Source organism: Phaseolus vulgaris, chromosome 11 (assembly GCF_051622355.1).
Source record: "Phaseolus vulgaris cultivar YP4 chromosome 11, ASM5162235v1, whole genome shotgun sequence".
Lineage (NCBI taxonomy): Eukaryota > Viridiplantae > Streptophyta > Magnoliopsida > Fabales > Fabaceae > Phaseolus > Phaseolus vulgaris.
The window spans coordinates 50,060,411-50,132,499 of NC_143508.1; the positions used below are offsets into that span (position 1 = coordinate 50,060,411).

Below are 72,089 nucleotides of genomic sequence, written 5' to 3' on the forward strand. Positions count from 1 at the left end.
TTTTTAACCATTTTATTGCTATTTGGGTGCAAAGTAATCATATTGTTTTAATTTTAATAATGAAAAAATTTAACCGAAACTTTATAAAATAATGAAATAAATAATATAATTAAAACTATTGTGAACTTTTTGTTACCAGTGAAAAAAATAGACTAAAATAAATAAATAATATGTTTAAAAACATTTTGAATCTTTTAATTTTATAGTTTACAATAGTGATGATTAATAAGGGTTACCAGAAAAGAAAAAAAGGGTTCATCTTGTTAGCGTCTCCAGTGGCTTACTCAGTTCAGAACTTCCATATCATTATCCGTCACAGTTCAACACTGTTGCTCCAAAACCCACTTCAGATTTTTTTTCACTGGGTACTATTCCTTTGCGCTTTCTTTCGTTCTTAACGTTATCTGATTCAAATTTGGACTCTTTCGTTGAATGTGGAGTTTTTTCTATGTGTGCACCATCTGTTTGATTTTTTGCCCAAGGGAGTTACACTCTGGAATTTGTGCTTTTGGTTTATGTTTTACATGCACCTTATTGTCAGAGCTTTGAGTGGGCTTCTGGGGTTCCAATTTTGTGAGCTGAGTCGTCGATAGCAGCTTTGGAATTGGTGGTGGGTTTATTTTATTTTTTGTTTATTTAGTTTGTTTTTGGCGGGTTCAAAAGGAGGGTTTTTTCAGAAGATGTGTAGTGACTCTGCACTTTATGTTGGATAAAACTTAGATACAGTTCCTTAAGTACTTTTGGTTTTTGTTTTCCATTTGGAATTGTTTTATCTCAGTGAGCTGTGTGTTGACCTTTGATGCAATCCTTTATTACGTGGATATACTAGATGAAACTACAATTTTCACTAGAAAACATCACCCAAAATACCTAAAGAACTGTTACAAGATTTTTTTTTTTTTTTTTACGGTGGTTTGTTGGTAATGGGTTTTCGTGCTTATATTGCTGTTTAGAGATTGAATGGGGTTGGGTTTTAATGCTGTTGAGGTTTCTGGATGAATTGCAGAGGGAAAGCACCGAATATACTACGACTGTGTTTGTTGCCATTGCATCTCGCCTGTGTGTTGGATCCCTGTATATCAACGGGTTATTATTGCTGTCGTTGTAATTCCTGAGTAACTCACTGTGTCAAAGGATATGGGACTGCTTTCATCCAGTGCATCCTTGGTTTTGTGATATTTATGTAATTTTCTCAAAAGTTGATTATTAGTTTTCCTCCAAACAATAATGGAAGCTGCAAAGGTTCTTTCACACTCCAAAACTGCCCCCTTTGGTTTCTCTATTGTGAGCAACAAAGTGTCTCTGAGACCTTTCAACAAACATTTTCGTGCCGATGTACTTGCTAACCGACCCAAGAGCATTAGTTTTCAATTGAATTGTACCTATGGAAACCCTTTTTCCCCAGTGCCTAAACCAGCAAGAAAAAGGGCTGATTTGTTGTCTTCTCTCAGTTGCTCAATTTCCAGTAATGCCAGCACTGAATCTCAAAATCCAGTCCTAGAGTTTTTCAGAAGTCTATCATTTGATTCAATAAAAGCTACTCTTCTGCAGTTGACTCCAATTAATGTTGTGAAGTGCTCTGGATTATTATGCATCATAATTGCGGCCACAAAATGGACTATGAATGTGCTTTTCAGTCCCTTCTTTTGGATGTATTTTAGCTGGACTTGGCTGTTCTGGCCTTGGTTGGTGGCCATAGCGCTTGCAGTTTATGGGTTATATTGTTTTCGGAAACATCTGCATGGTGAGGCAAACATATTTGAGCAGTTGGCAATGGTTACATCTGTTTTTACATGGCTCACTCTTGTCCCAACTGCTCATTTCAATGGCTTCCTTGAAGGCTGGCCATTTGTTTTCTTTTTTGTGTATCATTATTTCTTTTTCTTCAATGTTAGCGTTAGAAAGCGGTTATATGGAGATTATAATGCTCGGCCTCATGACCCAAAATGGGACATTAATGTGCCAACTTTGTCTCGCATACTGTTCAGTGCAGGGGTCATGGTTGGCCATTGGCTTGCAGCATTTGAAGGGCCGGAGCTTCACCTCATTCCCGGTGGGTGGAGCAATCTTGGAATCTGGGCTTTAATCATTACAACCTTACTAATGCAATATAATGCAACATTGTATCTTGCCAAGTATTCAGAAAATGTGGTGGAGCCAAGTGCTGTGGTGCAATTTGGACCTTATCGTTGGGTCCGTCATCCGATATATTCATCTACAATGCTTTTGTTTGTAACAAACTGCATTGCGCTACGAGCACCTCTTAGTCTGCTATTTATCGTAGCAGTATGCTTGTTGTATTATAAGCAGAAGGCAGATATAGAAGAGGCTTTGATGGTTGAGACTTTTGGTAGGAGTTACACAGACTATGCAAGCAAAGTTAAGTTCAAGCTTATTCCTTTTATTTATTAGTTGGTCTTCTGAAGTTTAGTCAGTCATCAAAATCTGACTGTAGTGGCAGGTTTAGGCAAAAGAGAGTGTCAATTCTCAAAATCCAAGTGTATGTCTTTGTCTACTGTTTACTCTGTTATCTTAGTGTGTTTAACTTGCCTTTAGTTTCCATTGATGTTTTGTTCAGCACCTTGCAAACCTTGGCTATATAATTTTTCCTATCTTGAGCTATGTGCCTTGATTGGTGCTAAACTATACATTGCCTAGTTTTTGGAAGCTAAGTTTTCTACCATACATCTCCTTTCTGCCACCGGTTTTTACTTGAAATGAAAGGATTTCCCCATGGATTTTGCTGTTGCTGGTAGGCTGAACAATCAATCATGTTTTCCTATTATAATGAGCTGTGATGAAAGTCTCATTCAAATATTTTAATACTTGGAATGCAGATATGGAGGGGGTTTTCAGAACAGGTGTTGGCACATTGTATTTCACTAACCTGTGTTGTTTAATTTTGATGAGTTTTAGTTTTAAAAATTAGTTCTGATGTATTTTAAGAATTAGTTTTAATGAAGTTCTGATGTACTTTATCTTAGGCTATAGCCTAATCTCTTGTATTCTTTAAAAATTAAACTTGTTTCTAACAATTCTGTATTTCTCGACTTAATAACTTTTTATATAACATCATATTATATATCTATATTACCAATATTTATTTTAAAGTATTAATTTTAGTTCTATAATTTTTTTTAATTTTATGATTTATAATTTCAACATTATTTTTAATTAATATTATAATTCTTTACCTTTTCTCTACATTCAATTCACACACGCACAAGTCAATCGCTTAGAGGACCTAAATACAAAGGTTTTAATTGGTAAATGAAACCATAATAAGCTTTTATTGTTGAGCTGTATATGAGATCCTTCCATTGCAAATAGTGTATAAAAAATTAATTTACGTTTAGTCCTTTATTTATCTACTCAGATTTTCTTTAACCCTTTTAAAAAAAATGTTCAATTTAATCTTTTATATTTAAAGTAAATTATAGTGGTTCTTTCTGTTTGTATTTTAAATTTATGCTTAATTTCTCATAAATTTAGTTATTTTTAGTTGAGTCCCTTTAATTTTTTTCTCTATTGCATACTCAAAAGTATTATATCTTAATTGAGTTTCTATCATTTAAGTTTTATATTAATTGGGTGACGTGACTTGTTCTGTCTTTATTGAAAACGTGTTGGATAATAAAGAAGTGTTGTCATCACGTACATCGATGGTGGTGACAATAATGGTCATTTGATCGTGATAGGTGATGACCTGTAAATAATAAAAGACTTATTGTTTTACATTAATCGTAATATCGTTTTACTAATCACAAAATCTCACATTTTGTAATATGCGAAAACAAGTGTTAGGAAAAAGTTCAACATCTATAATTTTAATTAAGTGTTGAAAACAATGAAGTGTAAAACATCGTCAAACTTTTGTTTATAATATGATAGTTTTAGTTTAACAAACAAATTACATAAGATGCAAGTATTTTGTTTGTCAAACAATACAACACTAAAACACTAAGTATTTTGTCTGTGAGACAATACAACACTGTGTTTTCTTCTTTCTATGTTTGCCAAAAAAATGAATATGCTTAGACGGTATCTACGCAAACATAAATTGAATTTACGAGAGTCTTAAAACTTAATTAAACCTTAAATTTATTATTAAAATATAATAAAAATGATAGAAAAGTTGAGTAAGAGGTAATAGGAGGTGGGATTGATAGAGAAGAGAAATGAAGGGAGATTTAATTTTTTATTATATTGGTGATCGAAAGGTATCCCTATTATTTCAACATAGTTTACTCTATACACAAAATGATACATAAATCATTTTTATTCACTTTAAAAACACATAAATTTAATTTAATTTATATATATATATATATATATATTATGTGAGTGTGATTATTTTTTACTAAGACATATTTTAATGCATAATAGGGTAGGTGACATGTAGAAGAATCCCAACCAGATACCAGATTTCATATCTCAACACTAACTACTATGCCACAATAAAATAAAAGGACAAAGGGAAAGAAAGCCAAATTATTTAAACAAAGGAAAGTTTGGTTTTGCACCCCAATTGCTAAAAAGGTTTTGATCTTAACTTATACTGCATTGTCTCCTAAGAAGAGGATTAGTTTAATTTGCAACCAAATTAGATTTTTGCTCCTTTATACTAAAATCCATTCTAAAATGAAAAGATAAGAGTGTTTGGTGGAAGAAAAATCCTAAAACCAATGAACACTTTCACAAGTCATCTATTGTTCACACCCCCCACCACCTATCACAACAAATCCCAACAACACAATAATCTACACAGGCTTCCCTTCCATGTAGTTCATTGAAGAGATCATAGATCTAAGCATAGGTACAAGAATCTGCAGTTGTTGTAGATGATGGAGAAGAAGATGCAAATGATAGTATCTCCTTCTGCTTCTTATCCCCATGCACCATGTTTCCACCAGCCCCATTTGTGTCTCCACTTTCATTACTATCCAAAACTCCACTCATGTTGATACCACTCTCATTCTCACCATCCTCTGTGCTAAACAGAAAATCAATGTCTTCCTCAAATCCTGACCCATCAAACATGCCTACTAAATCATCAGCTTTGCTGAAGGCAAAGTCTGGATCTTGAAACTGAGACACCCCAGTATACATGAAGCTCCATGGCAGATCCTGTTCAAGCACATGGTCCATAATAGTGACCAATGATGATGATTCTTCCCTATGATAGACAAGGGGTGTGTGTTGAACTTGGTGTTGCAGTGGTGGCATGTGCAGATTTTCAAAAGGGGGTGGTGTAGTTTTCTGTTCTTCTACTTCTGCTTCTTCAGAGTCTGAGGAGTTAGGAGGAACTGTTTCTGTTTGATGAGTTTGGTCCTTTTTCTTTTTGTCAATGTAGTTGCTTATGTCAAAATTGGTCACTGCATTCAATCCTCTGTACTCTATTGCTGCTAAATCATATGCCACAGCTGCCTCCTCTTGAGTTTCTTTGAAGTTCAAATTAAGCAAAAGAAAAAAATGACCAAAAGAGATTAGCACTTAAAAAAGAAGAAATGATGCATACATACACAAGTACCATAGCTCTTTAAAGAACATGATTTTGTATTAACCAAGTCTCATTTTTGATAATTCTCAATCAGCATAGTTTATTCCATGACATTATCAGATTCAGATATAAAAATAGTTCGCAAACAGAAAAGTGCTAACTAAAAGTGGTTGGTGATTATTGAATTAAGAAAGAATAAGGTTTGCAAAAAGACAACTTTATGACATACATAGAATCTCACAAAGTTAAAAGCTTTGAAGTATCAAGGGAGGATTACTATTCACGTGGTCACTGAGTTTGGGGTGTGTTTGTGTCCTGCTTCCTGATTCACTTCTCTATTTAATTTAAGCATATCTTTTCAGCCATCTATAAAACTATTCAAACAAACCTTTATTTTATTCTTCCCTCAAGATCGACAATTTTTATAATATTGTTACTTTTGACCCACATGTTGGCAAGAGATTGTGGAACACTGCATATGAACAAAGTACAAAGTCAAGGATCTGCTGTACCCTCCAACATTAGGCTTCAATTGTCAAATGTTAGATTCAACTTGCCCAACTATTTCCCTTTAAACACACCTAATTATTACAAATTAGGTTGTTCAAACTTTATCATAAAAAAAAACTCACTTATTAATTTTAAAGATAGAAATAATTAATACTGATATCCATTTTATGCATATTTGACCTCTATAATATGTGACAAGATGAAAAAATAGCAGAAGAAATAGAGTTATGGCTATGATAACCCCAGAAAGAAGGCTTGGTGGTGAGTTTGAATGAACTGGACCCATGAAGAAAAGGGAGAGAGGGGAATGCACGTGCCATGTTGGTCACTGTTTGCAGCTGTAACTTTCCTATGCTCCTATTTTTATGTGATCCACAACCACATATTGCAGTGTCAGATCAGAAATTGATGCATACTGCAACTAGTGGACAACAGTGCTGCAGCTACAGTTGAAGCAATGAGAACAACTCACACACATGATGCATCCTAGAACTCAACCTTTTTTTTTTCACTGTCATTAATTATGAGAACTGCAGGTTTACAAGCTGTACTGCTCAAATATTTTCTTAAAAATTAAGGAAACATTTGTTTATTTGTTTATTTATGCTTTTGTTTTTTACTTTCTCACCTTTCATTATGAAAAAAAAGAAATATCTTTTTGTTTACATGTTACACAGTGTAGTGATTTCTTAAAAGAAGAGATTTTATGTCAAACACCCCTTTTCTTCAACTTCATAAAGATTTATCCTATATAAACTATTCTTTCAGAATATAATGTGAATAATACTAAAGTTAAAACAATTCTTGAGGAAATTTTTTTATCACTGGAATAAAATTTGTATGTTTGTATTTTTTAAAAGTACTGTGACATTATAAAAATCTCAAAAAATCCTGCCAAAAAAAGTGGTTTTAATAATTCTTATAAAAAATATTATTAGAGATGCCCTTAATGGTTTTTGAAAATTTATAAAAAGATCACTGTTTTTTTTGTTCCTGAATAAAATTTTGAAAATGGTAAAAAAAAATCAAAATCAAAGTGGTATTTTTACAATTAAAAAGTGAAAATTAGAACAGGAAAAATAAAATTGGAATACCCTGAATCTTCCTCTTGTTTCTTGGTCTTTTAATAAAAAAGTAACACCCCAACATAAAATGTATTCAAAGAAAGAAATTTGGCTTTTTACTAGTATGTCACTTTTTGAACAATTTTTTTTGTCAAAATTATTTTTCAATTATAAAATAGGTAACAAAAGGAGAATAGGAGATTTGAATCTGCCTTGAAATGTGCTTGGGACTTGTGAGAGAATTTTTGTCCTGTATCATATAAAAATGTGATTTTGAAGAAGAACTAGATCTAAATACTATTTTGTTTAACTAGAGGGAGGATGAGTATAAAGAGACAATTTTGAAATTTAATTTGAAAATTAAAAGAAAGAAAAGCAAAATTTTGAATTTTTTTAAACTCTCTCTCTCTCTCTCTTCTATTAACTTTACTCATCTTTTCTTAACCTAAATAAATTCTTATGTGAATTTTAGCTTTAAATAAATAAAAGGGTATAAATCCAATTGAATGTTTGACTTTTATTCTATTCAACATCACAAAATGGGCAAGAAAGAAAGGAGGTGAAAAATAGCATCATCTAATTGTGACCAATTTATGGTTTTGATGACTATAGCTTTTGGGGTCTACAAATTGTACTTTGATCACTTTATGAATTGCCACATGTGACACTAGAGAGAAAAAAACTCAAACTTTTTGTATTTTTTATATACCCTTTGGAATTTCACAAAAACATTCACTTAGGTTAGCCACAACACATCCAAGGAACAAAAAGTTTGAAACAAATTTCTATCATGGAAAACATCATAGAAAAATAGATGTGACTACTTACTATATGTTCCCAAGTAAAGGTACTTGTTTCCACACACTCTTCCAATGCGTGCTTCCCAACGCCCATTATGATGATGCCTATCACCAAAATATTAATATCACAATTAATAATATTCACAGATAAAATTCTAATTTCCCCTTTAATTTATAGGGAAATTTAAATTGCAAAATTTAGTGAGAAAAAAAAAAAGAAAAAAATGAGTTAATTAACCTAGCAACCCCTCGATACTTAGAAATGCCTCTAGAAAAACCACTGCTTTGGCGCCGCAAAGAAGCTAAATATTCTTCTTTTGAAACTTTGTCCATTTCCTCAATATCCTTTGCATAATTTCCAATCTGCACAAAATCAAAAAAAAAAAGCATTTTTTTATCTGAAAAATTAATTTTTTTTAGACAAAGGAGAATTTTACATCATTAAGAAAAATAAACCCATGATTTGAAAGATAAAAAACACATTTTTATCAAATTAAAAAAAAATTGTTATACCGGAAAATTCAGAACTGCATCCTTTCCCCAGTACTTCAGGGCTGCAAGATCATAGGTACGGGCTGCAGCTTCCTCAGAATCGTATGCTCCTGCAGAAAAAAAAAATAGATTTTTAAAAAATAATCAGAGAATTGGGTCCAAACAACAGCATCATAATCAGAATCTTTCTTGATATTAAAAAAATAATAACCCAGAAAAAGAAGTTGAATTAATAATTAAGAATTTGGAAAAAAAACTAGAAAGTTGACTAGGATTGTGTGAGATCCAAGTGCATGAGAAAATGACTTACCCAAATAAACTATAGCAGCAGCCCCAAAAGTGTTTGTGAAGGTTGCAATCACAGAGATTAGCAGGAATAAAACAAGGTCAGAAACAGATAATAATAATAATAATTAAGAAAAAAAAAATGGTGAAGAAAAGGTGATAGATCTCCTTGATTTGCTCTGTTTGTTAATTTAATCAGCCACGAGGGAAAAATTACCTTGTCTACCCTTTTTGCTCTGAATGTTGTTCCAAGAACTCTTATCCCATAGGTGAGATTCAAACCTACCTGTCCACCTATGCCTGATGATGAAAGAGAAATGAGAGACATGCAAATGCAGATGAAAACTGATTGAGGAGAATGCAGAATTCAGAATTCAGAATTGGGATTGAGAATTGAAACCTTGTGACTCCTCTGTAGATAGAGCTTCTTCTGGCAGTGGTTTGGCTCTGCTTGCATTTCTGTGACTTCAAGTTCCTCCTTGAATAGCTAGGCCTTCTTTTGCCTTGCTGAGAAATGGGAGCTTCAAACCCAACAGAGGAAGAAGATGATGAACAAGAAGATGCTGGAGACCTCTTCATTGGGGCCTCAATCTCAATCTCAACACCCTTTTGCCCCAAAAGAACAAAAGTGAAAAAAAAACTCAAATGGGTGTTGGTGAGTGAATGAAAAAAAAGGACTTTGAATGTGTTTTTTGCCAAGTTTCTCTCTTTTTCCCTCTTTGGTGGATTCTATGATGGCATGTTCATATATGTAGTTGTGGGAGCAATCTGGTTACCTAAAGTGGTTCACCAAAACACAGAGAAAGAAGGAAAAGAAGAAATTGGGGTCTATACAGAGAAAGGGGAAAAAAAATAGTTATATATAGGCAATTGAATCTGCAATTGTAAAAGGGTGGGGTGGGAAAGGGAGTGAAGTGGGAAGAAGAGAAAAGGGAGTGATGATGGTTGGTTTAACCTTGGGTTGGAATTTAACTTGATGAATTAACCATGGCTAATTGAGTGGCTTGAACTTGAGGAACACTTGGCAAGGTGGTGCAGCCATGCTACCAATGGGGTTTTGTATTCTAAGCTGGCTTTCCTGGTTTAGGAATCTCAACCTCTTTTTTTCACCATTTTAAATTGGCTCTTAGGAATTAAAATAATGAAAAACATGAAAAAGAAAAAAACTTTATCTAAGGGTCCACCTCAGATACTGTGATGTGAGAGTGTGTTTTTTTGTGTGTGTGAGTGTGTTTCTGCAACATTAGTTGTTGGCACAGGCATGTGAGAGATGAGAGAATGTACCTTAATCAGAAATTAGTTGAGAATATTATGTGCAAAGGTTCTGCAATTTCACCAAAACAGTGACAAAGAAACAAAGAAATTCAGAGGTTATGAAAGGATGGAACCTTTGTTCTGTTTGTTTTCCATGTTTTAATCTTTTTATCTGATGTTCTATGTCTCTGACCATAACAAAGTGTGTCATTTTTGTGTGTGCAATTCACATGACAGTGAACAGTGCCACTTTCAAAGTTGAATCACATTAAGCAATGATTCTTCTTCATTTGAGTGTTGTTTTAATAGATTCAAATATCAATCCAAAATGTGTTAATTTATTAAAGACAACAAAAATATTTAATCATTTTCATTCATTTATTATTTTGACTCATCATCTCAATCTGAATAGAGTTATGAAAGTTTGAAACAATTGTGTTATAGACCAACATAAATGCAGTTTTTTTTTTCTGAGGATGAACTCAGTTACTCTTAATAATGCATGCAACAGGTTTTCTCTTTTATTAATCACTTTGCAGCAGTGATTATTATCTCAGAGAAAGTATAAAAAACTATCTATAGAAAAATATTGAAATACCCAAATTCATTAATTAACAACCAAGATAAACAATAAAAAACATTTAAAACATTGTTGTATGAAAACTATACATATTTAATAGTTACCATTAAAATTTTATCATTTAAATTATTTGATCACACCTCAATGAATAAAAATTCATCATCTGTTATTAACTCTTACAATTATGATATTCCATTAAAAAAAATGGCTTAAAATTTCTCATCTTGAATCACAATTTGATAATCTTTATGCTTTAAATTTCTAGTTAAGATATCTCATTCTGTGGATAAACTAGGGTAGTACCTACAAATCTAAAATTAATTTGGTTAATGAATAAGTTAGGCAATGAGTTTGAATTTTGTCTCTCAATATTAGATTAATCTTACTACCTTTTAATCAAGTATAAATAAAAATATTAGTTTACACTAATTAGTTGAGTTCACTTTTAGTTTCATAAAATAAAGAATGAGATCTTCAATCATATTTATTATAAATTATGTTTAAATTTAAATATGAAATTATTTTTCAAATAATAACATTAAACATTTTTAAATTTGTTAGAATTTACTTATAACTTAGTCCTCTAAACATAATTTTTTTTTTATATTCGGATAAAGTATTGCTTACCATCACTACATAAGAAAATAATTAAAAAATAGAAAAAAAAATAAGAATAAATTAAATATTAAAAATTTATTAATATTTAAAGTAATTTTTATTATTAATAAAAATATATAAAATATTTTTTAAATTAGTTATAAAATTTTAACTACTAATATTTTAGATTTTAAATTAATTTTAAAAAAGAAAAAATAACTAGTCTATTTTAATTATTTATTAAAAAAATTATGTGTAGAAAAAGACAACTATACATGAGAGAAAGTATTCAATAACAAAAGTTAGGTATTGATACTTTTGTAATGAAATATTTACTTTCCAAAGTTCCTATTAAGGCATCTCATAAACTAACATATTATAAAATTAAATTATGAAGTGACTAAGAATTAATGAATTACATAACTTCTAAAATTAAATTTTGGTCGATGAATTATTATATTTATTTTGACAGTTTTTATTTTGGCAAAAGAGTTTGATTTTTTCTGTCCAAATTAATTGTTGATGGATAATGAGTAGCACGTTTCATAGCTATACTATGAACATTAATTTAATTAGGTTGTCAGAATAAAAATCTTATTAGACACAAATACAAAATAAGAAATTGTATTAAACTATATAAAATAAAATGTTTAATCTATTAAATAGAAAAATATGTTTAATCGTTTTCATTCATTTATGATATGACACATAATAACTCATCCACCTCAAATATGAATAGAGTTTCTTTTAATCATGTATCACATTTTCCTTCTTATTTATTACTTTGTATTGATTTAACAACCCAAATTTCTAGATTAAAAAATGTAGAAAATTATGTAAGAGTTTTTCATTAAAATTACTATATTGCTTTATATTTGTGATTTAAATTATTATTATTTTTCATTAAAACTAAGAAAAAAAATATTATGTAATTTTAAGTGATTTATATTATATTCTTTAAGTTTTATTATTTCAATATATATTTATGTGTAAGTAAATTAGATAAGCTAATACAATTATAATTTTCTATTCAAAATTTGACTCTAACATTTCTCATATTAAATGACAATGTGTAAACTAAAGAAGGAAAGTAGGCTACTAAAAAAAATCTTAAAACAAACTTAGTGAATATGAACAAGTTACACATGCAAGAAAAAATAAGTGTTTATTTTTTAGTTTCTATTGCAATATTAATTATTTTTTATTTATACTTCAAATAATATTAATAATAGATAAAAAAAATGAATGGGTAATTATATAAATAATTTTATAAACATTTAAAAAACTTTGATATATTTATAACATCTTATATTAAATATTAGGAATCATTCAGTCCCAACCATACTTATATATCATTTAAAATATTAATATTCTAGAAATTAAATATTTAATTTTCAAATATTCTTAGAGACATTTAATAACTTTTTTTTTTGTTAATGCGAATATATGCATATTTGGGGATTTTTTTTGTTTTTGGTTTTAGCAAAAATTTGGGTTCACGTGATGATTTGAAGAACATTTCGTATTCATTTTCATTTAATTTACAAACACGTTAACGAAATTTATTTGATTGGGGCGAGTTTTCTTCCTCACCTTTTCTTGTGTTTTTTTATTCAAAATTTAACAAGGGATATTAAAAAAACATTTTTTGTCTGACAATAGATTCTCCTCTATTTTATTTATAAAATTCAAATGAAAAATAATATTTTTTTTTGGTATGATTCAATTTATAATATTTTTTGCATTAAATCTTTAAGACTACAATACTTTTAATTAAAAGAGATCAATGTACTGAAACAACTATTTATTCTAAAATAATATTTTATATTTATTTTAAAATAATAATTTTATAGAATTTTTAAAGTACTTTTTAAAAATCAAATATGTTTAATACTAGAATTAATATACGAGTTTTTCTTTCAAAATAATTATTGAAAAAATTATTGTTCAATTTTACTTTTAAGAAAGTATAAAATTGTGTTGTATTAAGTTAAGTCAATATTCGTTTTGTGCAGGTCTAAAAGTTATTATTTATTTAATTATAAAATTAAAAGAAAAGAGTCCTTTGTTATTTTTTTTACAAAGGAAGAAAATCCAATACCAAACATATTTATTCTATTTTTTAATAATATATAAGAGTAATTAATAATTAGTACAATATTATTTACATTTAGCATATAAAATTAATTGAAATGTTAAAGAATAACTTTAGTTAAGTTTATTTAACATTTCTTAGTAAGTGTATTACTTCTTTAATAATTATTTACATTTTAACTTTAAAAAAAATCAATTTGAATAATATTTCTACTCCATAAATTGAATAATACTTTTTACTCCATTGTGAAGTATTAATTGTTTTTCTCCTAATTTATCCTTAAATTATAACTATTATTTTTATTTCAATTAAAATAATTCATTTATAAAAATTATAAAACTATTTTACACTTAAAAAAATTATTAAATAAAAATCAATTTTAAAAATAAAAATAATTAATATTATATTATATAAAATTAATTTTATTATTAATAAAATGATATCTATTTAACTACGAATATTTTATCATTTAAAAATATAAAATAATAAATATAAAAACTCTTAATGTTGTAAATATAAAACTAAGACATATACATAACTTTTATATACATGTATCTACATAAATAAATATTACGGTTATTTAATTAAAAATAAAATGATAAGTTTCAAAATTGTTACTCTCTAAAAAATAAAGTAATATACCTTTATATACATATATTATTGGAATTACTGTTATGTAATTAAAAAATATATAATGAATTTTACAACTGTTATTGTCTGCAAAATTAAACTTTTATATATATATATATTAATTAGATGTAAATAAAAACTGATAAAGATAAAAGTTGCATGAACTCGAAAAATAAAAACATATTCTAATCGAATATTTTTGTTGGTAAAATTATATTCTTGTTGATGAAATTATTGAAGAAATGTCTATAAAAGGAATTAAGACCTTGAGTAAAGGTTAGTTTTTCTGTAAATTATACATTAAGACATATTTTTAAACTAAGTTATTCATAGTTTGAATGTTCTCACTGACTTATCGTCGGATGTGATCAATTGGTGGAGTCTTCCTCGTCATAAGCATTGGTTCAACAATACCAAACAAAACTGTTTCAACTTGAAACCCACTTCCAAGTCTAACCAAGATCAGTAGGCGAGAACATATACAGTCCATAACAAAAATTCATTGCCTCATACATGATGGTACTTTATCGATTGCAATTGTTCAAGATAGCAATATGAACATATGTCTTTTAGCATTTGTAATTGTTGAAAGGGAGATCAAGGAAGTCTTGATTTGGTTATTTTGGTTTTTGCGCTAATTCATCACACCAGAACCAAACTTATGTAGGATAATAGATAAAATATCAACTATCTTGTTAGCGTTGCAATATGAAGAAGTTGGTTGAGAGGAACAAGGACTACATTCATTGCACTACATATGACATATTGCATTAAACTTCAATAAGAAATTCAATAATTCAGAGTTGAAAAGATAGTTGATTAATATAGATATTACAGTTTCTCACACTAACATTACCTATTTTATTATATGTGACAAATTTCCACTTTTGACCTGACTAAATTTTTCAGGTTATGAAAGGAAACAACACATTGTTCAAGCTAAGTTATCAACAATGAGGTTAGAATTTCGTCAGGCAATTTTATGGATAGAACAAATACTAGTACAAAAGTGGACTCAGACATTTGATGGCGATAAGAGGTATGGACACATGACAACCAACTTAGTTGAATGCATGAACTCTGTTTTAAAGGGAGCATGATCGTTAACAGTTTCTACTCTTGTTAAAACAACATTTGAAAGAACAAATTTTTGGTTTGTTGAAAGAGGAATAAATGTGAAGTGCATGTTGCGAGTCAAACATCCACCCTAAGAATATCACAACCTTACTTAGGAAAAATGAATAGAGATTGACCATATATCATGTCCAAGGCTATAATCGGTAGAATTCAGAGTTTGATGTTCAGGAAATAGCAACTTCTCAACTTGGTCAATGACTTATGTCATACACAGTCAAATTAAATGACTAGTGGTGTAATTGTGGGAACATTTTAAGCTCTTTTACTTCCTTGTCCTTGTGTAAAATTTGCTTGTTCTACTTGTCATTTGCAACTGCTAGCATATGTTGACTCAGTTTATAGTCTACACAAAATCTAAAAGACTTACAAAGTTCAATTTTATACAGTCCGAAACGAAGATTATTGCTTAACATATATGGTTTCAAATTCCATTCCTGACTCACATGCACTATAAACCGTCATAAAAACCAACAACTATTAATATCCATAACAAAATGGATCAACCACGTAAAAATAACCTAAAAAAATATTCTTATTGACTCAATAAAGATCACAATCATGAAAATTTTAAATTTTTTGCAATTACATTCTATATACATAACTAATTTCATTAATTAAGTAAACTAAAGTTTTTACTACATAGTTTAAAAAATAAAAAATTCAATTACAAATGCAATTTGCATTTACATTTCACTAGAAGTAATTTCATTACAATAAAATATTTTCCAACTTAACGAACTTAATTAATTACTTAAATTAACTAAATATTTGTTCAAATTATAATGATAAACTATCTAAATAATATTAAGTTACAAATAATTAAATATATAATTTAAATATAAAAAAACATTCTATTACAAAATAACTAATTACATTTTTAAATCATAAAAATAAAATAATAAAAGTCGTGCTTGTAAGCGTAACTTCACTAATTAAAAGTGGAAGTGTATCTCGATTTCAGTGATTTTTTTTTTTAGAAAAATAGAAGTTGTGTTTTAGAACATTCAGTATGAAAAAAAAAAAACTAAAAACATGTTTTTAGACACAATTTTAGTGTGAAATTAAAAAAAAATGAAAATCGTCTCTGAAAGCACGACTTCTAATCTTTAAAAAAATTAATTTCAATAGAAGTGCACCTAAGCAAGACTTCTTTATTTTAAAGTCATTCTTCCAAACACAACTTACCAATTTCTGTAATTTTCTAAAAATTTATTAATTTTGCTAAGAGCAACAAAAATTACACTAGGTACATAAATTTTTCCATTTTGTAGCTTTATGACTAAAAAAAGTTTCTCTAATTGCAAAGATAAACACTTGTACATTTAGATTTTATATTACATGTGTAAATGATAATATCAAAATTGCAAGGCATATATAAATAAATAAAGGAGATAGCTTGAAGTGTGCCTCCAAGTCAAATCCCTGTCCCATAAAATTTTGATAACAATTTATTACCACCACCACATAGTAACAAATTACCAGACTCAATTCTATTTTTTAATAGAACCCTATCAATCAACAAGCTCTCACTTGATGATTGTAAACTATACTCAAGAGGGTCACAATAATTTGATCTCATAGTTGAAGACTTCAACACCTTTTTTTCAAACTTTTTTATGTATTGATGTATGTCTTGTTGAATTGCAGAGGTTTCAGATGGCTTCTGTGAAAAGGAAAAGCAGGGTTTGGAACCAGTTTCTGTGTTGTCAGGGGTTGAACTGACTTGACCATGAAAAGCTCCCACAGTATCCATATTGGCAGGAGATTGTGAGATGCCATAATGCATATTCATCGATTGTCCTCGAGTGGCAGATTCCTGTGAAAATGTAACAGAATTATTTAAGAAAATTAATGTTCACGATTTCCTTTAGGAGTGTATAAGACCAAGACAGAATTTGTAACTACAATGAATTCAAACAGGTTTACGTCCCCCAACACATTTTTCGAGACTTTAATGGAGTGGAAAATTAAGGAATTGGAATCAATATTAGCACATGACTATGTCATCATTGAAAGTTGAAATAATTTCAATCCATATATTGGAAAACATTCTGCCTCTTAGCAACCTTTGTAGAAAGATCTTCCCTAACAAACCCATTTGACAAGAGTTATAGTAAGCTAGTAAAAAGGCGTCTTCTCCACTCCTATAACAATCAATTTTCTTCCTGCCTTTTGGTTCTTATTCTCAGAGCATAAGCAACTGATTAAAACTTGCAACTTCCTTAGAGCCAATTATTTTGAACCATCATAGAAGTCAAGTTGTTGGTTCCAACCTTCTCGATGAAACAGAAAATCAAGAAACTGGAATCAATACCAGTACATCTTTAATCGCTGGAAGTAAAAACTTCCAAACTTTCACAACCCACATATTTAAACAGTATATACAAGGGTGTACTATCCCACTGGGTGAGATTGGCTGCATGGCTTATATGCTTTCATTCAGCTTAAACTTGCAATATCCTTTAGCCAAATTATTCTGAACCGCCATAGATGTCAGGTTTTTCCCCCTTCACTCTCCTACTGGGTTGTGAGAGAAATTTTACTGGCACACAATTAAGCAGCCTTGAAGTTATTATAGGTCTAATATCAGCATAAAAAAGTAAATACTAAAAACCTGAAGCAGCAAACAAACAACATAGTTTGTCAGTGGATGTTACTTGCATCTTATGAGAATGCGTATACTTCAAACCCCATTGTCTGTCAGGTATCTATAAGCATGATAGTATCCCACCTTTAATTAGTTAATATTTCTATATTAATGTCTACCAAGATAACCGAAAGTGTCAAATAATACAATGAAATAAGATTAACAAGATATTATTTGAGAAGTTTACTAGGGATTTAGAAAAATATTATGCAAGAAAATAATCTTGAGAGACCTGTTAATCATTGAGGAATCTAATGAAATTAGAAACTGAAGCATTAGGACTTGCCTCGGTTAAAGATACATGGCTGCAAGCTGAAGTAGGTGGACCAACCAAATTGAGTGAGGGATCCTCTTGGGATGAAAAGTCAGAACTATCAAAAGTTGATAGCGAGACACACTCATCAAAATAAGCCTTGGCATCTTCTGCAAGACGTTTTGACATCCTCCTTCTTTCAAAGCTAGATGACTGTGACCAAGTTTTTGGTTCATTAAAATGGAAATAGAACAGATATAAATATACAAAAAAATGCACACCTGCACAAATATCTATAGCAACAGCTACAATATCATCATCTTCATCTCACATAGCTGTGAGATTAATGAGTTAGAATATTCATCACATAAGGTTTATGATTTAGGCAAACCTTTCCTCTCTACATACGTAATGATAAGTTTCATGCACAACACAAAACACATGCTATAATGGGCAAAGAATTTAAGAATCACACATGACAAGTTTGAAAAGTTGCATTAGAATAAACAAAATGCCAAAAGAAAACATACTTTTCTTGCTGTACGAGACTTCTGTACAATTGGGGTCTTGGGATATGGAAGAACCTCTCTCAAGATTCTATCCAGTTCCTGTTCACGGTGTTCTTCAACGGCTAGTTCTGCTCGAAGATTTCTAGCTCGCTGCTGGGACTGTAAGTATGATGAGGTATGCTTAGAGTGAAATTAAAAATAGACGAGACTATAACCCTAATACACAATATAACCTCTAAAACAAAGTAAGGGCAAGATTTTTTTGTAGTAATTTGATCGTGAGAGAGGAAATAAATTGGTTGCTCATTTGAGTGTTGACACATAAAAGCATAAAAGGGCTTCAGAAACAAACATGTTCTTGGGCAACAATGATACCAACTCTCAAGCTCAACTATGAGATGAGCATCAACAAAGAATGGAATTTTAACCATGCTCCATTTACAAGAATAGATTGGAAAATCACCTCTTCATGCTTTTTGGCATACTCTTTTCTAATCTCCAAAACCAATTCTACTGCACCAGGGTTTACCAAGTCAGGAGGAATATCAGCCACATTGTTAACAGAGATGGCAGTAACATTTCGCTTTTGGATAGCCTAAAATCCCAGAGTTAGAAACAAGTTAGAAAATAGCATAAAACTTCCCTTTACAATTATATCAACAATAAATAGCACTCAGACTGTGAGTTGTGTTGTGATGAGCAACCATATAAATTAAAGTCACAAGAAATGCAGAAAATGATAAAAGTCATATTCCTGGACCAGTTGAACTTTCAACTTCGAAAATGCATTGAAACTTGAAGAGGTTGTCCTCAATTTTTTTTGTCAGCGGCAATTTATGACTTATTCGAGAATAAACTGAAATGCCCTGCTTCTTGGCTGACTCTGTTAATAATACTTAAGACTAGTAGCTGTCAAACCCAACCTTTTTCTTTGATAGCTTTATAAATGTTTATAATATATATGATTTTAATTATTAGTATGAGAGACACACAAACACATACTCATAAAGATAAGTCTTTCCTTAAATAGTGGCATGTTGTATCAATCACCATTGGCTAAAGCAATTCAAATAGTGACAGTTGACTTAAAGCCGACAATGAGAAAGATAGGAGTTCATGAAACATACACTTTGAAGTTCAAATTGAATCTCAGAAATAGCACGCCTCACTTCAGAACGAACTGTTTCATATATATCATTGGCTTCTGGCAAATCTCCCTGTACTGACTATAGAAATCAAGACCCAAACATATACCAAAAGTTATCTAATTGTGGTCAAGAAGAACAATTATTCATTTTATTCATAGTCTTTATATCATAGAAGCATTAAAGTTTCTCCCTAAGAAGAATAATTTCTCGTGCATTGAAATTTCCTATTTGTAGAAATAAAATCTACATCAATGAACAGTGGCATCAAGTTTATTTTAAGCACACGTGACACAAAACTATGGATTACTTTGTATGGATTTTTAACAGTAAGAGGAATGAAATGGAATAGAATTACTATAATATTGTTCAGATATACTATGATAGAATGGATTATAATTTATAAACAAAAAAGTTGGTTCTACATTGGAAGGGAACAAAAATAGAGGCAACAAATGGTGAAAAAATGGAATGGATTCTACTTGGTTCCTTTCAATTTCACCATATTTTGAAGAGTAAACCTTCATATTATTAGACCAAAGTTACACATGTCACCACATGTCCTGCAATTTTTTATTTCCAAACTAGTCCTTGAAAGATCTAGAACGTCACCATAACAGTCCTCAAATGATTTTATCAAGCAGGTAGCCCCTAGAGACAAAAACTCTAGGGAACTAATGTGGATGCTAGTAGCTTTGAAGGATCAACTTGATGGTTTATCAATAATAATTTATACTATTCTATTCCGGTCCTTTCAATCAATCCAAACATACACTACATGCTTTGTTATACCTCACCTTAATCTGTTCAAAAACTGCCTTGATAGTTTTCTCATCAGAACCAAATCCAGAACTTGCTGTTGAAGCTTCCTCATCACAGGTTTGAGTTTGGAAACCAGGCTGCAACAAACAAAATGACCATTAAAAAATAAGTAAACTTTTCCTGGACTCCATGCTTACAATATACCACAACACACACCAGCAAGGGAAGGAACTAACCAAAGTGGCAGTAAAACAATCTGAGACCTCAACAGATGAATGCCGACTAGACCACGTGTTCAAATCCTTCACTTGATCAGTCACACCATTCTCACTTCTTCCCACCAAATCACCTTTTCTATTACTCCACACTAACTTCAAACCATTCCCTTCTTTACATTCAACCTCGCTCTGTGCAAATAACAAATGTGCAAATAAGTTTTCAATGCCCCCACACCAAAATTAACCTTACCATGTTAATTCATTTTAGTTTTTGTTCTGCATCATTAATAATATTACTAGAGATCTAAATACAAAAAAGGTAATTAATATTACATTGAAAAGCTACAATAGCCCTTATTTAAAAAACTAATTTTACCTCTTACACCACACTTGTTATTTGACAGATGGAGTTCCCAGTTGCCAAATTTCTCAACAAAAATTTAAGTTTCCAAAAACATATAATGATATTAAAGACACAAACAAACAAAACTTTCATTCATCAATTTACATTATACTACATCTTTTTTCAAACAATCAAATCCCATAATACAATTTTAGTCCCTCTATTCAATTTGCTTTATCAGTGCTCTATTCTAAAATAGACACGTTCCTACCTTAGACTTTACTTATCAGCCTCATGTCCATGATAAAAAAAAAATGTAGGTTCAGTATTGTATTTAAAAAAAATTCACAATTTTATTTTAACCTTCAACTTTGCCTGCATTTATTTCTTATTTTATTGTTAAATCATTATTCAGGACGTTGAATGAATGTATTTGGACTACTAGTATTCAATTCAAACAAAACAAAATAATTAAATCATACGCAAAATTTGCCTAACACGAAAACTTTTATAAAAAAAAAATCATACGCAAAATTAATACTTATATGCAAAATACCTCAGAAGTAGAATAGTTCAGATGCCGACTCGATACCGGGCTCTGCGAAACGGACCGCGTCCGTCGACCCGATTCCGCTCTGGAAAGAGCCCGACCCGATTCCCTCCGCGCCGGTTCGGCACTTCGCGCCGCTGCACGCGCCGTGGAAGTTTCTGGAACAGTTTTTGCAGACTGCGTTTCGTCGAAGAGAGGATTATCCCTCTTGTTGAGGAACTCAGTGGAAATGTCGGAACCGCCCCTTGCGAACGCGCTCACGCTCCTCGACCTGCGAGTGGGGTTGGGAGCTCTGGTGGAGGATCTGCCGGAGGAAGAAGAGGCGTTGGAAGAAGCAGAGGATTGTGTTGCTCTTCGCGAAGAGGATTTGAAAGCTGCAACTGCCATTGCAGAGATTTCAGAGAGAAAGTGTGAGAAAATGAGAGAAAAATTTTAACGGATTTTGGATTTTAGAGAGAAAACGGTGCGAAAGTTGCATCTGTGTTCATCTTCGTCATTGATCGGATTCAGCAATGAAAGGTTTTTATTTTATTTTATTACTATAATTTATTTTATATTTTGTTAATTTTTTGTTACTATTATTATTTGTGTGGCCCTTTGTCTGAATCGTGTGTTATTGAAGAAAGTTTATTAATTATCAAGGATCATATGTTGTTTTAAGAAACCAAGGGTTTAATAATTATTTTAAGGGTGGGCTTGGATGTTAAGAAAGAACTAAAATAGATAAATAAAAATTATATAGGTCAAATAATAAAATTAAAATTGCTTAATTGTATAGAAATGGAAAATAAAAATAAGTAAAAATGGAATACAATTACCATTATCATGATTAAAAATAACTCACTTTTTCATTCTTCTTCTTATTATTATTCTTTTTTCTTTAATTTCATGTTACCAAAATGGCTAAAAGTGTTAATTAAGAGGTTTCCTTTTAAAATTATTATTTGTAAAAAAGACCTTCATAGTTTATTTCAATTTTGATTTCTATATTTGAAAATGTTGGTTTCTTATTTATATAACTTATATTTTGAGGTTTTAATTCATCTAATCTCCTTTTATTGTAGATTTTGATACTTTTGTATTGTTTAGATTTTTGTTTTTATAATGAAAGATCATTAATCTTTTCTCTACTTTTAAAAAATTGTGTGATATTGAAAACTTCATTATAAAAAAGTGTCGGAGATCCCACATCGACTAGAGATAAGGACCTTTCATTGTATATAAGTAGGTGCAAACCTCATCCTCATGAGCTGGTTTTATGGGATTGAGTTAAACTTAAAGTCCACTTCGTAAGATGGTATCAGCATCATTTCGATCCTATTCTAACAAATGTTTGTTGGGTTTATCAGACCACCACCTTTCATTCATTGTATATAAGTGGGAATAAGTAAAAGTTGAATTCACTTCCTGAATACATAGAAGCTGCTACAAGTTTTGAAAGAGAACCAGCCCAATGCATGTGTGGATAAATTTGAGCAAGTTGTTCAAGAGAAGTTGAAGGTGCTTCAATGTTTACTTTCAATTTTGGTTAATAGTAGTAGGATTTTAGTGTATTTTCCAATATATTTAGTTAGTAAATGTAATATAATTGAGAATGTTATAAAAGGCAAATTTTATTACATATATATTACACTTTCATTGAACATTTTGCAGGTTTCAAGTATGGAAGAAGATTTTAATTTTCTTTTATTTTTTTTTTCTTATTGGACCGTCTAATGATAATTGTCTTTATTGGTTTTTTCTAATTTGAAATTTGTTTTATTTATCTTTTGAATTGTGTCAAATATAGAGTCACAATGTTTTGTTAAGGTCAATTACATTTTTTGTTTTTGTTTCGACAAGCTGTCTGGTGATAGGAATGTTTACATTTTTTTTAATTGATCACTTTTAATGTGTGGTTTATGCGTGGGAAAGGAGAATTATAATTTTAGGATTTATTTTAATTTATTTATAAGAATTATTTTATTTATAATTTTTAGGATTGTAAAATAAACGATTAAAAAAAATAAAAATAAAAGAATACTTTTGGCATATTTTAATTGGATTTGTAAGATTTGTTTAGTGGTTGGCATTTTCATAATTATTGAAAATTTGGTTTCTTAATTTGTGTTGTTTGGATTCTCTTAAAGTGATAAATAGGTTGGTTTTGAGAATTATTGGATTGAATTGTTTGTGATAAAGTTGTCCTTGATGAGATTCCAAGCTTAATTTTTTTAACTAATTTGTTTTAGTGTGATTTCACTCATGTTTGCTTATACCGTAGAACTTAGGTTAATTTTCTATTTTGCAACTTTGTTTGGAAATTAAATGGATGACAAATTGTTCACAACTAAAGAATTCAATGATGAATGAATTCGATAATCAATTTGTTTTCTAATTTATGATACTTTGCATTATGATACTTTGAAAGATATTAGGTACTTGCATAGTTATGTCAAATTGATTGTACACTGTTTTCGAGCGGGGGTTGGGTCCAAGAGTACAATTCGAGGTGCTTCTTGATCGGTCGGTCTGCACTTCTATTCCTCTTCAAGCAAGCTTCTTAATCTCTTCTCACTCTATCTCTCGGTCTCCACAAATTCCGTATATGGAAAAGGCACTCTGACGCTTAAGTCAGAATTCAGTATTCAACACTCGGAGGGACGCAAAATAAAAATTGCAGAAAGTAGGGCTAAATTTCACAAGTTTCGGCAGAGGATAGCCTTGGTTTGCACGAAAATTTCTGAAAAATTCTTCCAGAATAGTTTTCTCCTGAAATTCCACGTAGGAATCTCCACTGAATTTGGGACGAAACATGACAAATTTCGGGTCAAACGGATGAGTATTCACTCACGAAAAAAATCAAACAGTTTTACACACAAACGAACTTCCTTTCACCCCTGGCAATGATCAATAAAAAATTTATTGTCAGTCTTGTGGGACGAATCTGGAGCTCAAATCTCAGCCAAAACTCAACAGACTCAATGACGAACGTCTGGTCAAAATTTCAGACCAAAACACCCAAGGAGTAAGGCGTAGTAAGTCCCAGACCGAGAGTGAACAAAACTGGTTTTTCGAAAACAAAACGTCCTAGCTTTTCTTCCCCGTATCTTCGTTTTGTTATTAGTTTATGGACGTGCCTCCTTACCTGGGTGCAAACAACGTATGGAAGTACTTGTATGAACTTTTTCAGCGCAATACGGACACAGAATAAAAATTGCAGAAAGTAGGGAGAAATTTCACAAGTTTTGGTAGAGGATAGCCTTGGTTTGCACGGAAATTTCTGAAAAATTCTCCCGAAATAGTTTTTTCCTAAAATTTCACGTAATAATCTCCACTGAATTTGGGACGAAACACGACAAATTTCGGGTCAAACGGATGAGAATTCACCCACGAAAAAAATCAAACAATTTCACACACAAACGAACCTTTCTTTCAGCCCTGACAGTGATCAATAAAATATTTATTGCCAGTCTTGTAGACGAATCTAGGGCTCAAATCTCAGCAAAAACTCAATAGACACAGTGACGAATGTCTGGTAAAAATTTCAGACCAAAACACCCAAGCAGTAAGGCGTAGTAAGTCCCAGACCGAGGGTGAACAAAACTGGTTTTTCGAAAACAAAACGTCCTGGCTTTTCCTCCCCATATTTTCTTTTTGTGATTCGTTTATCGACGTGCCTCCTTACCTGGGTGCAAACAACGTATGGAAGTACTTGTGTGAACTTTTTCAGCGCCACACAGACGCAGAATAAAAATTGCAGAAATTAGGGCGAGATTTCACAAGTTTCGGCAGAGGATAGCCTTGGTTTGCACGAAAATTTCTGAAAAATTCTCCTGGAATATTTTTTTCCTGAAATTTCACGTAATAATCTCCACTGAATTTGGGACGAAACACGACAAATTTCGGGTCAAACGGATGAGTATTCACCCACGAAAAAAAATCAAACAATTTCACACACAAACGAACCTTTCTTTCAGCCCTGGCAGTAATCAATAAAATATTTATTGCCAGTCTTGTGGGATGAATCTGGGGCTCAAATCTCAGCAAAAACTCAATAGACACAGTGACGAATGTCTGGTAAAAATTTCAGACCAAAACACTCAAGGAGTAAGGCGTAGTAAGTCCCAGACCGAGGGTGAACAAAACTGGTTTTCCGAAAACAAAACGTCCTGGCTTTTCCTCCTGATATTTTCTTTTTGTGATTCGTTTATCGACGTGCCTCCTTACCTGGGTGCAAACAACGTATGAAAGTACTTGTGTGAACTTTTTCAGCGCAACACAGATGCAGAATAAAAATTGCAGAAATTAGGGCGAAATTTCACAAGTTTCGGCAGAGGATAGCCTTGGTTTACACGAAAATTTCTGAAAAATTCTTCCGGAATCGTTTTTTCCTAAAATTCCACGTAAGAGTCTCCACTGATTTGGGACGAAACGTGACAAATTTTGGGTCAAACGGATGACTATTTACCCACGAAAAAAATCAAACAGTTTCACACACAAACGAACTTTCCTTTCAGCCCTGCCAGTGATCAATAAAAAATTTATTGTCAGTCTTGTGGGACGAATCAGGGGCTCAAATCTCAGTCAAAACTCAATAGACACAGGAAAAATTTCAGACCAAAACATCCAAGGAGTAAGGCGTAGTAAGTCCCAGACCGAGAGTGAACAAAATTGGTTTTCCGAAAACAAAACTTTATGGCTTTTCTTCCCCATATCTTCTTTTTATGATTCGTTTATCGACGTGTCTCCTTACCTGGGTACAAACAAAGTATGGAAGTACTTCTGTGAACTTTTTCAGTGCAATACAAACGCAAAATAAAAATTGCAGAAAGTAGGGCAAAATTTCACAAGTTTCGACAGAGAATAGCATTAGTTTGCACGAAAATTTCTGAAAAATTCTCCTAAAATAGTTTTTTCCTGAAATTCCACGCAAGAATCTCCACTGAATTTGGGACGAAAGCCGACAAATTTCGGGTCAAACAGATGAGTATTCACCCACGAAAAAAATCAAACAGTTTCACACACAAAAGAACCTTTCTTTCAGCCCTACAGTGATCAACAAAAAAATTTATTGTCAGTCTTGTGGGACGAATCTGGGGCTCAAATCTTAGGAAAAAATTAATAGACACAGTGACGAACGTCTGGTCAAATATTCAGACCAAAACACCCAAGGAGTAAGGCAAAGTAAGTCTCTGACCGTGAGTGAACAAAACTGGTTTGACGAAAACAAAGCGTCCTGGTTTTTCTTTGCCGTATCTTGTTTTTGTGATTCGTTTATGGACGTGCCTCCTTAATTGAGTGCAAACAACATATGAAAGTACTTGTGTGAACTTTTTCAACGCAATACAGACGCAGAATAAAAAGTGCAGAATGTAGGGCGAAAATTCACAAGTTTCGGTAGAGGATATAGCCTTGGTTTGTACGAAAATTTCTGAAAAATTCTCTCGGAATAGTTTTTTCCTGAAATTCCACGTTAGAATCTCCACTGAATTTGGGATGAAACACGACAAATTTCGGGTCAAACGGATGAGTATTCACCCACGAAAAAAATCAAACAGTTTCACACACAAACGAACCTTCCTTTCAGCCCTGACAGTGATCAATAAAAAATTTATTGCCAGTCTTTTGGGACGCATCTGGGGCTCAAATCTCAGCGAAAACTCAATAGACACAGGGATGAACGTCTGGTCAACTTTTCAGACCAAAACACCCAAGGAGTAAGGCGTAGTAAGTCCCAGACTGAGAGTGAACAAAACTGGTTTTCCGAAAACAAAACGTCCTGACTTCTCTTCCGCGTATCTTCTTTTTGTGATTCGTTTATGGACGTGCCTCCTTACCTGGGTGCAAAAAACGTATGGAAGTACTTGTGTGAACTTTTACAGCGCAATACGGATGCAGAATAAAAACTGCAGAAAGTATGGCGAAATTTCACATGTTTCGGGAGAGGATAGCCTTGGTTTGCACAAAAATTTCTGAAATATTCTCCCAGAATAGTTTTTTTCCTGAAATTCCACGTAAGAATCTCGACTGAATTTGGGACGAAACGCGAAAAGTTTCGGGTAAAATCGATGAGTATTCACCAATGAAAAAAAATCAAACAGTTTCACACACAAACGAACCTTCCTTTCAGCCCTGGCAGTGATAAGTAAAAAATTTATTGCCAGTCTTGTGGGACAAATCTGGGGCTCAAATATCAGCCAAAACTCAATAGACACAGTTGAAATTTGTCGCATTTTGTCCAAAATTTTTGAAAGAATTTTTCGGAAATTTTGTGCAAAGCAAGGCTATCCTCTACCAAAACTTGTGAAATTTCGCCCTACTTTCTGCAATTTTTATTCTGGGTCCGTATTGCGCTGAAAAAATTCACACAAGTACTTCCATATGTTGTTTGCACCCAGATAAGGAGGCATGTCCATAAACTAATAACAAAAAGAAGATACGGGGAAGAAAAGCCAGGACGTTTTGTTTTTGGAAAATCAGTTTTGTTCACTCTCGGTCTGGGACTTACTACGCCTTACTCCTTGGGTGTTTTGGTCTGAAATTTTGACCAGACGTTCGTCATTGAGTCTGTTGAGTTTTGGCTGAGATTTGAGCCCCAGATTCGTCCCACAAGATTGGAAATAAATTTTTTCTTGATCACTGTCAAGGCTGAAAGGAAGGTTCGTTTGTGTGTGAAACTGTTTGATTTTTTTCATGGGTGAATAACCATCCGTTTGACCTGAAATTTATTGCGTTTTGTCCCAAATTTAGTGGAGATTCTTACGTGGTATCTCAGAAAAAACTATTTCGGGTGAATATTTCGGAAATTTTGTGCAAACCAAGGATATCATCTACCAAAACTTGTGAAATTTTGCTCTACTCTCTGCAATTTTTATTCTGGGTCCGTATTGCGCTGAAAAAATTCACACAAGTACTTCCATATTTTGTTTGCACCCAGGTAAGGAGGCACGTCCATAAAAGAATCACAAAAAGGAGATACGGGGAAGAAAATCCAAGACGTTTTGTTTTCGGAAAACCAGTTTTGTTCACTCTCGGTCTGAGACTAAGTACGCCTTACTCCTTGGGTGTTTCGGTCTGAAATTTTTACTAGACGTTCATCACTGTGTCTATTGAGTTTTGGCTGAGATTTGAGGCCGATATTCGTCCCACAAGATTGGAAATAAATTTTTTATTGATCATTGCCAAGGCTGAAAGGAAGGTTCGTTTGTGTGTGAAACTGTTTGATTTTTTTCGTGGGTGAATACTCGTCCGTTTGTTTTGAAAGTTGTCGCGTTTTGTCCAAAATTCAGTGGAGATTCTTACGTGGAATCTCAGAAAAAACTATTTCGGATGAATATTTCGGTAATTTTGTGCAAACCAAGGCTACTACTAAAACTTGTGAAATTTCGCCTTACTTTCTGCAATTTTTATTCTGGGTCTGTATTGCGCTGAAAAAATTCACACAAGTACTTCCATATGTTGTTTGCACTCAGGTAAGGAGGCACGTCCATAAAAGAATCACAAAAAGGAGATACGGGGAAGAAAATCCAGGAGGTTTTGTTTTCGGAAAACCAGTTTTGTTCACTCTCGGTGTGGGACTTACTACGCCTTACTCCTTGGGTGTTTCGGTCTGAAATTTTTACCAGACGTTCGTCACTGTGTCTATTGAGTTTTGGCTAAGATTTGAGGTCCAGATTCGTCCCACAAGATTGACAATAATTTTTTTATTGATCACTGCCAAGGCTGAAAGGAAGGTTCGTTTGTGTGTGAAACTATTTGATTTTTTTCGTGGGTGAATACTCATCTGTTTGACCTGAAATTTGTCGTGTTTTGTCCCAAATTCAGTGGAGATTCTTACGTGGAATCGAAGGAAAAAACTATTTTGGGAGAATTTTTCGGAAATTTTGTGCAAACCAATGTTATCCTGAGCACGGTATATGACGTACCTGGTTCTTGAATTTGGATTTGGTGCCTATTTATATGATTGTCATGAGCCTTTTCTCATTGGGCCAGATTATGGTGTGAATCATGTTTAGGGATACATTTCCTGGTGTTTGATTGCTGATTAGTCTCATTAATCCTACTTAAGCGTAATGGTCTTTGTGGTGTCGGCCGGTTTGCCAAGACATGATTTCGGTCGTATGGATCTACCGGTATATATACCTATAAGATTTTCATTAACTTGAATGTTATCTAGCTCTTAGTTTTACTAATGTGTGGAAATTGTCATTGTACAATATGTATGTATGATTTTGTCAAATTGAATAATAATAATACTTCTTCCCAACTCCAACTAGTATTTCCCATGTGTATAATACGTATGTATGATTTTGTTTGATAATATCGTTGGTACCTTAAAATTTAACATCTTGAAGTTGTTAGTTTAACTTGTTCATTTCTCTCTAATTTATAAATTCTTAAACAACATTAGGTTGAGTTAAGTATGATGTAATTGTTTTCATCCTCAATGTTCCCCATTACACCATAATCATCATAAATATTCATTCTTTATTCATTTATTACTTTCTAAATCAGATTGTTGGCTTCTTCTTTTCTTTCTAATGGTATTTGAAAATAAAATTGAAATTCGTGGGATGAAAAGATAAAATAAAAATTCAATCTTAATTTCAACTTTGTTTCACACTAACAATTTGACATTATTTTTTGTTTCATAGATATTCTCTATAGGGTATGTTTTTAGTGAACCTTGTAAAACTATGAGTTGAACAAGTGTTCACTAAGAAAAAAAATATTAAGTTGTAATCCTTGTAAGTTCTTTGTAACTCTGAAAAATAAAAGAACTTGTTTGTAGTGAATGTGGTCGTGAACATATAAAAAAATTTGTTAATACTTTAATTGAATCATGTTATTTACTTACTTTTTATCGTTTTCTTTTAACAATTTTTATTATTAATGTGATGTTTATGTTGTAAACAATTATCTTTAGTGAACTTGTGTGAAATTACATAACAAATCCATTCTCAAAATCACATTTAGATCCTTTAAAAAGTAAACATATTAAATTCATTTTGAAAATACACTGATCCAGATAATAACATAACATCCTACACCAGTTATTGATGCTACCACCAAAATAAATGCTAATATAAAAAAGCACAGATTCTACAAACAACTTCAAAACTCGAATATAAGCACTTTAACACAAAGAAATGCATTGATTTAAAATAAATAAAAAGAATCCAACATAAAATGATATACCATTATACAAAGAATCATTTAGGATATACTCTTTAAACTATATTATAAAATTTTAAAATTAAAATAAAAAATCATTTAGATTTAATCTTGAGTGTTTAACTTCACTTCTTTATCAATGTTCTTTTCTTTCCTACCACTTTTATATTTATGCAAAAACAACTATCCAACTGAAATAACAGCATCAAACATATAAATAAATTTCCAAAGATTCAACCAAACACACAATTATAATGTTAGGTATTCTTAACATGATAAGTAAGTTTAAAAACTCTTCCATATAAACTATTATTTTTAGTTCAACTCTTCTCTCAGGCTTACATCACATCTTAATAGTACTCATTAAAATTATTTTAATTTTTTTAGATTAATAATTATATGTCTATCATTAATATCATGAAATTTGAATAAACATATTTTGAATTAGCTATTTTTATCACTTCATCTTCATCCTTATTTTTTCTACCAACCCAAATAGAATTATGGAATTATGGTTTGTCATAAGCTATTTCAACAAGTTGAGGACAATAACTATTCAAGACCAGGAGAGAACTTGCTCATTTGACACATATGAATCTCTATTATATGAATATTTTTTATGACTAATATCAATTGAAAAAAAAGAATAATTAGATTATTCGATGAAGACTAATCATCAACAAAATTAATATATATTTTTGTTCTCGTTTAGGTTATCGGGCCCATAGAATGATTGTCTGATGCACCTGTCGGTCGGTCACTCTAATCTCTAATCTTCATTTCCTCCAACCCGTCCTTTCCTTCTCGTCTTGCCTCTCGGTCGTTTGGGAGCACAGACTCAGATGATACTTGCAAAAGACATTCCGATGATCAAGTCAGCAAAGGACTCGACTCTCGGTTGTCAGAGCACTGTAGATAATGACGTACCTGATTATTGAAATCTGCGCTATTTATATATATCTTAATGGACCTTCGTTAGTGAGCCGGATTAGGGAATTGGACCACGCTTAGGATCGCGCTAAGTAACCTTTTAATTACGAATTAACTTTGCTAATTTGTTCAACTCATGATTCGTCATCATGGGACGGTCGGTCACACGATACCTCTCGACTGTGGTTATCGTAAGTGGATGACCATGTGATCTGCAATGCTGACTGAGTCGGGATGATCGCCCTACTCGTACCAGTACAACTTTACTGCAATAAAATAGTATATAAAAACAAAAATAGTTTTTTTATAATGTTAAATAAAACAAATCAATGGAAGCATTTATTTTTTCTTCCCAAACCAAGACTGTGAAAGAAATAACCTATTTTATAGAATGTTTTTATTAATCTTCACGAATTAACACAAGACAGGCCATGTAACCCAATAATTAATAATAAAATAAATAAAATAATTATAATAAATAATTTTAAATTAAATAATGTATTTTTTTTTTTATGGTTTTCGTTTTATTTTTCATCTTCTACTTTTTGTTCCTCTTTCTTTTTGCAAATATTTGAAGAACAAGTTTGTGTGATAGAAAAATAAGTTAAAAGAAAAAACCGCAGAAACTGTATTGTGTGACTCCAAGCGCAATCAATTCTCCAGTGGAACTAGAGCTGCCATCTTCGCAGCCACGTCGATGGTCGGAAACTGCTTGCCGCCGGTGAAGATCACCGGAAGCGGCCGGCCGGTGCTCGAACCGAACGAAATAGAGTGCTTCTTCCTCTCCGGTGTTGATCTTCTCTGCGAAGACGACCCCACCACTTCCTTCCCCCACCTCAAATCCGGTCTCCTAATCCTCACCACCCACCGTCTCCTCTGGCTGCCGGAATCCGATGCCTCGAGCGGTGGAGCAGCCGGTGGAGTCCCCCTCGCCGCGGTCTCCCACATTTTCTCCGTCAAGAAGTCCCTTCGCTCGGTGTTCTCCTCGCCGCGGGTCCGGTTCCAGGTGTCGATGTCGCCGGAGGGGCGAGTCGCGGCGGTGGGATCGCAATCGGTGGTGGTGACGGTGGTGGTGAGGGGGAAGGGGGACTGCGACGCGTTTCTGGCCAAGCTTTGGGAGAATTGGCGCGCCAGAGCGTGGGAGGACGCAGGGAGTGGGTCGAGTAATGCGGCGGCGACGGCGGCGGCAGAAACGGCGACGCCATCGTCATCAGGAGGAATTTATTCGAGTGACGGGACGGTGAAGATGGTGGGAGTGTCGGGGATACTGAGAAAAGAGCAGGAAATGTGGGAGAGTACTGATAGAAGCTTGCAGGATGCTTTTCAGGATTTGAATGCTCTCATGGTATGCAATGTGTTTGCAAAAATGTCTTCTCTTTTTATTTGGTACAATTTGAATGCAGCATGTTGCCCCCTTTGATTTTAGAGAGTATTTTGAGAAATTTGGCTCCTTGTGTTGTGGTAAAGTTGTTGACGAGAAAATACCAGGGTACACCCTTGTGCCAGAAGGCTCATGGCTATAAGAAGGTATGGGGAGAGTCATTGTATACCGCCTCTCCTTGCATATGCAAAGAGGCTTTCGAGCCCATGATCAACTGATCACCAAGGTTTAACATTTGTGGTCGTTGATGAGAAACCAAATGATTACTATTCGAACACGTTTTTTGATTTGTTATGCATGTATACATAACATTAAGTGTTTTTTTTTTTTTTTTAAGGACTGAGATACATGATTTGTTATACATGTGTCGGTATCATTGACTATTGATTTTCTCTTCAACAACAGTTGATATTACTTACTTTACCCTTTATAGCAAGTTGTTCACTTTAGAGAGTCAATGGTTGATATTACTTACTTTACCCTATACATCGAGTTGATATTACTTTAGAGGAGTCAGTTACATTTTTGAATGTTTGTATAGGAGACATAGATAATTATGTATGATGTCAATTATTTCATGTTCAGATAATGTATCTGGTTTGTTTTGTGTCTACTTTGATTGTCTGAAAATATTATTTGGTAGATAAATTTTTTTTCTTGTTGGAGCAAACGAGGGTTGTTTTTAGTTTTAGCAATGGTATCTGGAGGAATGCCTTCTGCTTAAAGTGTTGTGAACGGCTTTATAACTCATGTGGTGATAATTATATGTGGTGTCAATTATTTCGTGTTTGAATAATGTAACCAGTTTGTTTATTTGTGTCTACTCTGATTGTGTGAAAATATTATCGGAAATTGGATAGATAATAACTTGTGTATTTATAGCAATAGTATTTGGGTTTTGTGAAAAGTGTTAATGGTGACTTCTAACTCATCTGGACAGGAAGGATTTATGAGTGTGGAGATAAGAAATTATTCTATGACAGAAATTTTATATTACGCATCATGAAAACAGTTTTGAATAGATTATCTGCTTTGAGCTTTTTGGTCGAAAGAGGTTACCATAGATAGATTGAATTGCGCTTTCCAAAAAATGTAGTTAGTTTGAGGGATCTGTGACCTGTAATTATGGCATAATAGGATTTGGTTTAGAATTTGCAAGTGCATTATAATTTGCTGAAAATGTGTTTCCTTCTCATTCTGGACTTAGTTAATAAAAAGGGCAACATCACTCAATTAGACTGAGGAGGGACCGGTACGGTCCAATAAATGTCATATTTTTTCTGCTAGTTTTGTAGGTGAACTTGTGAACTGAACTTTACCTTTGTGCTTGTACAAACAGTCATCAACTCATACTTTCTCCAACTTGATTGTAACAATTGTAGTTTCATCAAAAAGTACTTTGCTGAAATTCTTTATCTGGTTATTTAGTTTGTATTAAGGTAAAGGTGTTCAAATTTTGGGTTGATGTTGGATTTGCAGAGCAAGGCTAAAGAGATGGTGATGCTAGCAGAGAAAATGAGGCTAAAACTTTTGTCCGGCTCAAATTCTCAAACAAATGCGACTAATGATGAGGAGATGGGTTCAAAGGAAGAGATGCAAGATTGGTTATTGAGTGTTGGTATTATATCCCCAGTCACCAAAGAGTCTGCGGGTGCTTTGTATCATCAACAACTTTCTCGTCAGGTTCTATAATTACTCCTCCTCAGCCATGTGTTATTTTCATAGTAATAGAAAGATCATGCAATTTATAAGACATGTTAAGAAAGATAATTATTATTTGTCAAAACTGTTCTGCTCATTGTTTATTTTAGGAATTTTATATTTTATTCTTGCTTATTCTTTATCACAACCATATCTCGTTATGAATACTAGGTTTATGTATTTAGAAACAATCCCATAATCACAGGAATTTGTCTATTTAGAATTAGCTCTCCATTCCTAAAATAACGAGCAAGGCTTATGTATGAATAGGTCCAATGAGCTCATAATTGATACAACAAAGTACAATATTATTCCTTATTGGTCTTTTTTTCCTTATCATTTAAAAGGTTAGTTTTGATCTAAACAGTTTACAATTGCAGATTGTTACTGTGGAGCCCTTTATTCCTGCTATTTTTTTGAGGGCATTCTCGTTACTTATGTTGTTCAATAATTGAAAAAGTTACCATTTCAAAAGTCAACCAAAGATTAGAATATTTTGGATTAATTGAAAACCTGAAGATATGTTTCATGTACACAAAGCTGTGGTTTAAATCTTAATGCATGCACAACATTGTCCCAGTGTCTCTGTTTCTTTGGATTGCACAATAGTGGTCTTTTGACTCAATTTTTGTTGTGCAAGAACCTAGAAAAAGCTCATTGAGTCTCTCATTTATGGGGATGTGGGTTGTTGGTTTTGATATTTTGTACACCTTCAGGTTGTGCTCATATCATTTTATATGTTTTCTCACTTGCATAAAAGTACCAAGAGAAAATGGCCTTTTTAATTCCCTTTTGTTTGTTTTCTATAATTCTTTTTGTTTAAAATAATCTAATCTGTCCTTGCTAATGCTTAGTTGGCAGATTTTATTAAAGTTCCACTTGAGAAAGCTGGGGGAATGATCAATCTTATTGATATATATTGTCTATTCAATCGTGCTCGTGGCACAGGTTCCAATACTTCCTTTTGTGTTCTCTTAAACATGATTTTCTATATCAAGTAATACATTTTTTGAACTAATGTTTCCCTTGTCTTGATTGTATTATAAACAGAATTGATCTCACCCGATGATTTGTTGCAAGCATGTTCTCTGTGGGAGAAGTTTGATGTGTATGTATGGCATTATCTTCTATTTAAATTACTTATTTTAATCTGTTCCATGGTTTTTAAAGTCGGGATTAAATTGTAGTTGGAGTGAAATTGTTGTAAAATCGTGATTCAAGTTGTAAAATTATGATTTTAAGATTTCTTGAAGCTGGTCAAGTTTCATTTTCAACCCTGTTTTTAAGTTAGCAACCCAGTTTTGTAACAGCTGGTTAGTTAGTGATTTGTGAAGCTTCTTCTTTGTTGTCTCCTGTCCATAATTGAAGGATGAAGCTGCTGCTTCTGCTTCATAATGAACCCTAACCACTGTTATTCTTCCTCTGTTTGAGTCAGCTGCCACCCACCATTGTTCCTTTCTCCAGTCACCATTTTTTCTCTGTTCTGCTTTTTTAGATTTCTTTTTTGTTTGGAGTTGTCAGGTTTTGGTTTTTGGATTTTTCTGTTCTTGTTTGAACCCAAGCCACCTTTTTTTTATGTTAGCTCGGTTACCGTTCTGAACTAAAGTGGAGATGGATAATAGGTTACGATTTATGAATATTATGCATGACATTTATGTAATGTTGATTATGAATTCAGGTTATATATACTAATATGCATGTCTATGAACTTATATATTAGCATATTTATATGAATTTTGTAAAATCATACTATTCAATTAACAATTTTACATTTTGTACTCCCCTTCCTGATTTGTGGTAAAATCCTGATTTTAACCAACTTGTTAGAATTCTACCCTGTTGAATACTTTAATGCAATACCCTTTTTGGTTGGTTGTATTTCCATGCATTGATTGTGCTATCCAATTGTTTCAGCCCGGTGGTTCTGCGAAAGTTTGATAGTGGAGTCATGGTAATACAAACTAAGTCTCACAGTGATGAGGAGGTATGTTTGTTTTATCTTTTCTTCCGTGGTGGTTGTTTTTTGGGTTTTTCTTTTATTGTTATTTTACCTGCAAAAGTCATCCTTGTATAAATTGCGAAATTGTGGGATGAAGTTTGTGGATTGTTGTAGAATAGCTTGTATTTATTCTACCTGTGTTTTTCTAATGAGCCGTGAGCTCTTTAACCTTTTACATAGATTCTTCCCTGTTCAGACAGTGTTATAGGTCAGGGTGGGTCCCACAAAGAGGTTGGGCTTTCTTTTCCTGGGCCATTTAGGATTGGGGTAAAGAGCATATTTGTATGAATCACAGCAGCCAGGCTTGGAAACTGAATATTTATTAGCAGATTCAAAATTAGAGGTTGCTGCAAATAAACTTCATCTAGTAATCATGTTCTTTATTAAAAGGGTGTTATTCAAATCTGGTGCTTGATTGGCTGCTAATAGAATATTGTTTGCGTATGGAGATTGGAGAAGTAGTAGTCAGTGAGAGCAGAAAAGGATGAAGTAGGAGTAATGGGAAATGAAAGAAGAGGTGGTTATGCTGTAATGGGGAGACTGGAATTGGATAGAGAGTGGGAAGTTGTCAGACTTAAGTGAAGCTTGGAAAAGGATATACAGAGATAGAAAATCTATCATATTAAGAAACACTATATCCTTCATGGGTGGAAATGGAATACTTGTAGCTAAGGAATTTATAATCAGACAGTCTTGTCTTGTCTTCATTATTAAGAGAGGTTGTGTAAGTCTGTTAATAAGACAAGATAAATAGTAGTCAGGAAGGCATGCTCCTAACAAATGAAATGTGAAGATGCTTGAGCAAAAAGGGCTAGACTTCTACAATATGTCAGTATTTATGTTCAACAGTGGTGTAAGGCTTTGTTGTTTGTTATGAAATTAGGCTCCACCCATGATCAGTAAATATATGTTTAAAAAGAGTAAGCAGAAGCTGATGACAATCATGACATGAAGGCAACTGATGAGCCTTCCAAACAGCATGGTTCGTGGATTTCAATGAGCATTTTGTTTATGAATGAAATATTACAAGTGTTGGGCAAAGTTTTAACAGCATTTGAATCAACTATAGAAATGGAGCAAAAATATTCCTTTTAACTTTTAAGGATAGGGTATTGTTTATGAATGAAATATTACAAGTGTTGGGTAAACATCTGTAATGGACTGTACAAACAACATCTGCAACATTATTTTGATTTGTACTATCAGATTCTTCTATCTGCCATATAAATTTCTTTATGTATGATGTACTTGTAACTTAACTTTAATACATGAGATTATATTTAGATGATTTCAATCTTCTTCACCGTGTCTTTTATATTAAATATGATGGGGATTTTTCCTTATTTTATGTTTTTAGGTTGTCAGTCTTCATGAACGTTTTTTTTCATTTTCACTTCAACTTTTACTAATGTTGAAATGGTACGTGGTAAAATCAGACTAAAGTGACTTACTGCTATTTGGTTTAGGTTTTCAATAATGTCAAGATGCTTGTTATGAAACCTGATGCTCTTCGAGCTGGGATAAGTGCTAGCGATGCTGCAAGGACACTAGGGGTTGCCCCAGCAATGGCAAAGGAGCATCTCTTATCTGCTGAGAGCAAAGGTATGCTGCTGGATCACATTTCTTCCATCTTTTTGGATTTTAGCTACATAACCGGCTTCCGACTGTTAAGGCTCTGAGAAAAGAAAGAAGAATATTTGAATTTGAGAAAAACTGAAGTGTTAACTTATAAATTTGTGACGCGACTGTTGACAATAGGATTCTGCAATATAAATAAAGGCTATATAGCCTTCTTCTTGAATTTCTCAAGGTGGGCTTCATGAGACAACAAAAGTGTTTCAACATCATTAATTAAAATAGGTTCAAGTTTGCTACTAATCAATGCTATAGTGGACTCATCCTCTAGCCAAAATTCAAGTATAATGTCAAAAGGCTCTTTATTGCATACATCATCACCAATGGCAGTAAGTGCATAAACAAGGTTTTGAATACAAATAAGGTAATAAAAAATCGAATCATTATCCAAAGAGGTAATGTGAAGGTCACATCTAAGCTCTTGAGCACGAGCATTAGTGTGTGAATGGAAGTAGTTTTGAATCTTATCCCGAAGTTGCCATGAAGATTTGCAGCCAACATGAGAAAGTAGAAGTTGATCTTTGCTCTAATAATTTAGTTATATCTTTAGTTGATGTGAGATTTCCAACTCACTTTGAACATCTTAAGTGTGGGAATAGGGGATACGATACGATAGACCCAACAAACCTTGTTAGTATAGAGTCTGATACCATTTTCAAAGATGGGCTGTAAGCCTAATCCAACCTCATGAAACCAACTTATTATAAGGTTATGTTTGCATCTCATTTATATACTGTAATTTTATCATATCCACAAGAATTTGTTCATATACCATGTTAAGGTTAAGAGAAAAAAGAAAGAAATATCTGAATGAGTAAAATTGTATATGACAAGATACAAATGATAAGAGATCAGCTATATATAGTTGTGTAACATTTAACAGTCTGTGATCAATATCTAACTGAGAAGATAAAGCATAACAAATTGTCAGACTCAACAGACTTTAACCAACTATACATCTGTTCAATCATTATAGAACATATACTACTGACTGTTATACATAGTAAAATACTACTCTAATATTGACTGTCATGGAATCTTTCCCAGGTTTACTATGCAGAGATATAAGCCCAGATGGATTTCGCTTCTATATTAACTTGTTCGCTGAAATTGACCAAGATGATATATATTTGTAAGTAAACTTTCTATACTTGTTGACCTGTAGTTTTGACTTATTGATACTCGAATCAAATATGTTCCCCTTGAGTTAAAATTTATATGGTATTAAGCCTACGTTATTTTATGTTTGCTCAGTATTTCTTGACGACTTGTCCTTACTGTTTTCTTTTATCTTTCCGATGTTTTTTTAATCATTTTAAATCATACTCGAGACATTCATTGAATTCCTTCTCACATGAAAAAAATTTCACTTTTATCTCATCCTTTTCATAGTCTCAGTGCTTCAAGATTTGAAAAATTCTCTTTAGATGATATGCTACTTAAGTCTTCCTACTTGAAATATAGAGTATATTATTGTATTTGAAAATTGGTGCTTCAACTAAGAAATTAATAACACTGGAGTTTCACTGGTTTGTGCTTTGTAGCTTCACTGGAGTTATAAATTGATTTCCATGTTCCTACACCCCATTGGTTTCTAGTGTAACATGTTGCGATGATATAATATGATTTTGTTCATTGATTGATTTCATTCATATAAGTTGCTTATTTATAAAGTGTTATATTGCCATTTATGCAGAGTAAAAGATCGAGGAATTTATGCCTCGTGGGTACAGGCTAACCATAGTCATGCTTAAGAGAGTTCCAAGCTTGTTGAACTCATGGCAAGTAAGGGAAAAAAATTACACGCAACGTTTTAGTGTGTTTCAATCAATGTGATTCTTTCTTTGTAGAGGACACTTAATATAATCATTGTGTAGAAGGATTATGATACTTAAAAGATCTTAATGCAAAACTTAATATATTATGTCACTTCATTCCAAAAGTTATTGTTACTTCCGAGCAAGATCTCTATGATTACCATGGTATCCATCAGTTTGTAGTGTGAAGGAGATGCTGCCATCTAGGAGACGCACTGGGCGTTTTTCATTGTTCAGTATTTGTTATTGTCTTTTAGTTAGTAACAAAAACCATGATATAAGCACTGCATAATGCGTTTTTTTGTATTCATTCAATTTCTGGTGTGAATGAAGGTCAGATTGTAAAATGGGTTTAGACCTAATTTGTGAGATGAGATCTGCATTCCAGTTTGTTCATATACACTGTAGGATCTAAAACACAATGCAAGATGAACATGATAGCAACGAGTTCGAGGCCCATGGTATTGACACTGAAGCACAAATAAACTAGGACTATCATGAGGAGGGACTATGTCTAGAATTAGCTTTTGCTTTCTATTTCTCCATAATTTTTAAAAATGTTAAATATGTTTGTTTGTCTTTGTACTATTTTCTTTTTTAAAGATTATTAGTTATTTTTTGAAAATTTGTTATTGTTTTGATTGTAGATTGATGTCCATTGTAAGTATTTTCATTGGTTGATAAAGTGACACCTCAAATTGAACTAATTTTACATACATAAGAATTCATTTCAATTATTTTTATATTACAATTACTTAAATGGTCTAAAGTCTGGACCAAATATGAAAATCAATTTCGTGTTATAGTATAAGAAAAAAAAACATATTTAACCATTTTAAAAATGACTATTCTATTTTTCATTGTCTATTTCAATACTGAATTATGAAAATCTTCTAGAAAAAGCTTTTCAAAATAAGTTTTTAGGAAACAAGTATTTAAAATATGAATTTAGATGAAAAAAATTAATTTTAGAATAAAATTACACATTAATAGCTAATGTTTGATATCAATTTAATATTAATAATAAAAAATATTTTAAATATTAATATTTTTTTATAAAATAGTATTTAATTTAATTAATATAGTAATTAATTATTTTTATCTTTAAATTAATTGTTATTAAATAATTTTTTAATGCTATTTATTATTTTGGCAAGATAAGTATATCATGATACTTTAAATTTTAATTTATTTATTGCCTCACATATCCCACTTTCTATTTTCCATAGTTTTCTTTATTTTTTTTTAATTGATGGTCCATGATAGTATTATTTTTATAAACTTCCTATGTTTGACTTCAATCTACTCAACGATTGTGATGAAATAAGAAAAAAACACATTGATTGGAACAAATGGCTAGGATAATTGTGAACAACATACCACCATATTTCTTTATATATATTATTTTGAATCCAACTTTTGCATTCATTATAAATTTAACGGATGCTAATAACACATTGTAAAACAATCCATAATAGTAAAACTGTATTTTGTTGTGATTATTAAAGACATAAATAAATTCCTTAATATTTTTAAAAAAAATTAAAATAATATTAGCTATTAAAAAAGTTTTTGAGAATACTGAAGGCACGTTTAGCTGTTTGGCAGGTATAGAAAGAAACATTAAGCTCATAAGTGTCACTCTCATCACTTTGCATCAATTATTATAAAATGAATAATGTTATAAAATTTGTTTAGCACACAAATATGAAAAGTACATGAGAAGAAGAAGATGATTGAATCTTAGAACTGAAACTGCATGTTTGATGTGTAGCCAAGTTCATCAAGGTGAGTAGCCATGGCTATGTTCATACCTGGTGGACCACACCTTAGTATCTGCACAAATTTAACCATTTCATTTTAAATATAAGATCACCAAAAATCTACCCAAGTATTAATCTAAGGGTCAATTGTTCTTCTTAACATTTAAATACAATTTTGTTTCATTTAAATTTTTAATTTTGGTGTCTTCATTTAAAATACAATTTGTTGTTTATTTTTTAAAAAATGCTAGTTTTTAATTTTTTTTATCAATAATAACAAATATATTAAATAACGAAACATTATGGATGTTTCAGCCTTGTACAAAAGAGAAAAATAATTTTTATTATCTAACTTATATTTAAATTAATTTTTATTTTTGTTTTCTTCTTCTAAAGATAACTATAAAGAAATTTATCCTTTTTAAGTGTATTGTTAGTTGAGATGGTATTGGTAAGTAGAAAGGAATTGAACCTGAATATTTTGTGCTGGTTGAGGGCAATGTGATTTAATAATCTCCTTCGATATAAACCCAATGCCACCATTCCATTCTGGAGGAGCCTGCAAGTAAGCAAGAAATTTCAGAAATTTAAATCTACATAATTCCTAATTTTATTTAATTTATTCTTACAAAATTATTTTAATAAGATAAAATTTACCTATATTTATATATTATAAATTGATAGTGAGATTTCTATCAAGTTAAAACATTAATTTTTTTTTATAAGAAGGATATTATATATAATACCCTACAATAACTGTAGTAGTATATATTTTAAAATATATTATTAAGAGATATTTAATATATTGGGTTGAAAAGTTCGAATATTATAGAAGAATCCGAAATGGGGTGGTTGGGATAAATAAACAACAAACCTTATTAAGAACATGATAGACTTCAAATCTGCGAGGAAATTTGTCTGCAAAATTATCTAGTTCTTCCTGCACCACCATACAGATAATTGGATTTTTAAATAAATCATTAAATAAAAACGAATAAAAGACATCATTTTTATAAATGTTCTAAGAAATAGATTCAAATAAATAAGTTGAATTAGTATAATGACCTTTATTAATACCATTAATTTTTTTTATCAGCTTATTGATACCATTAATGAGTCAACGTTTAAAGTTTAAAAGTTACATTAAATTATAATTCATCAAAATTATTATAGTAGTAAATTTAAGTAATGCAAAAGAAATATATCTAATGAAATATTTAGCTTTAAATAAAATTAAATTGAAAATAAATTTAAATAATAATTTTTTTAATAATAATTTTTTCAAGTAAGTAATATAGATGATTATTGAAATTTAAAATGTCATCTTAACTTAGTTGTGAAATTTCATAATAATACTTAATATGATAGTTTTTTTTTTATAAAAAATCATAACATAGTAAACTTAAATTGTAATTAAAAAATCTCATGGGCATAGTGACACACAAAAATAAATTATTTTTCTTTTATCTTTTTAAAAAAAAAATCAACTTATATAACCAAGTTGTTTTGGACAAGCATAAGCTTTAACAAGAAAGTTTTTTTAAAAATAAATATAATAAGTATAAGAGTTGGACCACTCCATTTAATTTAATTAATTATTTATAATAAAACAAAAAATATAATAAATTAAAAAATTGTTTTATTTTATTGTTTTTATTAATAAGAAAAGAATAATATTAAATAAGTGATTTTTAATTAATTTTTCACTGATAAAACACAAGTTAAATATAATAAATTAAAAACTTGATTTATTTTATTTATTTTATTAGTAAGAAAAGAATAATATTAAATAAGTAATGTACAAATATGTAGATAAAGAGAATAAAGATAAAGTTATAAGTCTACATTACATGTTCAAGATTCCTAAACATTCAAAACATATAAAACACTTTGCTTCCACTCACTTTATCAAATTCATTTTACTTTTATATATCTCTCCTATTATACTTCTATTTTATTTTATTTATACATTACAAAAATCTAATTAGAAAATAAGGAAAAAGAGTTGCAATGGCGTGACAGATATTAAGCATAATAATTGGTTTGTGTTGGTTTTCTATTCTACTTGTTATACAAAAACATTATAAAAAAAACTAGGTTTTGTAACATTACCTTCAACAGAATGTCCTCCACTGTTACATTGGCATAAATTAGGTGCACCTTTGTTTTGTCTTTAGGGTTTTCTAGAATGGCTCTTATGATCTGCAACAAAAGATGGACAAAAGCAAATATCACCTTATTTTCTATTTATTTCATCCAAATAATTATATTTGCTTCACTTAATTAGGTTTAAAATAAGCTAAACTTTACTTAAAAACTTAACCAAAAATATTTCTAATCCCAAAAGAGTGGTTTAGTTTGTAAAATTTAGAAATTAAAACATAATTAAGTTTAAATACAGTACTAAAAAAAACATTGAATAGAAACCAATTTTAGAAAAAAAAAAATTAGTTGGTATAGTGATTAAATTAGAATCCATTTTAGAGACTAAAATAATTTTTGGTTTCTAAATTAGTTTCTATTATTGTTAGATGGTTTCTAAATTGGTATCTAATTAGCTACCAAGTTCTAACTACCAATTATTTAGATTCTAAATTTGGTAACAAAAATCTTGGTAGCTAATTAGATATCAATTTATAAACTATTTAACAATAGAAACTAATTTAGAAAACAAAATATTTTGTAGTCTCTAAACTGATTTCTAATTTAGTCACTATAACAACTAATTATTTTTTGTTTCTAAAAATGGCTTTGATTTGTAATAAATTGAAAGAATGAAAGGTGATAGAAGTACGTCTGACTAATTTTAGATTTTGAGATGGAGAGTAATCTATTCGAACTCTTATGTATTAAAGTAATATTTAAATGTATTAAAGTAATATTTAAATATAATATAATATTTTGTTTAAAAAAAAAAATGTATTTGGTACCTGAAACATTGGAGTTATGCCTGAGCCTCCAGCAATCATTCCAAATGCCCTAACTTGCCCAGGTTTGTAACTGAAACGTCCCTATTTTCAACAATTCTCAACAATACAATTAATATCCTATTATGTTTTTGAAATTAATATCATCTATTTTCAAGATAAAAAAAAACCTTTATTATATCTCATATTTATCCTCCCAAAAGTTTAATAAGAATTTAATTATATTTTAATAGAATTAAAATTAAAATTATTTAGTTTATTGATTCAGAAATTATAAGATACACACTTATTATGAGCTAGCAATTAGTTCATTAATTAAAAAAAAAGACTCTTATCCTCATCTATTAGCTAGTTTATAAACTAGTTTTACCAATTTGAAACATTTTTAGTGCAATTTTTTTTTATATCTTATATTACTTTTTAGTGGGCCTCTCACTACTTAGTAAATGGCCATGTTACATCCCATGTGATATAAGATCTCATTCTCTCATCTTAATATTTTAAGCAACATTTTGTTGGTTCTACATAATAATACAAAATTTTGTAGTAAGATTCAAAAAATAAAAAATTTACCTTTTTATAGTTTTGGAAATTTGAGGATTCTTATAAAAGAACACATTTTCTATATAGAGAAATGTTACGAATCTCTCTTTAATTAACTATGACATCATATCCATAAATTTTGGTATCTGATCTATTGAGTATATTCCATGATGACATTTTAAAATTTTGTATTTATATATCTGGGAAAGACTATAAAATTTAACTTAAAAAGTTGAAGATAATATTTTCAATATATCAAAAAAATGTAATAAACATTAATTATCCATTATCTCTTTATGAAGAAACTTTTCTGCTTGTGAGGAAGAAAACTAAGAAGAGCAACATTAAGAATAAATAAGAGAATTTATATCCACGATAATATCTTATCGAGAAACTATATTTTAAACTATATTTTAAACAACATTTGTTAGTCCCATAATAAAATTTTTGTAGTAAGTTTTTGTTTTGAAATTTTTTAGAATTCTTATAGAGAACACATTTTCTACAGCAGTCTTATCTGACCCTTAATGCAAAATCTTATAAATAATAGATATCATACTTAATATCTTTATTAATTATCTATCACTATGGTCTAATATTTTTGAATTAAATTTTATTTTGTCTAATTAAAGAAATAAATCAATACCTTTGGACCCCTCACAGACAAATAATCACCTTCCTTCATTTCTCTAAAATGGTGGGACATCTTTCCATTTGGGTACATCTGCTTGGAAAACAATAGAATATGATATGATTATTACAAGAAAATAACAATAAATACAAAACTTAAATATATACATTTATCTCTAAATATCTTGGAATTTTTATTTCAGTAATTCTTTTATTCATAGTCTTTAAACAAATCATATTGTATTTCATGTCGTGGCATTGACTCTGTTAACTTTATATGTGATAATCTCAGGGAAAATATGACATAAATTTATTTGAAAGATCAAAATAAAAATCTACACAATATTTAATTAAAAAAATATTTTAGGACCGTTTAAGGGAGTAAGAAAACCAGAAAGAAAAATCCCAAATAGTTGTTATATTTGTCTGTACTTAAAAAGTAATAATTGTAAAATGACAGAAGCATAGTTGATTTAAAAAAGTTCTTCCAAATATTTTATTTAAATATTTAAAAAATCATTAAATAGAAACTAATTTTAAAAATTAAAATAATAAGTTATTATTTGATTAAATTAAAGACATTTTATAAATTAATTTTTTATATATAAATATTATTTCATTTAAATATCAATTTAAAAAATATTTTATAAATTTTTATTAATAATAAAAATTATATTAAGTATAGATAGTTTTTTAATTTTTAAAATAATATATAATTTGGTAAATATAAACAGTAATTATTTTTGGTATTTAAAGTTAATTGTTATTTAATAATTTTATTATAATGAAAGTTGGACACGTTCAAAGTAATTATTTTATCAAAGAAATTTTCTTTTAAAGAAAATTTAATTAAATAAACCTATAATTTGGAAAAAAATGTATTTAAACTATAAATATATAGGTGAATTAATTTATCTTTTTGCAAATTTTTTCTACAAAATATTTACCTTCACAACCAATTCGAAGTATCCAACATCTGAATCCAACGTGATTGGAGTATATGATCTCTTAACTTCTTCTCCTTCGCTATCTATTCCTCTGTTTAACAGTTAATGTTAAAAGTTTATACATTTTTTTTTTAATTTTTTCAAAATTATGGTATGATTTATTAAACATGATAAAAAATAAATATAATATTTAAATATTTTCCAGACCTAACAAGTATATTTTTTCCAACAGGAAGACCCAATATGGAAGAAGGAGTAGGAAGAGCAAATCTGAATCTTGCAGCATTGTGGCTAAGTTGTGTCTTCTTTATCAGTTTGAATTCTTTGAAATTTTCAGGGTCCAAACATCCTGAAAAAATTTCCATTTCATAGTAAATTTGCATGCAAAAAACTAGTGAATTACTCAAATTATGGCACCTTTCATTTCATATTAATTAATTTTGATTAGTTTTTTTTCCTCTTATATATAACAATATAAAGAATTATTGACTAAAAATAAAAACTAACAGCATTAAAAAGTCCTCCTTAATTAACTATAATCCTTTATTTAAATATAAGGAAAACATCAAATAGTTAGTTAATTAGATATCTATTTAAAAATTATTAATAATAATATAAATTAATTTAGATATCAATAATTTATTAGGTTTCTAAAATAATATTTAATACTTTTTTATCTTTAATATTATTTTTTATTTAATAATTTTTTAATAGTGTAAGAAAACAATTATATTTCATTTATGTATTATAATTTGATCTATTCACTATAAGAAAATCATCAAATAGTAATCAAATTTAGAGACAAAAAATAATTAGTCACTACATTGACTAAATTAGATATTAAGTTAAAGACTAAAAAATTCAATATATTGTTTCTATTATTAATAAAATATTATAAAAATGATTTCTAAATTAGCTACCAAAGTTTTAGCTACTAATATTTTACATTCTAAATTAGTCTTTAAAAGGTTTACAGAGAGACTAATTCAGAACATAAGTAGGTAGTAGCTAAAACATTGGTAACTAATAGTCAGATACTAGTTTAGCAATTACTTTATAACTTTTTATTAATAATAGAAACTATTTCAGATACCAATAATTTGAGTGAGCAGTGTTACCTTTAGGTGGTCTGGTGAGATATTTGTAAGCTGCAGTGAAGCCAAGAGCAAGAAGAGCTACAATGGCACCAAGCAGTTCAGGGTTCAGATTCTGGGCAAATGGCAGAGACTGCAAATCCAAATTGGGGAATCGAAGAGCCATGTTCAATGGTAGTTCCAACATTTGATTTCCCAACAAATCAATTCTCCTTTCATAACCATGCAAACTCTTCCCATATTTATAATCACAACATCTTTATTCTTTTCTTCTTCCTTTTTTCACTGTTTTCGTTAGATGAAGCAAAGAATAATCTCAAACGTGTCTCAGAGAAGACACAATATTCCGTCTATATACTTTAACATTTACCAAATAAAGTTCTCAATGTTTTATATAATAAAAAAAAGATAGCAATAATATATTTAATCAAGTTGGATTGTCTCTCATAAATGAGATACCACCAGCTTTAAATGAGCCCAAGACTGTCTAACATAAAGTCATATAATGTAACATTCCAAAACTGTAATGTAATGATTTTTAATATTATAATTAAATAATTTGGATAAATTTTATATATATAACCAGTATTATGACAGCCCTTTCAATAATTAATAATTAAATTTTTTGTTTAATTACTTTTGTCTGTCAAATTTTAACATTCACATAATAAAGTCAGATAATAGATCAACACAAAGATATATAGTTGTTTGTACTTCCATTGTTAGTTTTTTTAGTTGTTTTTTTTTACTAGCCGTTAGATGTTTTTGAAATTCGCTGTTACTTTGATTTTTGGTTGATGTTTGATTAGTGTATCGGTCGGTACCGGACAAGTTACTCACAGTCTCGATGATCGACTGACAATATCAAAACACATTTCAAGGCACTTAATAAATGAAAGCAACGACAATTATGATAGTTCTTTATGAGTTATTATAATCATGTCTCGGATTATGCGGATGACATCTCTAAGAAATGAGACAAACACTGATTAACCGAAAGATATTAAAGATATTCTTCAACAACATACTCATATACCAATATACCTCCCTATAAATGAGGGATTGTTACACATTAGTGAACAACTGATATTCAACCCATCACAATAAGGGTCTATGACGGAACACTATAAATAAACCCTTGACAAAGGTGTAAGGTACGCTTTAGTCAGTTTTAAAAATATACATTTTTTACACAAAATACTTACTAGATCGTTGAAGTACCATTTTTAGGTTAACCCCATCCAAGCGCCAACAATTAAAGGAGGAGACATGAAGGAAGGAACGAAGAGGTAACCGACACGTCAACAATTGTATAACAAAGTCCAAGTACTATCTAGGCCCACTTTGTCGATATAGGTACAGTTAAAACTATGATAATTGGTTGCCCGTCTTAAGACAAGTTTTACAAAGGCCTAAGCATGTTTGGGTTATATGTAATGCTTTTAGACTTTTTTGAGAGGTTATATTGACATTATAATATTAACGTAAAGAGTTGAAATATCCCTAAAATGTTTTACATTTATTTATTACTTTTTCTGATAAAAAATAAAAAATACATAATCTCATCTAAAATCCACTACAAGAAAAACGCGAATTACATACAGATTATATTCGTATGTAACTTTTGGCGCCATGGAGCGGGAATTAAAATTCGTATGTAAACAGGTTTACATACAAATTTTTTCCGTATGTAATTACATACCGATTATATTTTGACACCATAAAGTAAAATTTGCGGTGATTCGAAGCCAAGTTCCTTCAGTAACCAAAGAAAATTTAACCACTACACCAAATAAATTCTTTAGTATTATTATGATTTTTATTATACTTATTATTATTAATAATATTAACAATATTAATAATATTAATAATATTAACAATATTAATAATATTAATAATATTAATAATATTAACAATATTAACAATATTAATAATATTAATAATATTAACAATATTAATAATATTAACAATATTAATAATATTAATAATATTAATAATATTAACAATATTAAACAATATTAACAATATTAATCTATACCTATATATAAAGGAGATTTCCCTCTTAACCGCTCTTAATTTTTTTTCCCATTTTATCCTTATATTAATATTTAATTTTATTATTGTATTATCGTTATTGTGTCATTTCTTATTTTTTTCTACAATATTTGGTATACGTAGTGGGGGTGGCTTTGAATTGAAAGAGAGGTGGAAAAGCGGTGGTTATGAATTGAAAAAGATGGTTTATTTTCAAAATCAGTTACATACAGAGTTTATTTTCAAATTCAGTTACATAAAGAAAGGGAGTTTATTTTCAAAATCAGAGTTTATTTTCAAAATCAGAGTTTATTTTCAAGATCAATTGCATAAATAAAGCGAGTAAGGAGAGAAAAAAAAATATTAGAGAAAATAACAAAGAAGATAAGAAGGAAGTGTTGAAAAAAAAGAAGAATAAGGAACAGGAAGAAGCATTGGTCGCTTTTTATCCTTGCACCCTCCAATCTCACCAATGAGTATCAGGTAGCTTCACGTGTCTCCCTTACAAGAAAATGTGATTTTTTTTTGTAATACATTAATTATTTTTTCTTTGAGTATTTGGGAAGGATCGAGGGGTGCCCTGCCTCTTCGGTCAATAAGGTCACTGGTGAGGCCTTGAAGCTTTGAATTGGTTCCTCTCATCCCGTAAGATCTTTCTCTCAAGGTTTACTCTTTCATTGCAGAGTTTTTTTTTATGTCGCTGTGCTTGATAATTGCTTTGTTGGTTTTACAATTGGGATTATAGAGATCTTGGTTTTCTATTACTATTGTATATGTATTTACTATAGTAACAACATGACCGCTTTGGTAGCTTTTTCTATTTTGAATAGTGTACATACCAACAATGGTGTTTATGGATGGACGAGATTGGAACTTTATGCTTTTAAGATAAAGATGTGTTGTTGTGTTGTTCTGATGTGCAGATTTTGAAACTGTTTGCATTTGGGATAAGAGCAACAGTATACGATCATGCCATCGCTTATTACACAACCCAAGTTTTCCCTTATCCCTCTAATTTCCCTTCCATATGGTTTTGCCTTTTTCTTTAGTTGTTTCTTCATTTTGTTTCGTCACTTTTCGCTCATACTTTTACTTCTCCTTCAATCTTTTAAGTTTATTATACCAACTCTTCTCAACACAAAACAACGTCTGCACCCTATTCATTCCTTCATTCTGTGACTGCAATTTTAATATTGTTTATACCGTGAGAGGTGAATTTGTTTATTGTAACTAATTTGGTGTGTGGTCATTGTAGTTACTTGCTTTTCAATGTTTAAAAAGACCTTGATTTCAGGGAGTCGTGATGGAAGCCAAATTGACCAAATTGAGATGAAGATGTTTGGGCGAAAAAGTTGTTTGTAGAATCACAACAACATTTACAATGGAAATGGACATGCTACCAATATTATCGAGATTAGTCTTTCCATTTTATGGTGTAAAGTAGATTCACTTTTACTTTTACATATTATTATTTTGTTAAAAATTTATATATTTTAAATATTCACTCAAATACAAAAATACATTATGCACAATAACTATATATAATCATGCCATGTTGTTGGTACTGTGGTGGAGACATGTGGTTTTTTTTTTTTTTTTATCTTAGTACATTGCATTTATCTTACTAAATTTTTGGCTTAAGGGGAATGTAAAGTACTTTGTGTGAGATAGATTTAATGATGAATGATTCATTTGCAACTTAAAGGTAAATGGTGAACAATGATGGAGCATTAAAGTTCCAATTCTATTATCGTGAAGGACTTTATATCAATACCAATTTCCTAAGATATTTCATTTTTATTTTAAGCAATGGTAGATTTAATGATGAATGATTCATTTGCAACTTAATTCCAGTGGAAAATGAAAAATAAAATATTACTCGCTAAGAGAAATTACTTTTATTATGTCATTAAAGATATATCTTTGTAAATATTATTTTTTTAAAATTTTCTTAACTAGTTAATTATGATTAATTATTTTTTAATATTTTATATTATAAGATGAGGGACTGAATTAATGTTTTAAAACCTAAGTTGTATAGGACTAAACTGATGTTTTTTCTAAATCCTATTAATAACAAGAACCAACATATACTAATAATAATTAAAATAAAGACACTAATGAACTTTCTTTTTTCTCATATATACTAATGCCTAAATCAGTAAAATATAGAATAAATAAATAGGTAAAAAAAAAAAATTGAATCAACGCTTCATCTTAATTATTAGTGTCCATCCTGGTGTGAAACTGAATTTTAAAATATTATTAATTTAATTAAAATTTATATTTAATTAAAATAAAAACTAAATTGAATAATCAGTTTTTATATTTGATTTTATTAACAATTTTACATATTATTTAATTTGATTTGATTTGATTTCTTTTTCAAATCAAACTGATTTATTAATAATTTAAAATTTTCAATCTGATTTTTAACATAAATATTATAAAATTAGTGAAAATATAAGTGTGACAATGTCTGTATGTATAATTTTATTAATTATAATATTAATAATAATATTAATTATAATATTAATAATATTAATTATAATATTAATAATAATAATAATAATATTAATAATAATAATAATATTAATAATAATAATAATATTATTATTATTAATAATAATATAATATTATTATTAATAATATTAGTAATAATATTAATAATATGAATAATATTAATAATATGAATAATATTAATAATATGAATAATATTAATAAATATTAATAATATGAATAATATTAATAAATATGAATAATATGAATAAATATTAATAATATTAATAAATATTAATAATATGAATAATATTAATAAATATTAATAATATTAATAATATGAATATAATATTAATAATATAAATATAATATTAATAATATGAATATAATTTATTTTATTATTATTATTATTATTAATTATATTAATATGTATAAATTATATTAATAATAATAAATATAATAAAAATGATAATATGAACAAAGAAATTGTGTGATAAAAAATATAAATAGAAATAAAATAATAATTAATAATAATGAAAAAATTAAAAATTAGTATCTTCTTTTTCAGCAAAAAGTTACAGTATGATAAAACAAACAAGGCATATGAAAGATAGGTAAAAATAAAAATTTTGGTAAACGCACCGAAACAAATTTATTGTTGTCAGATCAAAATCATGAATGAAATTGATTCTTTAGGAGTTTTTAATAGGTAATTAATATTGATATCAAAACCTGCTGTAAAAACCATTAATGATGACAAGATCCGTTCAATAAATTTATATTTAATAACATAAAAGAAATCACTATATAAAATGAAACTAGAATACTTCATTCTGAAATAAAAAAAGAAGAAAAACTTCATTCTGAAATCAAATTATTAGGTGAAGAAAATGAAGCTCTCTTTTGCTCTCTTCGTTCTGCTTGTTCTTTCTACTGGGTTTGGTATGTTTTGTTTCTCATTTATCTTTACAAATATTAAGTCAGATTTTTTTTCATTTATATAAATAAGTAATATTTTATGTGTTTATTATTTTATATATTTTGTTTTGAAAATAAGCAGTTTTCTAATTCCTTTCATAAAAAAATTGAAATAGTTTTTAAAACTAATTATTTGATATTCACAGTTATTTTTGTTTGGAATATATGTTTGTGAGCATATATAATACTAATGGTTGAACATTTGTGAGACAGGAAATGAAGGGCCATTGAAAGTGACAGAGGCAAAAGTTTGTGAAGTGAAATTGTACAATTTCTGTGAATCTGATAATTGTTTTGTGGATTGCCCCAAGAAATATGGAAATGGAGCAAGTGCTCATTGTAGTTTGGATGGTGATTGCATTTGTGTTTATCCATGCTAATCTTAATTACCACCTTCTTTCTCAATCTTCCTAGATCAATAATACTGCAATCATTCATGTATCAATCATGATTAAAGACAATAAAATACTTCTTTAATCATTTTATCTATGATGATCTTTTTGTTTGTTTACAAGAACATGTTATTTCTCAAGAAGTATTTTATCATCACAAAAATAAATTCATTGACAAACATTTTTATATAGTCTGCCACAAAATTATATGTGACAAAATGGTTCTAATATTGAAAAAGAAGAAGAGAATAACGATCTTTGCAATTAAAATCACAACAAAAATGTTACTAAAGTTATCACAAAAATAATTGTTGCTTCAGCAAGTGAATTTTGTCTTGAAATAAACAAAAACATGGTGTCTCTAACTTTTGTGGTGCATAGCTTAAAAAAAATATGTGACACGGTAGTATTATTAAGTGTTGACTAGTTGATAAGTTTTGATAATGATAAATATGATTATGATTTCTTATGTTTCATTATAACTTGTTATACTTAAAAGAAATTCAATCTTTCATGCAACCTTGATTAAAAAAACAAAGTATATATATTTAAAAGATCAAAATCAAATACAAAATAATTACATCTTTAAAAGATTACACACAGTTGTATATGTCAAACTAATTTATTCGTTTGGATTTTTTTCATAATAAATTTCAACTATGTTTATGTTTATGGTTGTTTAGTATATATAGATATATCATACTTATCTATATCAGAATATAAAAATATAATAAATATTAAAAGTTCTTTCCTTTACAGTATGTAAGTAAAAAGACTAAAAAGTGATTTCTTATTTCAAATAGTGAAAGGAGGGTATACAATTTCAATGAAAGGGTTAAATATGTTTAATTTTAAGGTGGACTCTATCATAATATTATAAAGATTCACGTCAACGATGTAAAAACACTGACAATGAGCAATTCCAATAATTTCTTTATATGAGTATCCAGGATGTCTAAAGTTTGGATTAGGGATGGAAATCAATTTTGCATGAATGTATAGGGACGAAAAACATATTTTAACCTTATTTTAAATAAAATGTAGAAAATATGTTTTATTTCTTTCAATTAAAAATATAAGACATTTAGTAGTATGGGTAAAAAATAGCTTTCAGAAAAATTGGTTGGAAGACTATGTGGAACAACTAAATAAGTTCTAGACGAAATTGGTTGGAAAACTATGTGGAACAACTAAATAAGTTCTAGACTCTTCACATTTGTTTGGAAAAGTGTGTGCACCAACCAAACAAGTCATAAACTATTCTTATTCTCTAGTTAGCATTTTTATTTTATTATTTAACATAACAAATACTTTAAATACAAATTTCTAAGAATTCTCTAAACCATTATGCATTTCTTTTTTGAAGTATGTTCTATTGAATCATATATTTGAGTTTTATAATTTCACAATGTAATTTGCTTATGTAATTTGCTTATGCACTTGTCTTTTTATTAGTAAGTGCCTTATATTTTTCTTAGAAAGTGACTTTTATCAATTCTCTTGCTACACAAAATACAACTACCATACTAACTTATCTAATAGGGTTCACCATTTCAACGTTTGAGTGTTTATAATAATAATAATAATAATAATAATAATTCTGATTTTGAATGTAGATAAGAGAAATTACGTGGTGTCGTCAAATACTTTGACTTAAGAAGTAGGTGGAGACTTTTCCAGTTAATAAGTCTTATAACCTAACTTAATATAGGCATAATGAATCCTACATGGTTCATAATATTTTAATTGATAAAACTTCATTCGGTATTTTACCTTAGTTGTTTCAAGATGCTAAATTGTAATCATAAAACAACTTGTAAAGGAAATCAAAATGAAACATTAAAAGAGTAATTTTATTTTCTTTGAATCTATCATTGTCGATTACATAAAGTCATATTTATATTAAAAAAATGTTGGATGATAAAAAACTTAACAAGGAAAACGACAAATGCAATCTTCTATGGCATTACACCTCCCACTGGCTAAGTTTCCATGCTTTCTGACACAATCACCGTCACACTTGCTTTCTTGACAATCCTCATTCAACTTCTCATCACATCTTCCTGCTTCTACTACTTTCATTGCTCCTTCATTTTCTACATCACAAACACAATACTCTATACTAAACCACCAATCTCAGCTTCATAAATTTATTCATAACAAAAGTGAATTTAAAGGTTTAGTAAGCACAAATTAATGAGTAGATCGAATGAGGAAAAGAAAACATACCAATCTCAATGGCAAGAACAAGTAGCATGATCAAAATTGAAGTGATGAGCTTCATGTTAAATGATCTTTGAGTAATATTAAGTTGGTGACTCTGTTCAATACTCCAAAATATCTTTTTGATGGGTTGTAGTGAAGTTTTATTGGGATATATATACTAACATTATCACACATATATTCATAAAAACAATCAATTTAATAGATTTTTTAAAATTAACTAGTGCACTCTATTAATCTTAATTATTATTTTTTCTTATTATTCTTTAATACAAATCATACATACTGAAAAAAAATTTTAAAAATACTAATACTAAGATATACTGATGCTAATATACTAATATATACTAATATATTAATATTAATAATATACTATATACTATACTAATACAAATACATATATGAAATATAATTGTAAATTTTGACATCTGTTAACACGGTATAATTCATTAACAATGTACATAAACAAACTAATATAAAAAAAAAAGTATAAGACCACAAAAACATTATTAAAAAAATATTAAATAAAAAATATTTTAAAAAAAATAATTAGTCATATATTAAGTAGATTAAATACTAATTTAAAATTAGAAAAATTATTAATATATAAAATAGTTTTTATTATTAATAAATAGTCTTTAAATTTATATTTAGTTAATTATTAAAATTAAATAGAATTTATCTTCCTTCACAATCTGGTTATTTTATTATTTAATTTTATAATTAAGTTCTGTTATGCATGCAAAATGGTGACTTAAGTTTTGATACTCTCTTTATTATCAGTTTTGTCGTTTGTTATCATTATAAAGATTATTAAAGTACAATTACTATTTAATTAATGTTACTTTTACTACCTTTTACTGCACTTTGTTTTTCGAAATAAAGATAACTAATATACAATTAATATTTAAAAATTGTGATCGTTAGTATTTTTTTTCTATTATTTTATTGGTCATTTCCTTTTATTAATGGAATTTTAAAAATAAAAATAAAAAACAGAAAATAATTCCTACTACATATTTTAATCCAAAAAAATAAAAATGTGAAAATAGAAAGTTGTACGTATCCAATTACGATAAGGTACATTCAGATTTTCATTTAATATAATATTTAAAGGGACATAAAAATTAGATAATAACTATTTTTTTTAATATTATATTATATATTAAATTTTAAGACACATAAATCAGACCATAAATCGGTTATAAGTTACTAGCGGTTATAGGTTACTGTTATAAAATTCATTTATATCTCATAATAACTAAATATTTTTTTTAATAGACTGAGTCCAACAAGACCTATAAATAAGTGATGATTCTCTTAGTAAGGAGACACACACTAAATGTGGCTGCATACCACGGCAAAAACAAGCTTTAATAACCCTCACCAAAATGAAGGTATGAAAAAATTGTGTTTGAACCTTTACTTTTTTAAATCAATCTAATTATTTCATACATATGTAAATTTTTAGAAATAAGTTTTAACAAGGTGTCATTCATCAATTAAAGTAATGATATAACATTCAATACCCAGTTATAGCATGTCTCATGAGTGCATTACAAACGGAAATTTTATTCATTAACAAGCAAAATAGGTTAAAATTTCTTATTTACGATGTCATCTTTCAACCATGGCTAGATTACCTTATCTTATTTATGTCAGAAACCAATCTTATGCAACTAACTCAGGTTACACCAATAATTTCTATTTGCATTTGTATTAATTAATAATGTTTTAACATAACATAAATACTTTACAATATACAATTCTCTAAAATGTATCTCTCAACAATAGATGCTTCTGGACGGTACGGATTCTTCACATACCCTTTGAATATCTTCATACATCGCTCAACTGGGTACATTAAATGTAACAAAAAAAAAAACAAGATCACATATTTTGATTTTCTTTGCTAAATGAACAATTAGATGAACCATGATGTCAAAGAATGAAGGAGGAAAATACATTTCTAGTTGACACAAGATAATGATAGCTTGAATTTCTAATTCATCAAAGTTATTACGATCAATAACTTTTCTACAAATAACATTTAAGAATATGCATAGACAAGTGATCACTTGTCTAATATTTTTTGGTAAACTTTCACGAATAGCAATTTGGAGAAGGTCTTGCATGAGAACATGATGATCACGAGAATAAAATACTTCTTTTATCATTTTATCTATAATATTTTTTGTTTGTCTAACAAAACATGTTATTCCTCTCATCACAAAAATAAATTCATGACAGACATTTATATAGTTCCACAAAATTATATGTCACAAAATGGTTCTAAAATTGAAAAAAAAAAAATAACGACCTTTGCAATTACAAAAGTTATCACAAAAATAATTGTTGCTTAAGCAAGTCAATTTTGTCTTAAAGCAAACAAAAACATAGTTTCTCCAACTTTTGTGGTGCATAGCTTAAAAAAATATGACACGTTAATTATTATTAAGTTTTGACTAGTAGATAAGTTTTGATAATGATAAATATGGCTATGATTTCTTTAAATTTTTATGAACACTTTAATATGTGGTTTATGAAACTAAAGTACTAATAAAAAAAAGTGATTTTGACAATGTTCAAAATATCTATATTTATACAGTATGAATATACATTATTTTGTCATAAATTTTTTATGTTTTTTTTATAACTTATTATACTTAAAAGAAATGTAATCTTTTATATAACCTTGATTAAAAAAATAAAGTATAAATGTTTAAAAGATTAAAATCAAGCACAAAATAATTACATTGATTTAAAAGATTACACACAGTTAGATTCGTCAAACTAATTTATTAGTTTGGATTTTTTCCATAATAAATTTCAACTACCTATGTTTATGTTTATGGTTGTTTTGTATATATAGATATATCATACTTATCTATATTAGAATATAAAAATATAATAAATATTAAAAGTTCTTTTCTTTATAGTGATGTAAGTAAAAGTAAAAAGTGATTTCTTATTTCAAAGAGTGAAAGGAGAGTATATAATTTCTATAAAAGGGTTAAATATGTTTTTTTTGTCCTTGTACTATGTTTTCTTTTCTTAATAAACAAATTTCTAGCTTAGACTGTATCATAATAATATAAGATTCACGTCAACGATGACCAATTCCAATAATTTCTTTACTATAAGTACCCAGGAGGCCTATTTAACCCTATTTAAATAAAATGTAGAAAATATGTTTTCTTTATTTCAATTAAAAATATAAGACATTTAGTATGGATAGAAAATAACTTTCAGAAAAATTAGTTGGAAAACTATGTGGAACAACTAAACAAGTCCCAAACTCGCAAGAACATTGTTTGGAAAAGTGTGTGCACCAACCAAACAAGTCATACACTATTCTTATTATCTAGTTAGCTTTATTATTTTATTATTTAACATAACAAATACATTAAATACAAATTTCTAACAATTCGCTAAATCATTATGAATTTCTTTTTTGAAGTATGTTTTAATGAATCATATCTTTGAGTTTTATAATTTCACAATGTAATTTGCTTATGCACTTGTATTTTTATTAGTAATTGACTTATATTTTTCTTACAAAATGGCTTTTATCAATTCTCTTGCTACTCAAAATACAACCACCATTCCAAGTTTGAGTATTTATAATAATAATAATAATAATTCTGATTTTGAATGTAGATAAGAGAAATCACGTGGGGTCCTCAAATACTTTGTGACTTAAGTAGGTGGAGACTTTTTTGTCCAGTTAATTTGTCTTATTGTAACCTAACTTAAAATAGGCATAATGAATCCTACATGGGTTGTCTCATGGTTCATAATATTTTAATTAATAAAACCTTCATTTGGTATTTTATCTTAGTCTTTTCGAGATGCTAAATTGTAATCATGAAACAACTTGTAAAGAAAACAGAAATGAGACGTTAAAGAGTAATTTTATTTTCTTTGAATCTATCACTGTTGATTACATAAAGTCATATTTATATAAGAAAATGTTGGATGGTGAAAAACTTAACAAGGGAAACGACAAATGCAATCTTCTATTGCATTACACCTTCCACTGGCTAAGTTTCCATGCTTTCTGACACAATCACTGTCACACTTGCTTTCTTGACAATCCTCATTCAACTTCTCATCACACCTTCCTGCTTCTACTACTTTCATTGCTCCTTCATTTTCTACATCACAAACACAATATTCAATACTAAACCACCAATCTCAGCTTCATCAATTTACTCATAAAAAAAGTGAATTTAAAAGATTAGTAAGCACAAATTAATGAGTAGATCGAACGAGGAAAACAAAACATATCAATCTCAATGGCAAGAACAAGTAGCAGGATCAAAACTGAAGTGATGAACTTCATGTTAAATGATCTTTGAGTAATGTTAAGTTGGTGACTTTCTTCAATACTCCAAAATATCTTTTTTGATGGGTTGAAGTGAAGTTTTATTGGGATATATATACTTACATTATCACACTTATTCATAAAAACAATCAATTTATTTGATTTTTTAAAAATAACTAATGCACTCTATTAATCTTAATTATTATTTTCTTATTATTCATTAACACAAATCATAAATACTCACAGATAAAAAACGTAAAATTACTAATACTAATATACTAATATTACTAATTACTAATATACTATATACTATACAAATACTAATGCATATACATATATTAGATATATATGTAAATTTTGACATATATTAACACGGTATAATTCATCAACAATGTACATGAACAAACTACTATAAAAAAAAGAGTACAAGATCACAAAAATATTATTAAATAAAAATTATTTTTAAAAAATAATAATTAGTCATATATTGGTAAATTAAATACTATTTTAAAAATAAAAAATATTAATATATAAAATATTTTTTATTTTATGATGATTAATAGATAGTCATCAAAATTAATATTTAGTTAATTCTTAAAATTAAATAGAGTTTATTTTCCTTTATAATCTGATTATTTTATTATTTAATTTTGATACTTTCCTTATTCTCAACTTTGTCGTTTGTTGTCCTAATAAAAATTATTAAAGTATAATTACTATTTAATAAATGTGACTTACTTTCTTTTGCTGCAATTTTTTTTTGAAATATAAATAATTAAGAAACAATTAATATTTAATAAATGTGATTGTTACTATTTTTTCTATATATTTTATTGGTAGTTTTCTTTTATTAATAGAATATTCCTACTACATAATTTAATCAAAAAAAATAAAAAATGTGAAAATAAAAAGTTGTACATATCCTAATTATACATTCACATCAATAACCGCTCATTTATTATAATATTTAAAGACACATAAAAATTAGATAATAACTAACCGTTTAATATTATATTATTATATTATATTATATATTATATTTAAGACACTTAAATCAGACCATAAATTAGTTATAAGTTATTAGCGGTTATATTTTACTGTTATAAAATATATTTATATCTCATGATAATTCAATGTTTTTCTTAATAGACTGAGTTCAACAAGACCTATAAATAGGTGATGATTCTCTTAGTAAGGAGACACACACTAAACTCTGCTATATACTCTTATTTTAACTATTTGTAAATAATTTATCATTATTTTTGTTCTTCTACTGACTTAAGCATCAGAGAGTCTTTTGGAGGTGGACATGTCCTTCTCATCAGAGACCAACTAAAAGCTTGTTCATTGAGGAACACGCAGTCCTCACTGAGTTGCACTCCCCCAATCTATGTTTGGTAGGAAGAAAGCAAAAATGGAAAAACGGTTTTCAAAACAATTGTAGAGAAGAGTTAATTTATTATTTTATTTTAGAGTTATTTTATTTGTTCATCACTTCACCTACTTATCATGGTCATTGGAGTAACATAAGCACAATTTCAGAGCTATGTCATTCTCGAAAAAATCCTTTGATTGTTGATGAAGTTTATGACACACATTTCGGTGATGTGAAGAGAATTATTATTTATAACTAGTTTACTCACTTATGTTTTATAAAGTATTTGTGTTTAAAGACTTTTTTTTTCAAGTTAATTTGTCTTATATTGTAACCTAACTTGAAATAGGCATAATGAATCCTACATGTTTGTCTCATGTTCATAATATTTTAATTAATAAAATCTTCATTCGGTATTTTACCTTAGTTGTTTCAAAATGCAAAATTGTAATCATAAAGCAACTTGTAAAGGAAACCAAAAAGAAACATTAAAAGAGTAATTTTATTTTCTTTGAATCTATCAATGTAGATTACATAAAGTCTTATTTATATAAAAAAATCTCTGAAGATGAAAAGTTTAACAAGGAAAACGACAAATGCAATCTTCTATGGCATTACACCTTCCACTAGCTAAGTTTCCATACTTTCTGACACAATCACTGTTACACTTGCTTTCTTGACAATCCTCATTCAACTTCTCTTCACACCTTCCAGCTTCTACTACTTTCATTGCTCCTTCATTTTCTACATCACAAACACAATATTCAATACTAAACCACTAATCTCAGCTTCATAAATTTATTCATAACAAAAGTGAATTTAAAGTATTAATAAGCACAAATTAATGAGTAGATCAAATGAGCAAAACAAAACATACCAATATCAATGGCAAGAACAAGTAGTAGGATCAAAACTGAAGTGATGAGCTTCATGTTAAATGATCTTTGAGTAATGTTAAGTTGGTGACTCTGTTCAATACTCCAAAGTATCTTTTTGATGGGTTGGAGTGATGTTTTATTGGGATATATATACTAACATTTTTACACATATTCATAAAAACAATCAATTTAGTTGATATTTTAAAAATAACCAGTGCACTCTATTAATCTTAATTATTAATTATTATCTTTTCTTATTATTCATTAATACAAATTCATTAATACAAATCATTAATACTCATTGAGAAAATAGTAATACATATTAAACATAATTGTAAATATTGAGACTTGTTAACACGGTATAATTCATTAATAATGTACTATCTCATGAACAAACTAATATAAAAAAATACACCACAAAAACATTACTAAAAATTCTTAAATAAAAATTAATTTTAAAAAAATAATAATTAGTCATATATTAACTAAATTAAACACTCACTACAAGAAAATCATCAAATATAAACCAATTTTTAGAGACCAAAATAGTTAGTTGTAATAATAACTAAATTACATACCATTTTAGAAACTAAAAAAAAATTGGTTTCTAAATTAGTTTATATTATTGTGAAATAGTTTCTAAATTGGTATCTAATTAGCTACCACGGTTTTAACTACCAATTATTTAGATTCTAAATTTAGTAATAAAAATCTTAGTTGCTAATTAGATACTAATTTAGAAATCATTAAATAATAATAAAAAAATATTAATATATAAAATAGTTTTCATTAACAATAAATAGTATTTAAATTTATATTTAGTTAATTACTAAAATTAAAAAGAGTTTATCTTCTTTCACAATATAATTATTTTATTATTTAATTTTATAATTAAGTTTTGTTATGCATGGAAAAGGGTGGCTTAAGATGTGACTGTTACTATCTTTGGCTGCACATTTTAATAAAGATAATTAAGATACAATTAATATTTATTAAATATGACTGTTACTATCATTTTCTACGTATTTTATTGATAGTTTCCTTTTATTAATAGAATTTCAAAAATAAAATAAAAAATCAGAAAATAATTCCACTACATATTTTAATCAAAAAAATTAAAAATTGTGAAAATAGAAAGTTATACATATCTCAATTACGACTATATAAATTCAAACCAATAACCCCTCATTTAATATAATATTTAAAGGTAAATAAAAAATCAGACAATAACTTTCGATTTAATATTATATTATATTCAAGACACATAAATCAGACTATAAATCGATTCTAAGTTACTAGCAGTTATAGGTTACTGTTATAAAATTCATTTATATCTCATGATAACCACTCAATATTTTTCTTACTAGACTGAGTCCAAAAACACCTATAAATAGGTGATGTCTCTCTCAGTAAGGAGACACACACCAAACTTTATTGTATACTCTTATTACTCTTAGCTATTTGTAAAGAATTTATCATTATCTTTGTGCTCCTACGACTTAAGTATCGGAGAGTCATTTGTAGGTGGACCTCCCCTTCTCATCGGAGACCAACTAAAAGCTTGTTCCTTGAGGAACCTGCAGTCCTCACTGAGTTGCAACTGAATTTTTATCTTAATTGAATGAGTTGAAACAGTAATAAAATTATAAGTAGAAATAAGTTTTTTTATAATTAATGAAATTTTAATGTATGAAAAAAATATTTTTCTTATGCAGGTTGACCCTACCTCTTATGTGGGACAAGTTAGTGAAATGAGTCCGCACTCCATGCACCGGATGAATCAACCGACCCACATTTTGCAGACTACACACGAGACAAACTTACATGTATTGTCACCCCTACTTGTTATTGCTTATTCAACAAATTGGTGGATTTTCTAAAATTTCAATAATTAAGAGGGTTAGATACAAAATTTCACAAGTTTTATAAAATTTTAATATGTTAAATTTGAATTGTTTTTATTTTATTTTAAAAATATTTTATTTGAATAAGATAATTTAAATTTATTAAATTTTATTTTTTAAAATATATCAATTACCATCTATTATATAAATTTATTTTATTATTAAATAATAGTTAATAAATCAAACTCATTAGTATCATATGTCTTCATTTAGTTATATTTCAACCAAAGTTTTATTATTAACAAAATAAAATAAAAAAACAAAATACAAAAGCATTCACGATAGACAAAATGAAAAATAAATTATGGTAAATTAAGAAAATCTAAAGTTTATTACTTCAATCTGATCTTTACATAATTATTGACTAATTAATACAAGAGAGTAATACTTGAAACTGCTCTTAGAGGACTTTCAACAAGATAATAACAACTACAACTTTAATACTTCTCGTCATCCCTTCTTCATTTGCCGATGAAGATGGATGAAGCTTCTTCCTACCTAGTCTTAGTGTGTGTTTGATGTAGAAAATGGTTAGTTTGCTTTGAAGATTGTAATGTGTCTTAAATAAACTTGTTTTTAGGCTAGTGTGAGTTTAAGGTTGCATTTTATTACATGACCTATCCTATATGCCTAATCAAGGTGGTAAGATCAAGCACATGAAGTGGTTAAATATTTTTTTTTTCAAAGAGCTTTTTAGGGTTTTCTAAAAAATCAGGATACTGCACAAAAATAAATCCGTTTGCTTGAAAAACAATAAGTTTATTTTTGTTTCGCTGAAAAGTTTTTCGAAATTCTATTAGGGCACCAAAGGTAAAGCTCTGTCAGTTATTTCAATTATGCCGAGCTGACAGTTTTCTTAAAATTCAATCTGATGTTTTTATAACAGTTTTTTAACTATTTTTTGAAAAGTAGTTAGAAACTGATTTCTATATAATGAAAATATTTTCTCACATGAAAGGTTGTTGAGCAATCACATTTTTAACAGAGATTAAACATTTTCTGTGTGAGAAGAAGGATTAGAATGCGTTTTTGAAAGGTTTTTCAAACGAGATATTCAAGTGTGCTTGTTTTAGGAAAACTATGATCTTGGTGAAGGTGTTGATATTGTTTTTGCTGCAATTGGGACAACTGGTTTTTGTTCTTGCATCTTCTTTCAAGTGTTATCTTTCCTTTATTCTTTATTGTAAAAGGTGTAAGTGTTAGTCACTCTTGATAGGGTTTCTTGGAGTGCAAGGTGTGCTGAAATAGAGTTTTTCAGCTTTGGTTGTATGGTTCTTGTAGGGTTCAAGAACTGATGTGTGTTGTAATCAATTGCAACTGGTTTTAGTGAATTCCACCTTGGAGTAAGGTGAAACTGGATGTAGCTCATTATGAGTGAACCAGTATAAAGTGTGATTGCATTGCTTTTCTCATCCCTGCACTCGTTTCTGATTTCTGTTTAATCTGTCAAGAACGAAATCTGTTCATTTGAAACTAAACCTGGTATTTTTGGGCTTAATAAAAACTGTTCTTCTTGATCTGGAAAAATTCTTTAAACATAAACAAAGTATTTTGAGGATGTGTTTTTAAATTGGCTTAAGGACGAACAATTTTCTCCATTAAATCTTTGATAAAGATTCATTCTCTTTGAAGCTTTGTGTTAAATGAACTTGATTGATCTTTTGGTATAATTTGTGTTCTTCAAGCTGGTAAAGGTTAACCAATCTGATTTTTTTATCTTTCAGTGTTTGATCTCAATTCTAATTTGAATAAGTTCTGATTGTGTTAAAGTGTTTTGAAGAATCAATCTGTTTCTTTGAAAATCAATTTGTTCTTTTTCCTCTGGTATACTGTAAACCAGTTTGTGTTTGTGAAAATTTTATAACTTTAATTCACCCCTCCCCTCTTGAACTTAGACACTAATAGACCCAACACCTGCATGGTACTCTGATGGTAAAGTCATAATCGATTTGATTAAGAGATAATCTCTCTAAAAATCACTCAACTTATCTATCTGTTATTCAGGTAAGCTATTTATACTGTTTTTTTTATTGGGCTTTTACTTTTTGTACTTTATATTTATTGAGTTTATTCTTAATATTTTAGGCTTAACCTTTGAACTTTGGTGCAATATTAAGGCTGGTCATTATTTTAGATTTTCCTATATTTATAATTAAAGTGTTTTGATCCTTATTAATCACATTGTGTTTGGTAGATCGAGAGTTTCTTGTAGTTACGGTCTCTCGACCTCCCGGTTATATAACATAATGATTTTTATCTAAACACTACACTAGCCATCCAGGCACGAGGACTTTTGGATTGAAGAACCCTTTTAAAAAAATGTGTTTCTAATACACTAACATACATTCACGGACTATATTTTTGTTTTCTCATTTTTAGAAAATAATATCCCCTAGAATAAAAACACATTATATTGTAATAAAACTTTTGTCGATAGAAAATCCTACCCAATGAAATTATAATACCCAGATTTTTGGGTATCACATTTATCTTCATGTAATAGACCTTATTACTAAATCTTTTTGATAAATCATAAAATAAAATAACAATATTTCAATGACCAATACAAAAAGTTTGCATGATTTGACTAATGATGAGCATAATTTTATTTAAACGAACACAATTACAAAATATTTCTACACATAGTTGAAGAATATTATCATAAATGACTGTGATATTTTTATGTATTATAAATTATTATTTGTTATAGTTAGAATTATATGTGGTATTTAGACATTATATATGATTTGATGTAGTTGGTTTAGTTTCAATTAGTGATTATCATTATTTAGATTATAATTTAAAGTTTTGTGATTTGATGTACTTAACAAATTTGAGTCTTCATCTTTCTAGATTAATAATTAAATTTTTCTTGTTAGAAATATATATAATTATTTGTAGTAACACATTGGGAAAGACACAAAACATGTTGCAATTATCAAAACACAAAATATTACAATGATTGGGTAATAATAGATGTAAGAGAAGGACTTTTAAACTAGGCAAGATAAAAACTAATTTAAAAATGAATATATTACATAGTTTATGTGACAACCAATTTAATATCTGTTTTTTTTTATAAAAGCTTTCGTGATAGAAATTTAAGATGTGTTTCATTTGCATCTGTTATGGCATTTTGTTTTTACTTTTTTGCATCAATGGACATGTTACATCAATTTTTCACAATAACCAACATAATAAGTTATATTATTATCTTCTATATTTGTTTTGGTTAAGATTCCTAACATCCTTAATATTTGTATGTTTTTGAACTGCTATGGATATATCATACTTATCTATATTAGAATATAAAAGAAATAATAAATATTAAAATTTCTTTTTTCTATAGTGATGTAGGTAAAAAGACAGTTTTTGTCCTTGTATCGTAATATTATAAGATCCACGTCAACGATATGTTAATAATCTAGTCCAGACTTGAAATCTATTTCTCATGTAAAAATACCGACAATGACCACTTAGTTTATTTACTATAATTAAGTACTCAGAGGTTTAAAGTTTGGACTAGGGATGAAAATCAATTTTGCATGAATGTATAGGGATGAAAACATATTTAACCCTATTTTAAATAAATTATAGAAAATATGTTTTCTTTCTTTCAATTAAAAATATAAGACATTTAGTATGGATAGAGAATAGCTTTCAAAAAAATTGGTTGAAAAATTATGTGAAACAACTAAACAAGTCATAAACTCTTTATATTCCATATTGTTTGGAAAGGTGTGTACACCTACCAAACAAGTCATAAACTATTCTTATTCTCTAGTTAGCTTTATTAATTTATTATTTAACAAAACTAATACTTTAAATACAAATTGCTAAGAATTCTCAAAACCATTATGAATTTCATGTTAAAGTATGTTGTCATGAATCATATATTTTGTTTTATAATTTCACATTGTAATTTGCTTATGCCCTTGTATTTTTTTTATTATTAAGTGGTTTATATTTTTCTTAGAAAGTGGCTTGTATCAATTCTCTTGCTACACAAAATACAACCACCATACATGGTTCATTTTTCTTTCCTGTTAATTATTTTATTGTAACTTAACTTAAAATAATCATAATGAATCCTACATGTTTGTCTCATGTTCATAATATTTTAATTGATAAAACCTTCATTTGGTATTTTACCTTAGTTGTTTCAAGATGCTAAATTGTAATTATAAAACAACTTGTAAAGGAAATCAAAATGAAACATTAAAAGAGTAATTTTATTTTCTTTGAATCTATCACTGTCGATTACATAAAGTCATATTTATAAAAGAAAATGTTTGATGATGAAAAACTTAACAAGGAAAACGACAAATGCAATCTTCTATGGCATTACACCTTCCACTGGCTAAGTTTCCATGCTTTCTCACACAATCACTGTCACACTTGCTTTCTTGACAATCCTCATTCAACTTCTCATCACATCTTCCTGCTTCTACTACTTTCATTGCTCCTTCATTTTCTACATCACAAACACAATATTCAATACTAAACCACCAATCTCAACTTCATCAATTTACTCATAACAAAAGTGAATTTAAAGGATTAATAAGCACAAATTAAAGAGTAGATTGAACGAGGAAAACAAAACATACCAATATCAATGGCAAGAACAAGTAGTATGATCAAAACTGAAGTGATGAGCTTCATGTTAAATGATCTTTGAGTAATGTTAAGTTGGTGACTCTATTCAATACTCCAAAGTATCTTTTTGATGGGTTGGAGTGAAATTTTATTGGGATATATATACTAACATTATCACACATTTTCATAAAAGCAATCAATTTAGTTGATTTTTTAAAAATAACCAGCGCACTCTATTAATCTTAATTATTAATTATTATTTTTTCTTATTATTCATTAATACAAATCATAAATACTCACTGAAAAAAAAACGTAAAAAATACTAATACTAATATATATACTAATACTAATATACTTATACATACTAATATTACTAATATACTATATACTGTCACGGTATAATTCATTAACAATGTACATGAACAAAGTAATATAAAAAATAAACAAGAGCACAAAAACATTATTAAAAAACTATTAAATAAAAATTATTTAAAAATATTAATAATTAGTCATATATTTTGTAAATTAAATACTATTTTAAAACTTAAAAAATTATTAATATATAGAATAATTTTTATTATTAATAAATTGTATTTAAATTTATATTTAGTTAATTATTAAAATTAAATAAGGTGTATCTTCCTTCATAATTTGATTATTTAATTTTATAATTAAGTTCTCTTATGCATGAAAAATGGTGACTTAAGTTTTGATATTCTTGTTATTGTTAGCGTTGTCGTTTGTTGTCATAATAAAGATTATTAAAATACAATTAATGTTTCATAAATGTGACTGTTACTTCTTTGCAATTATCTTTTTCTCTGTCTGGATAATTAAGATACATTTAATATTTAATAAATGTGATTGTTACCAACTTTTTTCTACATATTTTATTGGCGGTTTTCTTTTATTAACGGAATTTCAAAAATTAAAAAAAAAAACAGAAAATAATTCCTACTACATAATTTAATCCAAAAAAATTAAAAATCATGAAAATGAAATACATATTCCAATTACGATAAGCTACATTCAAATTAATAACCTCTCATTTAATATACATAAAAATCAGATAATAATTGTTCGTCTAATATTATATTATATATTATATTTAAGACACATAAATCAAACCATAAATTGGTTATAATTTATTAGTGGTTATAGTTTACTGTTAATTAATTCTTTTATATCTCATGATAATCATTTAATGTCCAACAAGACCTGTAAATAGGTGATAACTCTCTTAAAAAAGGAGATCTCTTCCTACTTAGTTTTCTCTTTCTCCTTTTTCATTTCTCACTTCACTTTCTCTTCCAAATTTAATCTATAATTGAGACTAAAAATCCTTTGTTTTCTATTTTTTTTAGACTTAGTAAAAAGAAATTTGATGGAAATCAATTAAGAAATAAGTAATCTTTTCAATTCAACCTATTGTAACGATGTTCAAAATATCGACATTAATACCAATATACATTATTATTTAGAAATCAATAATATAAAAGTGCATGTCCTCTTGTATAAGAGTGATGATATCTATATCAAACAAGTCTCCTCATCACACAGCTGCATTTTGTAGGACGCATCCTCCATTGTTTTGTCATCTTAATTATATTCTTGAATCTTCGTAAATAAACCACAAAACGATTATTCTGTATGTGTGGTTTCAAACTTAATAAATTGTAAATTTGGAATATTTTAAATTTTAATGTTTTCACATAAGAGAAGGAAACATATGTACAAATAAGCTAACTGAGAAGATGTTCGTTGTTTTTGAAATATTGTTCTCTTATATTACTCAAGAATTCTTTAGAAACTAGTTTAAGTAATAGAATTTAGATTTTTTTAATTTACATCACAAAAATATCAATCCATTGTTTTAAAAAAAAAACCTGTTTGTTACTGAATAAAAAACTTAACCTGTTCACGTAATTTTAGATTTAAAAAATGATGGTTCAAGCACTATAACTTTTAGGAACTTGGTCGTGGTGAGGGTTTACAAGTGACTTTTACGTCTCCAACCTGTCTAACATTTCTGTTAGGAAGGAGCACCACTTCTATTTGTTACACATAAGTGGAAACAAGCCAAACCAAGCACACCACTAACAAATATCCTTAGTATACATGTTCCATCACCTTAATGCCCCGCTAGGGTTACAAGCTAGCGCTGGCTAGCTCGGCAATATATGTATTTTGTCAGCGGTTTATAAACACTAAAATCTTCCTTTAACTGTTGGATGTGGGATTGATAACGAGAGATGATAGAAGTAATTTGGCGGAGCAAGAAACTTGCCAAGGTTCAAATACTAGCATCTCACCCAATACAGAAACTGAGATGGATGTTAAAGTTCAAACAAATGAAGAAATATACTGCATAGACTGATAATGAGTGAGGGTTAGATACGGAATTTCACAAGTTTTATAAAATTTTAATATGTTTAATTTGAGTTTATTTTATTTGAGTAAGATAATTTAAATTTATTAACTTTGATATTTTTTTAAATATATCCATTACTATCTATTATATATATTTATTTTAACATTAGATAATATTTAATAATTCAAACACATTACTATGAAACAAAAATCTATTACTTAAATCCGGTTTCTAAAGAATTCTTGACTTCAGGATACTATTTCAAAGGGTTCTTAAAGTTAATAATAACTACAATTTCAATATTTCTCGTCATCCTTTCTTTGTTTTTTTTATACTTCATATGCCTTCACGACCTCTCAATTTTTTTTGATAGGTTGATCTCGACTCTCTCAGACATATGAGTGTATCTGCAAGGTGTTATGTTGATAAAGTCATAATCAATTTGATTAAGTGACAATATCTATAAAAAAACACTCTTCAAACACTATATCTTATTTTCTCATTTTTTAAAAATAGTATCTCCTCGAATAAAAACATATTATATTGTAATAAAATCTTTGTCAATAGGAAATCCTATCCAATAAACATTACAATACCCAAATTTTTGGGTATCACAAT

The 72,089-nt window shown here is 29.0% G+C and overlaps 5 protein-coding genes and 2 long non-coding RNA genes across 10 annotated transcripts; 2 read left to right on the plus strand and 5 right to left on the minus strand.

The window, feature by feature from the left end:
* The first annotated feature begins 220 nt into the window (after positions 1-220).
* LOC137820528 (protein C-terminal S-isoprenylcysteine carboxyl O-methyltransferase) lies at positions 221-2,646 on the plus strand. 2 transcript variants are annotated; one of them, XM_068624671.2, is made up of 3 exons: positions 238-365; positions 542-610; positions 1,007-2,646. In XM_068624671.2, the coding sequence occupies exon 3, from the start codon at positions 1,228-1,230 to the stop codon at positions 2,410-2,412; it is 1,185 nt and encodes a 394-aa protein (XP_068480772.2). In that variant the 5' UTR covers positions 238-365; positions 542-610; positions 1,007-1,227; the 3' UTR covers positions 2,413-2,646. The 2 variants fall into 2 exon arrangements, with proteins under 2 accessions (XP_068480765.2, XP_068480772.2); XM_068624664.2 differs by lacking the exon at positions 542-610 and having other exon boundaries at positions 221-365.
* A 1,948-nt stretch (positions 2,647-4,594) lies between these two features.
* On the minus strand, positions 4,595-9,378 carry LOC137820541 (uncharacterized). Its single transcript, XM_068624680.2, has 7 exons — positions 9,052-9,378; positions 8,869-8,951; positions 8,677-8,685; positions 8,388-8,476; positions 8,113-8,237; positions 7,903-7,979; positions 4,595-5,441 (listed from the first exon to the last, which is right to left on the minus strand). The coding sequence occupies exons 1-7, from the start codon at positions 9,228-9,230 to the stop codon at positions 4,807-4,809; spliced, it is 1,197 nt and encodes a 398-aa protein (XP_068480781.1). The 5' UTR covers positions 9,231-9,378; the 3' UTR covers positions 4,595-4,806.
* A 6,816-nt stretch (positions 9,379-16,194) lies between these two features.
* LOC137825902 (uncharacterized) lies at positions 16,195-21,885 on the minus strand. Of its 3 annotated transcripts, none has more exons than XM_068631718.2 (8): positions 21,378-21,885; positions 20,497-20,667; positions 20,296-20,397; positions 19,481-19,570; positions 18,817-18,948; positions 18,375-18,512; positions 17,878-18,057; positions 16,195-16,760 (listed from the first exon to the last, which is right to left on the minus strand). In XM_068631718.2, the coding sequence occupies exons 1-8, from the start codon at positions 21,756-21,758 to the stop codon at positions 16,359-16,361; spliced, it is 1,596 nt and encodes a 531-aa protein (XP_068487819.1). In that variant the 5' UTR covers positions 21,759-21,885; the 3' UTR covers positions 16,195-16,358. The 3 variants fall into 3 exon arrangements, with proteins under 3 accessions (XP_068487819.1, XP_068487810.1, XP_068487827.1); XM_068631709.2 differs by having other exon boundaries at positions 19,481-19,579; XM_068631726.2 differs by lacking the exon at positions 19,481-19,570 and having other exon boundaries at positions 21,378-21,882.
* A 10,084-nt stretch (positions 21,886-31,969) lies between these two features.
* Positions 31,970-40,115, plus strand: LOC137823982 (EAP30/Vps36 family protein). The gene is made up of 8 exons (XM_068629389.1): positions 31,970-32,802; positions 34,318-34,521; positions 35,394-35,487; positions 35,590-35,647; positions 36,454-36,523; positions 38,005-38,140; positions 39,221-39,305; positions 39,870-40,115. Exons 1-8 carry the CDS (start codon positions 32,155-32,157, stop codon positions 39,925-39,927), a joined length of 1,353 nt encoding a protein of 450 aa, XP_068485490.1. The 5' UTR covers positions 31,970-32,154; the 3' UTR covers positions 39,928-40,115.
* Positions 40,116-41,603: 1,488 nt separating this feature from the next.
* LOC137831591 (NADH--cytochrome b5 reductase 1) lies at positions 41,604-48,115 on the minus strand. Its single transcript, XM_068639333.2, has 9 exons — positions 47,919-48,115; positions 47,008-47,149; positions 46,801-46,891; positions 45,870-45,947; positions 44,684-44,764; positions 43,866-43,955; positions 42,628-42,693; positions 42,226-42,312; positions 41,604-41,826 (listed from the first exon to the last, which is right to left on the minus strand). The coding sequence occupies exons 1-9, from the start codon at positions 48,079-48,081 to the stop codon at positions 41,734-41,736; spliced, it is 891 nt and encodes a 296-aa protein (XP_068495434.1). The 5' UTR covers positions 48,082-48,115; the 3' UTR covers positions 41,604-41,733.
* Positions 48,116-62,204: 14,089 nt separating this feature from the next.
* LOC137811396 (uncharacterized) lies at positions 62,205-62,714 on the minus strand. The gene is made up of 2 exons (XR_011081078.2): positions 62,600-62,714; positions 62,205-62,466 (listed from the first exon to the last, which is right to left on the minus strand). It is a non-coding gene; the product is annotated as an uncharacterized LOC137811396 (long non-coding RNA).
* Positions 62,715-68,715: 6,001 nt separating this feature from the next.
* LOC150023349 (uncharacterized) lies at positions 68,716-69,193 on the minus strand. Its single transcript, XR_016517225.1, has 2 exons — positions 69,112-69,193; positions 68,716-68,978 (listed from the first exon to the last, which is right to left on the minus strand). It is a non-coding gene; the product is annotated as an uncharacterized LOC150023349 (long non-coding RNA).
* Between the last annotated feature and the right edge of the window lie 2,896 nt (positions 69,194-72,089).

Coding starts and splice junctions, on each gene's coding strand:
- LOC137820528 (XM_068624664.2), top strand. CDS start 1,228: ATGGAAGCTGCAAAGGTTCTTTCACACTCCAAAACTGCCCCCTTTGGT.
- LOC137820541 (XM_068624680.2), bottom strand. CDS start 9,230: ATGAAGAGGTCTCCAGCATCTTCTTGTTCATCATCTTCTTCCTCTGTT. Junction 8,952..9,051: donor ATCTACAGAGGAGTCACAAG/GTTTCAATTCTC, acceptor TTTCATCATCAG/GCATAGGTGGACAGGTAGGT. Junction 7,980..8,112: donor AAGTATCGAGGGGTTGCTAG/GTTAATTAACTC, acceptor TTTTGGTGATAG/GCATCATCATAATGGGCGTT.
- LOC137825902 (XM_068631709.2), bottom strand. CDS start 21,758: ATGGCAGTTGCAGCTTTCAAATCCTCTTCGCGAAGAGCAACACAATCC. Junction 19,580..20,295: donor CAGTTTTTGAACAGATTAAG/GTGAGGTATAAC, acceptor TGATTTCTATAG/TCAGTACAGGGAGATTTGCC. Junction 18,058..18,374: donor AGTCTCGTACAGCAAGAAAA/GTATGTTTTCTT, acceptor ACTTGGTCACAG/TCATCTAGCTTTGAAAGAAG.
- LOC137823982 (XM_068629389.1), top strand. CDS start 32,155: ATGGTCGGAAACTGCTTGCCGCCGGTGAAGATCACCGGAAGCGGCCGG. Junction 32,803..34,317: donor AGGATTTGAATGCTCTCATG/GTATGCAATGTG, acceptor TTGGATTTGCAG/AGCAAGGCTAAAGAGATGGT. Junction 35,648..36,453: donor CTGTGGGAGAAGTTTGATGT/GTATGTATGGCA, acceptor CAATTGTTTCAG/CCCGGTGGTTCTGCGAAAGT.
- LOC137831591 (XM_068639333.2), bottom strand. CDS start 48,081: ATGTTGGAACTACCATTGAACATGGCTCTTCGATTCCCCAATTTGGAT. Junction 44,765..45,869: donor TGTCTGTGAGGGGTCCAAAG/GTATTGATTTAT, acceptor TGTTGAAAATAG/GGACGTTTCAGTTACAAACC. Junction 41,827..42,225: donor AACCAGCACAAAATATTCAG/GTTCAATTCCTT, acceptor AAATTTGTGCAG/ATACTAAGGTGTGGTCCACC.